The 72,089-nt window shown below is 44.1% G+C and overlaps 1 protein-coding gene across 1 annotated transcript; it reads right to left on the bottom strand.

Moving 5' to 3' along the window:
- Window positions 1–24,279: 24,279 nt before the first annotated feature.
- On the bottom strand, window positions 24,280–43,403 carry METTL1 (methyltransferase like 1). Its single transcript, XM_040340863.1, has 6 exons — window positions 43,190–43,403; window positions 42,557–42,720; window positions 33,053–33,237; window positions 31,104–31,217; window positions 24,935–25,036; window positions 24,280–24,839 (listed from the first exon to the last, which is right to left on the bottom strand). Exons 1-6 carry the CDS (start codon window positions 43,315–43,317, stop codon window positions 24,705–24,707), a joined length of 828 nt encoding a protein of 275 aa, XP_040196797.1. The 5' UTR covers window positions 43,318–43,403; the 3' UTR covers window positions 24,280–24,704.
- Window positions 43,404–72,089: the final 28,686 nt, after the last annotated feature.

The raw sequence follows: 72,089 nt of genomic DNA, 5'->3' as shown, positions 1-72,089 counted from the left end.
TGTTCTTAAGTCTGACAAAAAAGATTACATTTTCTTCTCTTTATCTATGTCAACAATTTTTTTAAATAACCCAAAACCTAACCAAGACTCCACATCTCTCTGTACCCCAAATACTGTAACTATGTGCTGTCTTCTCTAACATTCATTTCACGGGTTGGCAGGCTCCAGTCCTTTGATTTACACGCAGGAGCCGCTGTTCACAGCACAGCCCCCCGAAGGAACGTCGGGGCTATGCCGTGCCTTCAAAACAAATGTGCCAGTGACATCACTTCGCAAGAAAACATCTCTTAAATGGTGCACGCTTAGGAGATATTTACTGTACCTATAGGAAAAAATCAACCAGGGTAGAAACTTTAAGGTAGAAATAAAGGCAAAACATGTTTTTTTCTCAATTTGGATAGAGTAAGGGAGCGTTATAAATTTTTTTTTGCAATCTGTGTCCCATTGGAGAAATGTACCTTCACTTCCTCTTTCATATCCAAAACAGGAAGTGTGAGGAAATCTCTGAGAACGAATGCCCCGTACACACAATCAGAATTTCCATCAGGATAAACTCAGACAAATTTTTCTGACGGAATTCTGTTTAAGCTGTCTTGCATACACACTGTCACATGCATATTTTTTTTCTCCGTCGGAGTTCCATACAGACTATCGAAAAAAATGTCATCAGAAAAAAAGAGAACATGTTCTCTTTCTAAGTCTGTTGGAATTTTTGATGGAAAACTCTGATGGGGCACACACACGGTCGGAATAACCAATGAAAAAATTCTGTCTGGCTTCTTCCATCGGAAATTCTGAACAAGGCATAAGAGAATTACTTAGAGCCCCCCAGGTAACCAGAACCAGTGTCTTCATTGGAACATTCCCCTTTATTACTTTTCTGGTGCCTACCCAAAATTTGTGATTTTCCTATACTTTCACTTTCAATGATAATAATAAACAGAAGAAATAGGGAAGGATAATCTCCCTAAAGCCTAGTACCCACTATCAGTCTTTTTGTTTGTTCAACCCAGTGGGATGAACGAAAAAACCTGACAGCTTGTTCTGAGCCATTGTACTAACAATCCAATGCTAGTACAGGGATCTCCCACGCTGAGCTATTGTGTTGTGACAGGGGGATGGCCCCCCTTCCAGAACACTCCAGTCAGCGCTGATCGGGAGCTGGTATGCTGCTGGTCCAAACTAAAACTCAAAATCAGTAGCAACTGGTGGGTTATTCTTTTGGGGGGCAAACAACCACCCCCCGAGCGGCCGGTGGTACGGCACTACCACTCCCCCTCCTGGGCGGTTGGTGGCGCGGCACTACCACACCCCCACCCCGGGTAGCCGGCGGTATGGCACTTACCAGATCTAGGTGACGGACTGTGGTGTCCTCTAGCATGATCCGCCTGCCCTGCGAGCGGTGGGGTGCGTCCAGTGGCTCCAGTGTCCGCTCATCCAGCGGCTTCATCCGCAGTGTCTCCTCTCTCTTCTGCCTTAGCGCTAGGTATCCAATAAGATCGCCTGACGCTTTGGCCAATCGGGAAACAGGTCTAACGACCTGCCTCCGATTGGCGGGGAAGAACTTTAGTTTGAAAATAGCGCAAATGTATTTGCTATCATCACACAACTGGGTGGGCTCGGAGCACAGTGCTCTGTGTCCCGAGCCCACCCTTTTTTTAAGCATATTAGAGTTTCTGGCTCTAATCACATGCTTCAAAAAAAAAAAACATTGGAATCCATAGTCTGGCGCCCTGATGTGTAGATCAGGGGTGCGAAGCCCGTGCGCCCTCTATGGAAAGGCCACCACTGATCAAAACTATATATTTCTATCATGATAAATATTAAACCGCACCTCCCTATCTATGCTAAGCCTTGCCTTATTTAATTTACTTATCAAATGCCAGGGTGCAGTTCCCTGCCCTGACCCTCCCTCTTCCAGTCTGGGTAGTACTAAACAAGCTATTGCAAGAGGCTGATACCAAGTCAAATTTAGGTTTATATAGATGACCTTTTTCAAATTCAGATGAATAAAAACGATGTTTAATGTTTTATATATGAATACAGAACTGCATTAATGTGTGTTTATACTGTATCTGCATGCAGTTCAACTTGAACTCAGTTGACTGAAGTAAATTGTTGCATTTACTGTCATTATTAAACATACTTTGGTTTCAATAAAATAACATTTTTATAAGTTAGTGGTCACAAGTAGGGATGAGCTTCGTATTCGTTTTGAACTCATGTTCGACTCGAACATCGTATGTTTGATTGTTCATCGAATTACGAACGTTTTGGGTCGTTCGCGCCAAAGTCGAGTTACATTTCACAGCCCATAATTCACTGCGGCATCGCAATGCATTGCTGGCTGATGATTGGCCAAGCATGCACTATGACCCGCATGCTTGGCCAATCACAGCTTGCAAAAAAACGGAGAGCCATAATTGGCCAAAGCCAGGGTGGCTTTGGCCAATTATGGCTCAGGGGGTTTAGTACACGCCCCACACTATAAAAGGCCGCCTGCAGGTCGGCCTTGTGTAGTGTGTTGCGGTGGTTAAGAGAGGACAGAGGGAGTGTCATTTTTTGCAGCCAGGCAAGTTAGTTAAAGTTACAGTGTGTAGAGGATATATATATACATCCCAGGTGTTGTACATATATTTATACACTGTATAGTTTAGCTAGATCAGTTCTTCCTAATTTACTGGCAGGCAGGTGATTGTGCTAGTTTCAGTATTCTTACGTGGTTTATTGCCTGTGTCCTCTGTAGTTTGCACCTAAAGCTACTTTGTGTGTAATGGCCGTGTGCTCTGAAGTTTGCACCTAAAGCTACTTGATGTGTACTGCACGTGTGCTCTGTAGTTTGCACCTAAAGCTACTTGGTATGTACTGGCCATGTCCTCTGTAGTTTGCACCTAAAGCTACTTGACGTGTACTGGCCGTGTGCTCTGTAGTTTGCACCTAAAGCTACTTGGTGTGTACTGCACGTGTGCTCTGTAGTTTGCACCTAAAGCTAAGTGGTGTGTGTACTGTCTGTGTCTGTGCTATTTTTCTCAATGATTTTCATCCATATTGCAGGGACCAGACATTACATTAAAGCCGCAAGCAGTTTTAAATTACTTTTTTCTTATAGTAATCTAATTTTGTGCAGGGACAGTTCTAAACATGTGCCACTTCACAGGCATACTATAGACACCCAGCAGGTACAATATTTAAAGGAATTTTTCATATTTTTTTTATTTTAAGCATCATTAAAATCACTGCTCCAGAAAAAACAACCGTTTTTAAAACTTTTTTTCCATTGATACATGTTTCCTGGGGCAAGACCCGGGTTCTCAAATACGTTTTTTTACAGGCATACTATAGACACCCAGCAGGTACAATATTTAAAGGAATTTTTAATTTTTTTTTTTTTTAATTTAGCATCATCATTAAAATCACTGCTCCTGAAAAAACGACCATTTCTAAAACTTTTTTTCCATTGATACATGTTACTTTTGAATTTGAACGTTCGAGTCCCATAGACGTCAATGGGGTTCTAAATGTTCGCGCGAACGGTCGGTCCGTTCGAAGGTTCTGGTGCGAACCGAACGGGGGGGTGTTCGGCTCATCCCTAGTGACAAGTCTAAAGTCTTTATTTTCATAAGCAGGTGGATATTCCCATCTTGCACCCAGTACATTTTATAGCTCCCATAACAGAGATGAATGGCAGTGAATGTGGACGCAGAGGAAGAGTGAAGTCCAGGCAGAGGAAAGCACTTAGGGGCTTTTTTATAAACATGACCCACCGATTTTAGTAATATGCCATCATGGCTAGTTATTATTATTATTATTACTATTAGCATTATTATTATTATCATCATCATTATTATTATTATTATCATTGTTATTAATTATTACATCAATCGACACATCCCATAGGATAGTTTTGGTAGAAGAAGCATTCTTTCTTATGCAAGGTGGACATTTAATACACCTAAAGCTTGAATGTTTAACTCTCTCTGGTCACGAGATGAGAGGAATGCTGCTCCTCTGCACGCCATGTATTCAAACAAGCTCTGATGCAACAATGTAGGAACGTTACAGCATATGTTTTGTCAGACCACTAACCCTATGCATATAACACTTCATAAGTTCAACTTTAAGAAGAAAGAAAGTTTGCGTTTTACAAAAGGGAACTAAAGCAACCTATATAACTGAGCTATAAGTAATCTTCCAGGTATGATTTTTTTAATTCCACAATATTCAGAACTTTCCGACTCACAACCATGGTAGCAGTGCTGAGACTGTAGATTGCTCAGAATCTTTGCTACCTATCATGGGCTAATTGCCTCTCCAAGTCTGCACACAGCATAAGATCAAATTGCAATGGGACATATTATATGGCTAGCAAAGTCTATAGAGGTTTTCTTCCAGTTGCATGAATAAAGAAACAGAGATGTAGCATTTCTTTTCAAAACCCTGAAACTGATCAAAGGACTACAGGAAAGGCAGACCCTACTACTTCAAAGGATAAGTTCGCCTTTTGACAAAAAATAATAAATGCACAATTTTTTGAGGTAAAAAAATTGCATTTTTTATTTTTTGTTTTGGGAACCTGTAAAGCACTGCATCAGCAATCAGCAGATCGCTGATGCCAAGCAGGTCTCCTTCATACCTCGTACACACAATCGGATTTTCCGACGGGAATTGTGCGATAAAAGTGTTTTGTCGGAAAATCCGACCATCAGACAGGCATGCTGCATCTGACATGCACTGATAGGCTGCATCTGACATGCACTGATAGGCTGCATCTGACAGGCACAGGCAGACTGCATCTTACAGATACTGGCAAGGCTGCACTTGACAGGCACTGGTAGGTTGCATCTGACAGGCACAGGTAGGCTGCATCGGTTAACACTAGGAGACGATCAAGGGGTTAAATGTGTTACCTAGGGAGTGATTCTAACTGTGGGGGAGGGGACTGACTGGGGGAGGTGACATTTCAGCCAGTTCTCCCTCATTAAAAAACAGCTTGCTATAAACCTTTTGTACCCCTCTAATGATGTATATAAATAGTGTAAAAAAAGTTTAAGCTAGTGGTGCACCGAAATTTCAGAAGAAAAGGTGCTGATAATGGAGCCAAAAAAGGTGGCTGCTCATTGCGGGGCTGTATCTGACAGGCACTGGCAAGGCTGCATCATACAGGCAGGCTGCATCTGACAGTCACTGACAAGGCTGCATCTGACAGGCACTGGCAAGGCTGCATCATACAGGCAGGCTGCATCTGACAGGCACTGACAAGGCTGCATCTGACAGGCACAGGCAAGGCTGCATCATACAGGCAGGCTGCATCTGATAGGCACTGACAAGACTGCATCTGACAGGCACTGACAAAGGCTGCATCTGACAGGCAGGCTGCATCTGACAGGCACTGACAAGGCTGCATCTGACCGGCACAGGCAAGGCTGCATCATACAGGCAGGCTGCATCTGATAGGCACTGACAAGACTGCATCTGACAGGCACTGACAAAGACTGCATCTGACAGGCAGGCTGCATCTGACAGGCACTGACAAGGCTGCATCTGACCGGCACAGGCAAGGCTGCATATGACCGGCACAGGCAAGGCTGCATCATACAGGCAGGCTGCATCTGACAGGCACTGACAAGGCTGCATCTGACAGGCACAGGCAGACTGCATCTTACAGATACTGGCAAGGCTGCACTTGACAGGCACTGGCAAGGCTGCATCTGACAGGCATTTGTAGGTTGCATCAGACAGGCACAGGTAGGATGCATCGATTTAACACTAGGGGACGATCAAGGGGTTAAATGTGTTACCTAGGGAGTGATTCTAACTATGGGGGGAGGGGACTGACTGGGGGAGGTGACCGATCGGTGTTCCTATATATTATCTGTCTCCTCTCCCCTGACAGAACGTGGATCTGTGTGTTTACACACACAGATCCACGTTCCTGTTCTGTGACCAGCAATCGTGGGTGCCCAGCGGACATCGCGGTTCTGGGCAGCGCTCCCAAGACCGCCAGGAAGCCGAAAACGTCATATGACAGCTGCCCGGTATGGCAGAGCCACCTTAAGGGCCGCCATATTACGATACGCTGGATGTGAAGTAGTTAATAAACCTTATTTTTAAAGTCGATAAGTATGTGTTTGTGCTTTATTGGTGTGTGTGTACGTTTATTAACTTTTAAAACAATTTGTAAAAGAAAAGAGTACAATGACACTGAGACTGTTAGTCATACTGCTGCCTAACTCCACGTTTAAGGCATCCCCCAAGCAGATTATTTAAAGGATCTTTGTATTTTCAAGGTAGCCCTGGAAGCCCCATGAAACAACCCTATCCCCCTTGTATGATTATTTTTAAAGCTTCTTTTACATTGGTACATGTCCCTTATGGTAGTGCCCAGCTTCCTATGCCTTTTTTTTAAAGTAATTAGCCCATTAACGCTAAAAATGTACTTAACAAGATTTGGCTCCTATAGACCTCAATAGGATTCACCGCTAAGTACACGGGTCAAAACGTTCAAACATGTTTCAAGAGTCCTCAGAGAGATGAATCTGGGCAGATTTACTCATCTCTAGTAGTCAGGTTTAAAGATTTGAGCAAGGACTCTAGGGGCGCAAGTAAGGATCCAACAACACATTTTCTGAAATCCTTGCAATAGTACCGTATTTATCGGCGTATATCGCGCACTATTTTCCCCTTAAAATAAGGACTCGACTTGAGGCGCGCACTGGAGAAGCCGGGAGGACATCATCGAGGCCGCAGACGGACGCCGGACCGGACGATGGACGCTGGGAAGACACCAAAACTGTAAGTAATGAAATCATATAAAAAAAATTTTTACAGGAATTTCGGGGGCAACTTAGGGGTGCGCGGTATACGCGGGAGCGCGTTATACCGCGATAAATACAGTATTTAATTGACCTGGAATGGACTTTCACTGGACTTTCCCATTAACTGAAATAATAAAAGACAGAATAGGGTTTCAGTAACATCCGTGGAAAGACCTTTAATAAACCGTGCCAACAAATACAGTATATACTAGAATATGTATAGTGTGAAAAAGTATGTACACCCTGGGCATCAAAAGCTGGTATTGCAGAAATTATTTCTCGGAAGCAATCTGTATAAGTGTCCACCAGTGAATACATTTTAATCCTAAATACTGCAAGGGTTACCTGAACACCCTGCAATAAATTTGTAGGATTCTTCGAGACTTCTTTTAGCATGACATGGTCAGTTCTTGGGTTGAATTTGCTGGGCCTGTCAGTCCTGGACAAATTAACAATGTTTGAAAGCGACTGGACTTGTAGATTTTATTCTTTACAGTGGAATGATTGCTTTAAAAACATTTGGTGATGTGTTTCAATCCCTTCCCAGACTCATAGACATCATAAACTTTTTTTTTTTTCCAAGGGCCTTTTTCCCATACTCACAATTAGATTTTCTGCAGGTTTTTGTCTTCAGATTTACCAAAACCGAGTAGTGCAAAGGCCTGCCTGATTGCATACAAATTGAAACTCTAATGCCCCATACACACGACCGGGTTTCCAGATGGGAAAACTGTGAGGAGAGCTTTTGGCCAGGAATCCCGGCCGTGTGTATGCTCCTCGCAGTTTTTCTGACGGGAAAACTGCCCAAAAACAGCCAGACCAAAAAAGAGAACCTGCTCTCTTTTTTTCCCGGCGGCCTTTTTCCAGCAGAAAAACTGTGGGGAAAAACTCAGATGGAGCATACACACGGGCGGCATGCCAGAGAAAATGCTCTCATTAGAGTTTTCCCGACAGGAAAACTGAACGTCTGTACGAGGGAAAAGTCGAGAGCAGGTTCTCGGTTTTCCGACTGACCTTTTCCCGTCGGGAATCCTGGTCGTGTGTACTAGGCATAAGACTGGCCATACACCTATAGATTATCTGCAGATTTTCTATGGTCAGATGGAAAAAGTGGGAGATTCCTCTATCCACACAGTTGAACCTGGGTCTACTACTGGCAAAGCAAAGAGAGAAATGTGACAGCTGGTGCAAACTCCCCCTATCAGTGGTAGGGAGAGCTAACCTAATCAAAATTGTATGGGCTCCACAACTCCTGTACATCTTCCATAATTCACCAATGTGGATATCAAATAAATGGTTTAAAAGAATTGATACCCAGATGCGGGAGTTGATATGGAAGAAAAAGGTAGCCACGATTAGTTTAACCACTTTGCAATATGGAAAGGACAGGGGGGGATTGGCGGTACCTCACCCCAAAACATACTTTTTACCGTCTCAGATACAACAGTTGGCGGGATGGGGACATGAAGGAAGAGAGGACCCGAATAGAACTATGGTAATTGGGACTGCTCCCTCATTAAAGGCAGCCTCCCATCTTGAGATGGGCTTACCCAGTATGCCACAGACAGCACCCACAGGAATCCTCCTTAGAAAGGTATGGGGGGGAACTACGGAAGACTTTGGGGACAGATGGGGTGTTACCATTCACTCCAATATGGAACAATTCTAGATATGTAGAACTACAGGATTTAGTAGGCTTTACGTCCTGGAAAAAGAGGGGAGTTTGGTTCTTTTCACAGCTGTACGAAGGGGAGGTACTGAAAACGTACGAACAGCTGTGTAGAGAATACCAATTAGCCCCACGGGGCTTCTATCAGTATCTCCAGCTCCGGCACGCTCTACAGAAACAACAACAAACACGACCATTGGTGGTAATTTCACCGTCACCTTTGATGACGGCGGTCTTGCAAGCAGAAGCTCGGAGAGGACTGATAACCAAAATATACAAGGGATTGTTAGCAACAATTCAGAGCCATGCCTCTCTTAGAAGCAGCGGGAAGTGGGTGGAAGACATTGGGGAGATAGACGGAGACCAGTGGGAGAGGGCACTTGAATCTGTCCCGGTGGTATCTGTCTCCGCGTCGCACAAATTGTCGCAACTCTTTATCCTACACAGGGCCTACAGAACAGCGCCACAACTACATAGATGGGGAAAAAGGGAAACTCCTATGTGCCCAAAGTGTAAAGTTCAGCAGGGGGATTTCATACACCTGATTTGGAGATGCCCAAAGCTCCATAGGTACTGGGAGGAAGTATCACAGTGTATTACTAGAGTAGCAAAGGTACCAGTTCCATTGGACCCCATAGTAAACTTGTTAGGGGCCATTGACCCTGGAGATTATACAAAAGGAAAGTACTATATGGTAACAAGACTGCTGTACTTGGCAAGAAAACTCATAGCACGGTACTGGATGGCCCCCGGGGGTCCCCACAGGGAAGCAACTCCCTCTTGGGTAGAGAACACCTGGCTTACAAACGAAGGCAAGCAGAGGGTAAATTTGAGGAGATTTGGTATTCCTGGTTGAGAGATGCGAGTGTCGCACCACCAAAACTGGTAATGGATAAATTCTCTATGTAGAGAGCAGAGGATAGGGGGTGGGGGGGGGGGGGGATATAAAAATATAGAGACGTACATTGTAATGCTATAGGAATGAAAAAAAATGCTGTATAATGTATGTCAATTGAAATGTAATGGATGCCGAACAGGCAGATTTATGTATGAAATAAGAAAATAAATAAAAATAAAGTGGTTTAAAAAAAAAAAAAAGTTGAGTTAATTTCAGATACTGTAACAATAAAATAATCTGGCAAGCATTGTTTACTATAGATTTTAGGATTAACAAACATCCAGGAAAGTTTTTAGTTCCAGGAAAACTAATCATAAAAGGGATCCTCAATAAAGCGATGTTCCAAGCTGTCGTAATTTGGGAAATATTTCTGTTTCTCGTGAAAAATCCTGCTCATGGGGTTTTTTTTTTTCAGTTGTGGTTGTGCATCATCTCAAAGCACAAAATAGTAGTGGCATAACAGAAATGACGGCTCAGTTTACTAGCTCAGGGCTTCCAATTTATCCCTGCATAGCTGTAATGCACCAGACCAACTCCCTATCTTTTGTCAGAAATATGGCTATCTGGGTACCCCTTGTCATATTCCCAAATGCACCCATTGCAGGCTCTTTACTGTCTCTTTTTTACAGAAGTGTTAAGGGGGTTAGGGTATGAAGGCATCTTCCACTAGCTTAAAAGGGTTGCAAAGACAGAAGCCTTTTTATCTTAATGCATTCTACGCATTAAGATAAAAAGCCTTCTGTGTGCAGCAGCCCCCCTCAGCACCCCCAACACTTACTTGAGGTCCCTCTCTCCAAAGATGTCTACGAGTGTCTCAGCTGTCCAAGATTCTCCTCCTAGTTGGCTGAGACACAGCAGCGGCACAATTGCCCCCTGCTGTTGTCAATCAAAGTCAGCTAGCCAATAAGGGGAGAGATTGGGTGATGCTGGTGTTCTGTCAAGTTCTCCAACCCGTCAGAAACTCCAACCATTTAAAGGGGGTTGTAAAGGTTTGTTTTTTATTTTCGAAATAGGTTCCATTAAGCTAGTGCATTGTTGTTTCACTTACCTTTTCCTTCGATTTCCCTTCTAAATGTTTTTTTTCTTTGTCTGAATTTCTCACTTCCTGTTTCTCCTCAGTAAGCTTTCCACCATCACCCGAGCGGTGGTTAGTCAGTCAGAACAGCTTACTGAACAGCTTACTGAGGAAGAAAAGGAAGTGAGAAATTCAGACAAAGAAAAAAAACATTTAGAAGGGAAATTGAAGGAAAAGGTAAGTGAACCAACAATGCACTAGCTTAAAGGAACCTATTTAGAAAATAAAAAACAAACCTTTACAACCCCTTTAACTTCCGGGTTATTTAAAACCAGCAGTAATTGGAGTTTTTGACAAATTGGTGGTTGGACACAATGCTGGCAACCAAATAGAGTCAGGTGCAGGATATTATGAGTGGAGATTCTTACTCCGCTCTGATATTAGCCAACAAAATGCCCGCTTCCAAGGCAGCGACAACTGTACTGCACTCTATTCTGTTGTCGGTGTTATGTCCAACCACCAATTCATCATAAATCTCAGATTACTAAGGTTTTAAATAAACAGGAAGTGACGTGGTTAGAGATATTGACAGAACACCAGGTCGGGGCTCCATGTCTGAATGGACACAGGGAGCTGTGACTCAGCTTGGGTGCCCCCATAGCAAGCTACTTGTTGTGGGGGCACTGAACAGGATCACAGAAGAGGGACCCAAGAAGAGGAGGATCTGGGCTGCTCTGTGCAAATCCACTGCAATAGAGGAGGTAAGTATGACATGTTTGTTATTTTTGTAGGAAAAAAATGAGACTTTAAAATCACTTTAAAATATTACAACTAAAAGCATAATTATTAGTTAAAATTATGATTCCTTGCAATTCTATGCAAATGACTAGTTACGGCGATCCCCGAACGTCCGCGCTGCCCGTCGATCTAACTTTACGTCGTTTCCGTTGAGTTACGCCGCGTAAAATTAGGGCTGAGCCCTAGTTGTTCTAAGCCATGTTAAGTATGGCCGTCGTTCCCGCGTCGAAATTTAAAAAACCACGTCGTTTGCGTAAGTAGTCCGAGAATGGCGCTGGACGCCATTTACGTTAATGTCTAAACAAATGACGTCCGTACCCGACGGAGCATGCGCAGTACGTTCGGCGCGGGAACGCGCCTAATTTAAATGGTGCCCGCCCCATTTGAATTGGGCGGGCTTGCTCCGAGCGCATTTACGTTACACCGCCGCAAGTTTACAGGTAAGAGTTTTGAGAATCAGGCACTTACGCTGTAAACCTGCGGCGGTGTAGCGTAAATTAGATACGTTCCGCTGCCGTGGAGCAATGTAATTGTATCTGAATCTGGCCCATTGTACTTAATGAAAAGAGTTTATTTTCGGTTTTGTATTTACTCACAGGGAAAATATATAATTACACAAAGTTTTGTGCCTGTAGAAGTAAACTGAAGTTTCCACACACAAGGGCCCAGATTCACGAACGACTTACGCCGACGTATCTTCTTATACGCACCGTAAGTTCTAGGATGCGCCATCGTTTCTATGCGCCGTATTCTTAAAACCATATACGCCTGAATTCTGGCTCCATCCGACCGACGTAAGTCTCCTACGCCGTCGTATCTTGGGCGCATAGGGGCCGCAAGGGGCGCTTCCATTGATTTACGCGTCGAATATGTAAATGACCTAGATACGCCGATTCATGAACGTACTTGCGCCCGTCGCTGTAATCTACGCCGTTTACGTAAGGCGTACGTCCGGCGTAAGTTTACCCCTCATAAAGCAGGGGTAAGTCATGTTAAGGTATGGACCTCGGAAACGTCGGAACAGCCGTCGTATTTTACGTAGTTTACGCAAGTCGTACGTGAATGGGGCTGGGCGTAGGTTACGTTCACGTCGTACACATTGAGCCGTCGTATCTTAGGGAGTATATGCGATTCTGGGCATGCGCCGTTCATACGGCCATTCATTTACATGGGGTCACGATTCATTATAATACAACACGCCCACTACCTGCCTACTTTGAATTAGGCGGGCTTACGCCGGCCTATTTACGTTACGCTGGCATAAATATGGGAGAGAGTGCTTTGTGAATACTCAGCTTGCCTCTTAATGTTACGTTGGCGTAGCGCATATGAGATGCGCTCACGCCGGCACAAAGATGCGCCGAGCTATGTGAATCTGGGCCTAGGTCTTTAGACTTAGTGGGAATTTCTTAACCTTTGGTACAAATTCAAATTTTTAAAAATGTATAGAAAGCATAAAATCTGGCATCACATAAGCACAAGTCATGCTTATGCCTGATGGGGTTACAAGGCAGTGGCAAGATTCCAACATGAAAAATCTACCATTCTGAAGCACAACAGTTGATGTTTGTTACACTCAAATAATCCACATATTCTATTTGTGGATTATTTGAGTAACAAATATCATCTGCGTAGGTCACAAAATATTATAATTCATAATTCTCGTACTTTTCCCTTCCTATTACATCTCAGCGTGGGAAAGGGACTTGAATCCTCAGTTCACTGATAATGACCTCTTAAAAATGTTAACTTCAACACAGTATTGTGACTAGTGTACAGGGGAAAAATGATAAAGCTATTACATGCTGGTATACAGGTCTCGTGATTTTACACAAACTATTCCCCTCAATGTCGGATTGGTATTGGCATTTCATGGTAGAGAAACCTTCTATGCTACATATCTGGTGGCCCTGCCCCTTGATTTCTCCCTCCTGGATGCAGATATTCATAATATTTGAACAATTAACAAGCTTTAACATCTCGGGAACATCAGAAATTGTATATGCTCCAGGGATTAATATCAAATACCAACAAAAGCCTCATTCACTTCCTTCTTATAGCAGCTATACTGGTAACACTTGCACTGGAGAACTAAGAACACACCTACCAGAAAGGAATGAATTACTAAACTCACTCAATTGCAAGGCATTGAGGAGCCGATAGCCAGACTCCATGGCAAAGTTGATCAATATACAATTTATTAGGTACACCTGTTCAATTGCTTTGTAACACAAATTGCTAATCAGCCAATCCCCGGAAAAGCATGATTTTGATACAGATTTTTTTAGGGGGAGGTGGCAGCGGTGGTGTTGAGGGGGGTGGCAGCGGTGGTACTTGAGATGGGGGTGGCAGCGGTGGTACTTGAGATGGGGGTGGCAGCGGTGGTACTTGAGATGGGGGTGGCAGCGGTGGTACTTGAGATGGGGGTGGCAGCGGTGGTACTTGAGATGGGGGTGGCAGCGGTGATGTTGAGGAAGTGGCAGCGGTGGTGTTGAGGGGGGTGGCAGCGGTGGTGCTGAGGGGGGTGGCAGCAGTGATGTTGAGGGGGGTGGTAGTACTTTAGGGGGTGGCAGCGGTGATTTTGAGGGGGGTGGCAGTGATGGTACTTTAGGGGGGTAGCAGCGGTGGTGTTGATGGGGGTGGCAGCGGTGGTGTTAAGGAGGATGGTAGCGGTTGTACTTGAGGTGGTACCATCCTCTCCCCCCACCACCTCTGCCTCTTACTGATTCCATCCCCCCACCACTGATCTCATCCCTACCCCCCCATCACCTCTGTTATAGAAGTGATGGGGGGTAGGGATGGGATCAGTAAGAAGCAGAGGTAGTGGAGGTTGGCATAGACCGATTGCACTTCCATTTTTTTACTTACTTCCATCACCATGCCTCCAGGGATGCCTTTCCTAATGGGGAGAGCTACTCCCCTTCACTCAATTGGTGTCTGCTGACTTAATTTTTCAGTGTCCCCCCACCTCCCTACATTCTATCTGTCTATGGATAGGCGGGGCGGTCCAGAGTCTCTCTCAGCGATGTCTTCTCTCTCCTCAGTGGAGCGATCAGACAGACGGCACGGCTGTGGTGGGCCTCTCAGTTCCACAGCACAACCCTAATGGACAGGACAGGTGGGCCACTCACACAGGAGGGCAGCGGGCCCCTAACACTGGCAAACGGGCGGGCTCCCCTGAAGTGGCGGAACTGCTGGGCCCAGTCGCAAATGCTGTGACCCTGAATCGGCGTATAACACACACACACAGTTTCCCTCTGATTTTCAGGGGAAAAAATAGTGCGCCGATAAATACGGAAATTGTTAGGCTTTACATACATTTTTAAAGATCGCATCAATTGACCAATAAATTATGTTAAGATTTACATTTTATATGTAACTGCATATTGAACTCTGGTTTCGCTAGAATTATCAATAAAACATATACTCTATTTAAATGCCAGATGTGTAATATATTTCACCAATAAGGGAAACTAGACAGGGGGTCCACAGAAAAAAAAAAGGTCTGAAGGGGGCCACAGGTGAAAAATTTGCCACTGATTTACACAACCAAACTCTTATGAAAACGACAATAAGGGCACACAATAGATACATTTATTAAATGTTCACAAAAATCTTTTCAATGCCTCTTGATCTAGTGTTACCTATATTCATTTATTCTTACCAAGCAAGTTAAAACCCAAAGAGATATGTTTGTAATAATGCCAGATGAGCTTTTTGAAAGAGACAATAAATCTCATCAGTTCTTCACAGCCTAGATGCTGGGAACGACTTTGATAGATCACGTGATTTACCACTGTTCCGGTAATGGGATTTGATAGGAACTTTCATGCTACCCTTAAGATCACTTTATTCTTCCTCAAGGACCATTCTAAAGATCCCATATGGAGAAGAAATGCCCTTCATTAACTTTAATGACACCAAAGCGGGCCTGCCTGCTGTGCCCACTTCTATTTGCTTTACCAGCATAACCATTAAATGTATCCATCTGCCAGAATTCAGAAAAAGTGGGATTTCACTGGGCCAGCAATGAAATCTGTTATCTACTTTTCATAATTTATCTATTATATCTGGCCTTTAAAATAAGAGCTTGGTATGCTTTCACAATGAAGCCTATGCTACAAATAGCTAAGGATAACTGTTATTTTCACTTTTATGACAAAGATAAAAAAAATAGTCTATTTTAGCATATAATAACAGTCATACCTATTCTGCAGTTTGTTCTAAAAGTTTAATTTATAAAATGTACTCATTTCCAAAAAGCTTTGTTATCAATAAGCAGCACAAGTGAAAATTTCTTGGTATCTAGGATAGCTTCCTACTGTGAACTGTACAAGTGATTCTAAAGCCATTGTCTTATTTTATTTTTTTAATACGTATATTATATATTTATGTATAATCTTTATTTATACATAACAAAATAACATGTCTCAGTAAGCATTCTTCTACATGTATAAAAAGACAGAAAATTTCTAAGACATATATAGTGTATGTGAGCTCACAAAAAAACATCTATGTACTTTAACCACTTCAGCCCCGGAAGATTTTACCCCCTTCTTGACCAGAGCACTTTTTACAATTTGGCACTGCGTCAATTTAACTGGTACTTGCATGGTCGTGTGACGCTGTACCCAGACAAAATTTGCATCGTTTTTTCCCCACAAACAGAGCTTTCTTTTGGTGGTATTTGATCACCTCTGCGGTTTTTATTTTTTGCGCTATAAACAAACAAAAAAAAAAAGCGACAATTTTGAAAAAATATGTTTTACTTTTTGCTATAATAATTATCCCCAAAAATGTTTTTAAAAAACGAATTTCTTCATTAGTTTAGGCCAATATATATTCTACAAATTTCTAGTAAAAAAAACGCAATAAGCATATATTAATTGGTTTGCGCAAAAGTTATAGGGTCTACAAACTATGGAAAAGATTTATGGCATTTTATTTTATTTTTTTGACTAGTAATGGCGGTGATCTGCAATTTTTAGCGGTATTGCAGCGGACAGATCAGACACTTTTTGGGACCACTGACATTCATACAGCCATCTGTGCTATAAAAATGCACCGATTACTGTGTGAATGTCACTGGTAGGGAAGGGGTTAACCGTTAACACTAGGGGCGATCAAGGGGGTTAAAAAGCTGAACATGCGGAGATGTGAGTCAGCTCTATACGGCGCCTGCGCCCTGCATGTTCGGAAGCCCCGTAACTCGTGCGCGCCTAGGCAATACGGGGGGCGGGGCCTTATCTGCCGGGGCGAACAGACGTCAATCATCTGGGCGACCTCCCAGATGACAATCCCCCTAGGCATAGAAACGCCTACTCCCGCGGGGAGAAGTAGATTGAAAAAATGGATTACAAGGTACGTAAAGCATTAAAAAAAAAAAAAAATTGTGCACAGTACTTGTTACGACTATAAGGGAGTTGGTCAGATATACATGCTATTAGGGTGAACCTACGCTTTAAGTGTTATGGCACCTACCCTGTCGCAATCTCTCAATTCATGGGACACTCTAAAGCCCAGTACACACGATCGATTTGTCTGATGAAAACGGACCAATGGACCGTTTTCATTGGACAAACCAATCATGTGTGGGACCTATTGGTTTGTTTTCCATCGGTGAAAAAAAAAATAGAACTTGTTTTAAAATTTTCCTATTGATAAAAAAACGATAGAAAAAAACGATCGCCTGTGTGGAAGTCCATCGGTCAAAAATCCACACATGCTCAGAATCACGTCGACGCATGCTCGGAAGCAGTGAACTTCATTTTTCTCAGCACGTCGTAGTGTTTTACGTCACCGCGTTGGACACGGTCGGATTTTTGATCGATGGTGTGTAGGCAAGACTGATGAAAGTCAGCTTCATCGGGTATCCGACAAAAAAATCCATTGGATAAGATTCCATCAGATATCCAATCGTGTGTACTGAAGACTAGGGGCCCAGAACTGGACAGCATACGCCAGGTGCGGCCGGACCAGAGTCATGTAGAGCAGGAGAATTATCGCTTTATCTCTGGAGTTGATCCCCTTTTTAATGCATGCCAATATTCGGTTTGCTTAGCAGCAGCTTGGAATTGCATGCCTATCATCTACTAGGACCCCCAGGGTCCTTTTCCATCCTAGATTCCCCCAGAGGCCCCCCCCCCCCCATTTACCATATCCATAAAAGATTTCAGTTTGTTGTTCAACTGAGCTGTACAGTTTTATATGTCTCATTAAAGATGGAAACAATTCTCAAATGATTTATCTTTGTCTCATGTTTTTACTTCACAGAAACCTGACATTTTAAACAGGGGTGTGTAGACTTTTTATATCCATTGTAATTGTAAAGTGGAAGGAAAATCATAAATGGTTTTAATTATGTTTTTTTTTACAAATAAATTTACCTTTACCCCCAACTAAAATCTAGTGGCACCAATTGCCTTCAGAAGTCACCTAATAAGTAGAGTCCACCTGTATGTAATGTAATCTTAGTATAAATACCTTGAATGGTCAGGGGTGGAAAGTGGGGTCCCCCAGGATTCTGTACTGGGTCCAATCCTAAGTAATTTGTTCACGACCAAGAGGATGTGGTAAACAGTTCAATCTCTGTATTTGTGGATAAGACTAAGCTAAGCAGGGCAATAACTTCTCTGCAGGATGTGAAAATCTTGCAAGAAGATCTGAACAAATTAATGGGGTGGGTAACTACATAGCAAATGAGGTTTAATGTGGAAAAATGTTAAATACAGTAAAACCTTGGATTGCGAGCATAATTCGTTCCAGAAACATGCTTGCAATCCAAAGCACATTTCCCCATAAGAAATAATGATAACGCAAAGAATTTGTTCCACGACCATTTATTTATAAGTCCTTCAGTAGTCCATATAAAAAATTATTATAGCAATGTGATAGGATGAGTAACCATAAAATGTCCATCCACAAATGGAAGCCTTGACAAGGGGATTAGAAGCAAATTCTAGCAGGAACTACAGAGTATAAAAGAGAATAGAGGCGCCTCTAAGTGTAGCAAAATGTTGCTAAATGTTGTACCTTCATTAACCACTTAAAGGGTCACTAAAGGAAAAAAATTTTTTAGCTAAATAGCTTCCTTTACCTTACTGCAGTACTGGTTTCATGTCCTCATTGTTCGTTTTTGCTTTGAAGTAGCTGTAATTCGGCTGTGATCTCCACACTTCCTGGTTGCCTGTTTCCTTATAACCATCATACTGGGAGATTTTCACGGTGGTCTATTCTAAGCTGTCATTACTGTGTGTCTAAAACTCCTCAGAACCAATCAGATTCATTTTAAAAACAAAACACTGCCCTGGATTTGTTTGTTTTTGTTCTGTGAGTCTTCCCGACTCACCTCTCACCCGGAACTTCATGTATGTCCTTTAAAACCGAAAGTGAAACTAGATGCACATTATATGATAGATTAAATTAAATTTTTAATCATTTTTAAAAGCAATCAGTTAACTTTTATGTCTCTATAACCAATAAACAGTCATTTCAGCAAAAAAAATGTTTTCCTTTAGTGACCCTTTAAGCCCAGAGCCTGTTTTTCAGATTCAGTGTTTACAAGACTAAAACATTTTTTTTTGCTATAAAATTGCTTAAAACCCCCAAACATTATATATTTTTTTTTCTAACACCCTAGAGAATAAAATGACGGTCATCGCAATACTTTTTGTCACACCGTATTTGCGCAGCGGTCTTCCAAGCACACTTTTTTTGGAAAAAAATCACTTTTTTGAATTAAAAAATAAGACAACAATAAATTTGGCCCAATTTTTTTATATATTGTGAAAGATAATGTTACGCCGAGTAAAATGATACCCAACATGTCACGCTTAAAAAATGCGCCTGCTCGTGGCATGGCGTCAAACTTTTACCCTTAAAAATCTCGATAGGCGACGTTTAAAAAATTCTATAGGTTGCATTTTTTGAGCTACAGAGTAGCTCTAGGGCTAGAATTATTGCTCTCGCTCGAACGATCGTGGCGATACCTCACTTGTGTGGTTTGAACACCGTTTTCATATGCGGGCGCTACTCGCTTCTGCGCGCGAGCTCGTCGGGACGGGGCGCTTTAAAAAAAAAAATTGTTTTTGTTTTCTTATTTTTTTTTATTGATTTTATACTTTTTTACACTGAAATAAAAAAAAATGTATCACTTTTATTCCTATTACAAGGAATGTAAACATCCCTTGTAATAGAAAAAAGCATGACAGGTCCTCTTGAATATGAGATCTGGGGTCAAAAAGACCTCAGATCTCATATTTAGGCTTAAATGCAAAAAAAAAAAAAAAAAAAAAATGGAAATTGTGTCATTTAAAAAAATAACAAAAAAATTGTCTCTTTAAGACGCTGGGCGGGACTGACGTTTTGACATCACTTCCGCCCAGCAAAGCTATGAGGACGGGTGGGGGCCATCTTGCCCTCACTCGAGTCCTCACTGAAGAGCCAGCAGCATCCGATCTCCTCCGCCGCTACCGACGCTCCGGTTAGCGGCGGAGGGCGCGGAAGAGCCCGTCACCGATAACGGCGCTCTCGCGGCGAATCCGCCGGAGACCGCCGTTATCGTTTACACGCCCGCCCACAGAAGAGATGGATACCTCGGTTGTGGCAGCAGCTGCTGCCGTTACCGAGATATCCATCTTTAAAAAGAGGATGTACATATACAGTGGGCGGGCGTTAACCGGTTAAATGTAACTATATTGCTACACTTAGAGACGCCGCTCTTCTCTTTTATACCAAGTTGTGACATGACGCTACTTGTATATCAAGTCAAAATGTATTAAAAAATGTAGCTTGTCTTGCAAAACGCTGTCTCCGTGTGCCCCCACCTCCCCCGCCACGCGAGCGCGGCGGTCCGTGCCGGCCGGAAAATTGAGGCCGCGGCTTTGCGGCCTTCTGCAGGCCTAGGCTTCCTTCTGTGATCTGGCGCCATCTTGTGGTGGTCGTTGGCATGACAAGTAAACCAGCAATTCTAATGGAGTTTCCACTGCCATCTCCTTCCCTCTAATTGAAGCCCCCAAACATTATATATATTTTTTATTCTAACACCCTAGAGCAGTGATGGCGAACCTTGGCACCCCAGATGTTTTGGAACTACATTTCCCATGATGCTCAGCTACTCTGCAGAGTGCATGAGCATCATGGGAAATGTAGTTCCAAAACATCTGGGGTGCCAAGGTTTGCCATCACTGCCCTAGAGAATAAAATGGCTGTCATTGCAATACTTTCTGCCACACCGTATTTGCGCAACGGTCTTACAAGTGCACTTTTTTGGGGAAAAAATACAATTTTGTTAATAAAAAAAAAAAAAAAACAACACAACAGTAAAGTTAGCCCATTTTTCTTTTATATTGTGAAAGATAATGTTACCCAACATATCACTTCAAAATTACGTCCGCTCGTGGAATGGCGACAAACTTTTACCCTTTAAAATCTCCATAGTCGACGTTTAAAAAATTCTACAGGTTGCATGTTTTGAGTTACAGAGGAGGTCGAAGGCTAGAATTATTTCTCTCGCTCTACCAATCGCGGCGATACCTCACATGTGTGGTTTGAATACCATTTACATATGCGGGCACTACTCACATATGCATTCGCTTCTGCGTGCAAGCTCGGCGGGACGGGGCACGTTTTCTGTTTCCTAACTTTTTTTTAGCCTGCTCCTAGATTCCAAGCAAATTTGTCAAACCCTAGGCTCAGTAATGGTAATGCGTAGAGGGTTCTTTACTGTAAAAGCGGCAAGGATGTGGAATTCACTTCCACAGGCGGTTTCAGTGGGAAGCATCGATAGTTTAAAAATACTATTAGATAAGCACTTGAACAACCACAACATACAAGGATATACAATGTAATACTGACATACAGTATAATCACACACATAGGTTGGACTTGATGAACTTGTGTCTTTTTTCAACCTCACCTACTATGTAACAGCTGTTTGAAGCCCTCAGAGGCTTGTTAGAAACTAGTGAATAAACGGCAGCATGAAGGCTAAGGAACACCAGACAGGTCAGGGATAAAGTTGGAGAAATTTAACCACTTTAATACTTTCACCCCTTCCTGCCCAGGTCAGTTTTCTGTCAGAGGCTTTATACCACGATCAGAGATGTGGTGTGTCAAGACTGACACGCCGCACTGCGCGTCCCCACGGGCACACGTCGGCATGTTATCCTGCTGGATAACTCTGGATGCGCTGCAGAGATCCACAGCTCAGGTGGGAGAATCTGTCCACAGGACAACTATTAATCAACCACTCCACAAATCTGGCCTTTATGGAAGAGTGGCAAGAAGAAAGCCATTGTTGAAAGAAAACCATAAGAAGTCTGTTTGCAGTTTGTGAAAAGCCACGTGGGAGACACCACAAACATGTGGAAGTTGTTTTTTAATGTGTGTAATTGATTATATAAAAACATGTGAAAGAAGGTGCTCTGGTCAGATGAGACCAAAATTGAACTTTTTGGCCTAAAAAGCAAAACGCTATGTGTGGCAGTAAACTAAACACTGCACATCCCTCTGAACACACCATCCCCACCATTGTGAAACATGGTGGGGACAGCATCATGTTATAAGGATGCTTTTCTTCAGCAGAGACAGGGAAGCTGATCAGAGTTGATGGGAAGATGGATGGAGCCAAATACAGGGCAATCTTAGAAGAAAACCTGTAAGTCTTTTGCAGACTCAGACTGGGGCGGAGGTTCACCTTCCAGCAGGACAACGACCCTAAACATACAGCCAGAGCTACACTGGAATGGTTTAGATCAAAGCATATGGGCAAAGATTTCACTCTCTAGATGTGCAAAGCTGGCAGAGACATACCCAAAAAGACTTGCAGCTGTAATTGAAGTGAAAGGTGGTTCTACAAGTATTGACGCAGAGGGGGCTAAAAACAAATACACACAACACTTTACACATATTTGTAAACAGTTTTGAAAAACCATTTATAATTTTCCTTCCATTTCACAATTGCTACTTTGTGTTGGCCTATCACATAAAATCCCAATAAAATAAAATTTCCGTTTTTGGTTGCACCATGATAAAATGTGGAAGATTTCTAAAAAGGTATGAATAATTTTTCAAGGCACTGCATATTTGTGAAACAAGTTATTGGGGTAAAACGCCAAAACCATATAAAAATGGCAAGATGCAGATGTTTTTTCATTAAGACCTGGATTCTTAGCAGCTTCTAGTTAAAAAAATTTTTTTTTTTTTGTGTCCAATTGGAAAGGATGCCTATCCATATTATCCCGTCATTTTGAGCATTTCAAGTGTTCTAAGGCAGGGATCTCCAAACAACGGCCCTCCAGCTGTTGTGGAACTACACGTCCCATGAGGCATTGTAAAACCGACATTCACAGGCATGACGGGAATTGTAGTTCCTGAGGGCCATAGTTTGGAAACCTCTGTTCTAAGGCATATAACATAATTACTGTCACATTTAATCTGTGAAAACAAGCATACATATCTGCTGACTTACATGGTCATTTTACCGGTATTTGTTGCATGTTCCCCCCCAAAAAAAGCATTACATACTGCAAGTATAAAATGCTACCCCCCTCTGCAACAATTAAATGTAACATAACCTCTTAATACCAAATGATCTTATTACTCTTTCAATTGAGCTATAAGGTCTTCCAATCTTGAACAATTTCTTTCAACCTTGGGTACTGTCCATTTGGAATGCTGTTAAGAGGTTTAGGATGGGCGGTTACTGCATGTAGGATTGTGTTAGCAGATGATGGTTTTCTATACAGATTAGGTGACCTGATGCCTGACAAAGTGGTCCTGTATTGCTATGAAACATTTCACTTTGTTCTTGATGTGATCATTCTTCAATTTAAAAAAAAAAAAACACAACATGTGAACTTAATCTGAATACCTGTTGTGTGCTGGCAAATCTGCATTTGACTGTCTGTAGAACAGCCGCCTCTCCCATACCTCCCCCTGTCAGAGCAAGCCTCATCATTGGATGAGAGCAGGCTGAGATTTCAAAACTACAAAAATTACCACGCTGTGCTCTCATACTGAGTGTGGCCAGTTTTTAGGGAAAGCAGAGGGACTAGCAGGAACACAAAGGAAGCAATACAGAGAACAGGATACATTTTCATCCTTTTCATACAAGTATGTGGTACAGCAGGCACATATCAGGAATATGAAATGTTGTATTTGCGTTGCAATGGAAAGTTTGAGATTTTTTTTTCTATACTGGGGATCTGCTGTAAGTGATGGGCCAAATTGGTGAGATCTCTTTAAAGAGACAATCTCTTCACTATTACTTTCTTCATATCATGAAACACTCATAAATTATTAATCTTTTCCACATCTGTCAGGCACGAGAAATTGGGAAGATGTGCGTTCTTTATCATGAATACCATGTATGTAGAGTAAGCTTTCTCACAAATATCCTTAGCTACTTCAAACTGGTCTGTTACTTTAAATCACAGGTCTTCAAACTAAGGCCCTCCAGTTGTTCAGGAACTACATTTCCCATCATGCCTAGTCATGTCTGTGAATGTCAGAGTTTTACAATGCCTCATGGGAAGTGTAGTTCCGCAACAGCTGGAGGGCCATAGTTTGAGGATCCCTGCTTTAAATGGACAAAAACTTAAAGGCTAATGAACAAACTACAAGTACTGTCAGCCACTGCAGGAAATGGCTTGCAGTTCTCCATATGACTATGAGGGTGCTGGCAAGAGCTCTTGTAGTTCATGGATTCTTCCTGTAGTTCAGTTACTGCCTGTCCGTTAATGAGGTATGGGCAGACAGCTGACTGGGAGTCTGCAGGATCCTGGCATTGCACCCTGAATGCCAGCCTGCAGTGCAAAATGTCTAATGCTGCCCCTCCCTTTCATAGTCTGCTAAACAGAGGATTACAAGAGGCTGATACCAAGTTAAACTCAGGTACTTGCATTAAAAAAAAAAAAAACGTTCTAAGAAACTGCATAAATTGGGTGTTTTCAAAATAAAATAAAAAATGTGGGGAATGCATTCCAGAAGTGATGTTTGGCTCACAATATTCTTGGTGTCACTGGGGCTGGACCTCAGAGGAAATCCTCCCTGCCAATACACAATTTAATAAACCCACCAAGAGTTAAAAACAAAAACAAAACTTTAATCTTGCTTTCTACATTAGGCTTTCAAATATATTTAGAAAACTGTATAATAAAAACATAAAATGAGACACAACCAGGTAAAGCATAGTCGCCTACAAGAAGTCCATTCTGTCCAGTAGAAAAATCATAGTTTTTTCGTTGGAGCTTCTCCTATTGCCATATTCCCACAATTTAATCATTAAAGAGACCTTAGCCGCTCAAGAACAAAGACCAACTAATGCTTCTGAGCTGCAGAATGAATCTTGATGTAAAACTCCTCCAGATTCCAGAACATCAAAAAAAAGCTCAATATTGATGCCAAATTCAGGACTTTAGAATGTTTTCAGAGATCCGCCTTATTTTATGCTTCCAGATTATTGCAGATTGAGGATTTGACACATATCCAGTCTTATTCATGTGACAACTACATTTCTTTATTCCTTAAAGTCCTGTTTTCTACTCTTTGAAATACAGCCAGGAAGTTTTGTCCTTTATTACGCTGAACTTTTTTCCCTTCTTCTGTAGATGTGCCCAGTTTGTCTATGATGATATCATCAGCCTATAGACATCAAAATTGAGGGTCAGAGTTAAAAATAAATACATAAAAACACATCCAATGAAATAGTCACTTTTTATGTCAGTTAAATATCTTACCAATTGTTCTTTTGAGACGCGCTCAAAAAGCGGATGCTCTGTGAAGTGTTTCACCATCCATTCGTGAACTTCTTCTACATCTGTGATTGTATATACCAACCCCTGCAATGCATATTTATCACATAGATTACACAATATTACAGAAGGTACAGTGGATATAAAAAGTCTACACAGCCCTGCTACAAAGTCAAGTTTCTGTGATGTAAAAATATATACAAGAACTTTTTTCCACCATTAAATGAGACCTATAAACTGTACAACTCAGTTGAACAACAAACTGAAATTTTAGGCGGAGGAAAATAAAAAATAATAACAATAACAATAACAACGTTGCACAAGTGTGCACACCCTTAAAACAAATACTTTGTTGAAGCATCTTTTGATTTTATTACAGCACTCAGTCTTTTTGGGTATGAGTATCAGCATGGCACATCTTTACTTCTTTGCAAAAACACTCCAAATCTGTCAGATTGCAAGGACATTTCCCATGGACAGCCCTCTTCAGATCACCCCACAGATTTTCAATCAGATTCAGGTCTAGGCTTTGGCTGTGCCATTCCAAAACTTTAATCTTCTTCTGATGAAGCCATTCCTTTGTTGGTTTGGATGTATGCTTTGGGCCATTGTCATGCTGAAAGATAAAGTTCACGTTCATCTTTCTAGCAGAAGCCTGAAGGTTTTGTGCCAATATTGACAGGTATTGGGAACTGTTCATAATTCCCTCTACCTTGGCCAAGGCCCCAGTTCCAAATGAAGAAAAACTGCCCCAAAGCATGATGCTGCCACCACCATGCTTCACTGTGGGTATGGTGTTTTTGGTGATGTGCAGTGTTTTTGCACCAAACATTTTTTGGAATTAAAGTGGAGGTTCACCCAAAAAATAAAGTTTTTAACATTACATTCAGCCGAGTTGTCCTAATGACAATCGGCTGTTTTTTCCCCCCCGTACATACCTTATTTTTATTGCTGCTTCCGGGTATGTCTTCTGCGGGACTAGTCGTTCCTAATTGATTGACAGGCTTCCGAGCGTCGCATACTACGCGTCACGAGTTGCCAAAAGAAGTCGAACGTTGGTGCGCAGGCGCCGTATAGAGCCGCACAGACGTTCGGCTTCTTTCGGCAACTCGTGACGCGCTGTATGCGACGGTCGGAAGCCTGTCAATCAGATAGGAACACCCAGTCCCGCAGAAGACATAACCGGCAGTGAAAATAAGGTATGTACGGGAAAAAAAAAAAAACAGTCGATTGTCATTAGGACAATTCGGCTGAATGTAATGTTAAAAATGTATTTTTGGGTGAACCCCCGCTTTAAGTTCAACCATGGTTTCATCAGACCATAAACACAATTTTTCCACATGCTTTTGGGAGACTTCAGCGTTTTTGCAAAATTTAGTCGGCTTGGACGTTTTTCTTCGTAAGAAAAAGGTTTCCATCTTGCCACTCTACCCCATAGCACATACATATGAATACCAGAGATTGTTGTCACATGTACCACACAGCCAGTACATGCCAGATAATCCTGCAGCACCTTTAATGTTGCTGTAGGCCTCTTGGCAGCCTCCCTGACTATTTTTTTTCTCGTCTTTTCAATTTTGGAGGGACGTCCAGTTAATGTCACTATTGTGCCATATTTTCTCCACTTGATTACTGTCTTCTTACTGTTCCATGGTATATCATCTAATGCCTTGGAAATTCTCTTGTACCATTCTCCTGACTGATACCTTTTAACAATGAGATCCCTCTGATGCTTTGGAAGCTCTCTGCGGACCATGGCTTTTACAGTAGGATGCGACTAAGAAAACGTCAGGAAAGACCTACTAGAACAGCTAAACTTTATTTGGGGTTAATCAGAGGCGCTTTAATTTACAGGTGTGTACCAATTCCTATTTAATTGGAGTTTGAATGTGATTGCTTAATTCTAAACATGGCTATATCATCCCCAGTTATAAGAGGGTGTGCACACTCATGGAACCACATTATTTAAGATTTTTATTTTAAACCCCCCCCCCCCTCCGCCCAAGAGATTTCAGTTTGCTTTTCAATTGAATTACATTAAAAGGTGCAAAAGGTTCTGAAACGATTTATCTTTGTCTCATTTCTTTACATCACAGAAATCTGACATTTTAAAACAGGGCTGTGTAGACTTTATATCCATTGCACTTTATAAAACAGCAATTAGTCAATATTTAAAATTTCCCTAACAAGTAACACACTTACACTATCAAAATAAAATTACCAACATGCTCCTATTGGCAGGGGATTAAGGTCAGATGGGGCTTAGCCCAGCAGTTAGACCCCAGTAGTAACATGAATCTAAAGCAGTTTTTCTGGCTAACATATGTCATAGCAGGCACATTGCAGTGTCTCTTCTTAGACAATACATTTACTTAAGGGCGTGTTCACACCAGTGAGTCTTGCTAAATGCACAGCCGCTGATGTGTGCCGAGAGAGACAGTGGCAATGCACCAAACTCGTTGCATCTCACCGTTCTCTTTTTCCCCTTACAGAACATTTTTTATTGGAATGTCTCATTTATTGGAATGTGACATTTCAATATGGTTGTACTCACTGTGGCATTGGTTTGTGGTAGTTTCTGTTGCAACCTCTTACACTGAAAATAGTACTGCAAGCAGTTCTTATCGTCAACGCACACCACAGCAACACTGTGGTGCGAACGGACAGCATAGTAAACATGATTTTTGCCTTGTCTGTTTATTGTAGATGTGCTGGGAATAGGTGCCATCATAGCCCAAAAACTTTTGTTGTAAATTAGCTCTATGATCAATGGTCTGACGATTTACCTTGACAGCAAGATGCCAAAATCTATATATTAACATTCTTTGACACAGTTTCCTGTGACGTGAGAACACTGAACTATGAGCATGCACTTTTGCACACTCCTAGTTTTGAGGCTACCTCGTCACTGACAGCCAACAATCATGGGTCCCATTCATACGATCACCATAACAGCCAATCATGGTAATCACATTCAAGCTGGAGAAGTTGGTTTACAAACATACTCCTCCAGCCTGAAAATTAACACTGTGCCAATGGGTGCACAGAGGAAAAAGCAAAGTGGATGATTTACTAAAACATGCAAAATTTGGTGCAAACCTGCAAAGAAACCAATCAGCTTCCAGATTTGTCAATGCTTAGTTGGAAAAGCTGAAAATAGAAGCCAATTGGCTACCATGTACAGCTAGCTACACCAGATTTTTCACTCTGCAGTTTTAGTAAAACAACATCAGGAATCTTCCATGACAACACATGATGAGAGAGAGACGACTCCCACCTAAAACAAGAAACATATCATGCACAACCAATAATAAAAAAAAAATCCTCAGTATTAAGAAAGAACAGAAGGCAACTGATGAAATAGCATAATGACAGTACAAAATATATAGGGCAGGAATCCCTGCTTTCCTGGAAGATTCCTTGAAATCGAGTTAGTAACCGTTTCCCCCCCGCAAGTTATTTTCCAGGGCAATACATATAAGGACAAGCTAGAAATACCCATTAGGGTGGGGCTGCTGCTTGCAGGACCTATTCCACAAGTCTAAAGCCCCATACACACTATCAGTTTTCCTGCTGGTTTTCTCTTCATGTTTACCAAAACCATGTAGTACAAGGACCTGCCTGATTGCATTCAAATTGAAACGCTTAAGGTTTGACCTCCTATTAGATGGTTTTGGTAAACCTGAAGAGAAAACCATCAGGAAAACTGATAGTGTGTATGGGGCTTTAGCCTTGACACGAGAACAGAGCAATCTGGATGTGTTGAACCACAGTATGAAAATTGGACCAGATAGCAGCTCTGAAGAAGCAAAGCCATTCATTCTCTGTCCATGCCGATACCAAAGACCTGTGAAATGACCTTTAAATCCACTGGCAGGTCCTGTTATGTAGAGCAGTGTTTCTCAACTCCAGTCCTCAAGGCGCACCAACAGGTCTTGTTTTCAGGCTTTCCATTATTTTGCACAGGTGATTTTATCAGTTTCACTGCCTTAGTAATTACCACAGCAGTTTCATCTGAGGGAAATCCTGAAAACATGACCTGTTGGTGCGCCCCGAGGACTGGAGTTGAGAAACACTGATGTAGAGCATACACTAAAAAAGTGACTCCGATTCATCTGCCTATAGTGTTCATAGACACCCTAGAAACTCACTTGGGTCCTGCAAATAGTACCAAAAGGCTACCTATTTTTTTCCATCGTTAGGATTTCTAAAGATAAAATTGTATAGCTAAGTTAGGGAAGGAATCGTCAGATCCCAAGCCTGTAGCTTGGGGTGAGTAATTAGACCCAAGCAGACACACACACACACACACACAGGTGGCTGCTCTCCAACCACCACTAAATGCTTAAACCTTTTAATCTTTTTAAATACATTTTTCAGATTACACTATGGAGCTCTCTCTTTGTATTACATCTTATGCAATTAACATGTACCGCCGAGGACCTGGTAGTTGGAGTAGTAAGGAGTCATACCTTTCCAAATCACATTGGGATATCTACATGTTCATTTAGGGCCAGATCCACGTACACTACGCCGCCGTAACTTACAGCGTATCGTATTTCCCGTACCCACGAAGAATTTGCGCCGTAAGTTACGGCGGCGTAGTGTAAATGTGTCGGCATAAGGGCGCACAATTCAAATGGCTAAGTTGTGGGCGTGTTTTATGTTAATACGTCTTGACCCGACGTAAATGACGTTTTTTCTGAACGGCACATGCGCCGTCCGTGGGGGTATCTCAGTGCGCATGCTCCAAATTAACCCGCAACAAGCCAATGCTTTCGACGTGAACGTCATTCTACGCAAAGCCCTATTTGCGAACGTTTTACGCAAACGACGTACGACGGAAAATTAGACGCTGGCCCGACGTCCATACTTAACATTGGCTACGCCTCATATAGCAGGGGTAACCTTACACCCAAAAAAGCCTTACGGAAACAACGAAAAAAAATTCGCCAGCCGGACGTACATTTGTGGATTGGCGTATCTACCTAATTTGCATACTCGACGCGGAAATCGTCAGAAGGGCCACCTAGCGGCCAGCGTAAACATGCACCTTAGATCCGACGGCATACTAAGACGTACGCCAGTCGGATCTAGCCCAGCTTCAGGCGTATCTTGATTTGTGGATACAAAACAAAGATACGCCGGAGCAACCTAGAAGTTACGCGGCGTATCAATAGATACGCCAGCGTAACTGCTTTGTGGATCTGGCCCTTAATCTTTATTGTGGGCGGGCAGGGTGTGAAAGCAGGGAGCACAGCACCGCAAACACACATTTGAAGGTCCCATCAGCACTTGGATATATGGATTATATTTATTAAGGTCTGGAGGATTTTCATATAAGGCACTCCTCATCACTTGCACTTTACAGAAGATAAGTTGGGAGATGCGTTTCCCATTTTAGGTAAAGGGCATGTGCTGTCCTGGAAGACGATTTGGGAAAACCGTATCTATTAAAGCAGTGTACAAAATAAAAAGTGCTAAATGTAAAAAAATAAAATAAAAAGTGAAATATTCTTATTAGTTATCAAGTTAACCCAACAACATGTACTGAAACGGTTAAATATGGTTTTGGCGAGGGTGAAAGCCCAAGTCCAGGTCTTCTGTCACAAATGGTTTGTTTGGGTCGAGGTGGCCCAAACAAACTATTTCCGCTACTAAGTGATGTGGCTGCTGTGATAGCTAATGCTACACGCAGTATAATACAGTATGCATTATTGTGTACCAGCAGCGTCTTGAGAGACTTTATCAGCTGCTGGAACAAAATAGAGTTATGCTGAGTGCTTGTCAGCCATTCAGAGGAAGCCTTGTCATTTAGCATTTTTTAGCAATGAATACAGGGTATTCTCGGATTGGCTGAGATGGAGAGGCAGACGCACGATATCGCAATCTCCACCCCAGCCAATCAGAGGAAGCCTTATATTTAAAAGTCGCTCTCCAAATAGCCGATAAGCTTTCAGCCAATTCAACTCAATTTTGTTCCAAAAGATGAGAAGTCGCCAAAGACACTGCGAGAACAGTGCTGCATACCTATGCTCACGGCAGCCTCATCCAATGGTAAGGTAAACAGTTCCTTTGGGCGAGATTGGCCAAACCAAACAATTTAGGGTCACAGAAAGAAAACTTAAGACTGTAAACATGCTGACCTACTCACCCCAACTCGCAGCACATACGCGTATTCTGCTAGCAGTGTGGAGCTAATAATTCTCCATTTATGCTTTGTCTTCTTAAAGTGAGGATCAGGAAACAGGAAGAACATCTTACTCAGCTAAAACAAAAGAAAATATTTACATAAATTATAGTCCTATTAAAAAAGTAAAAATTAGATGCACCAAAAATTGAATTTCTTGGGTCTGGTGAATAGGGAAAAGCTTTGACAGCATATAAATATTGCTTCTAGACAGTAAAGCCACAAATGACATTTAAATAACATTTAAATAACATAAATGTTATCAGAATAAAGATTTGTTAAAATGACTTCATAGCAGACCCTCTACAGGTACCAATAAGAGACAATCTAAGCTCTAGTGCACACCCAACCATACAGGATTCTTTATTATGTTCATACAGTATGTGACTCACGCATTCGCAATAGGAAACCAGCAGTGAAGGGGAAGCTCCACTTGTTTGCTTCCTGCCCCATGCTGCTGCAACATTTGGCACCTTGGGGGGTGGATACCTGTCAAAACCAGGTACCCACTTCTGAGTAAGAAATTATATATATATATATTTTTTTTTTTTACACACATCCCAGAAGACATTGGAGCCATTCCGAAAGCACAGCGCGACATGTGTATGTGCAGTAGGGAGCAGGCTATGAGGCAGCAAGGCTTCACTTCCTGTTTCCCTTAGTGAACCCTGCACCCGGACCCAATGGGTCCTTATATTAAAAGTTAGCAGCTACAGTATTTGTAGCTGCTGACTTTAAAAAAAAAAAAAAAATAATAATAATTTCCCCCTAGGCTGGAACTTTTCTTTAACCCGCTTGCCGACCAGCCGCCGCCGTATAATATGGCGGCAGGTCGGCATGATCCAGCATACCGTCGTAGCTGTACATCGGCCCCCTTTAAGTGGGATAGCAGGCGCGCACACCCGATGCTCGTGATCGGCAGTCGCGATGCCCCCAGACACGGGAGGCAAAACATGGACGTGTGTGAAGACAAACATCACAGTTCTATGAGGAGAGAGATTGTGTGTTCCTACTAGCTGGGAACCACGCTCTCTCATCTACTATAGTCAGTCCCATCCCCCACAGTTAAAACGCGCACAAAGGGAACACAGTTATCCCCTTGATCGCCCCTAGTGTTAACCCCCTTTCCTGCCAGTGACATTTTTACAGTAATCAGTGCATTTTATAGCACTGTTCGCTGTATAAATGCCAATGGTCCCGAAAATTTGTCAAACGTGTCCGATATGTCCAACATAATGTCTCGGTCCCGATAAAAAAAAAAAAGTCAAATCTATCCCCTATTTTGTAGCCGCTATAAAACTTTTTTGCTAATCAATATACGCTTGTTGCGATTTTTTTTACCAAGAATATGTAGCAGAATACATATTGGCCTAAACTGATGAATGCATTTGTTTTTTTGGATATGTATTATAGCAGAAAGTAAAAAATTGTTGTTTTTTTAAAAAAAAAAGTATATTTTTGATTATAGCGCAAAAAATTTAAAAAACATAGGAGGTGATCAATTACCACCAAAATAAAGCTCTATTTGTTAGAAAAAAAAGAAAAAAACACGTCAATTTTGTTTGGGTACAGCATTGCACGACAGCGCAATTGTCAGTTAAAGCAGTGTAGGGCCGTATCACAAAAAATGGCCTGGCCATTGAGCAGCCAATTCTTCTGGGGCTGAAGTGGTTAAGATGCCGATGCCAACATGTTCCCTAGAAAGGCAATTGTCCATATACAGTATATTAAAAGTCAGCAGCTACAGTATTTGGGGGGGGGGGGGGCTGGAGCTCCTTTAAGGTTACCATGTTTTATGGATCATAAAGCCCTCCCTCACAAAGAAATGAATAGAAGAGCCCTAAAAACAGCTCCGCCAATACATGCGAGCAAGAAACAGTTAAAAAAACAATGACATGTTGTATATTTGATACCTGTCCTTTTCTGAAGAAGTTAGGTAGGTATTTCATAGCATTGCTTCGGATACAGGCAATATTCTGGTACTGGCCCGGATGACTGGCTCTCAGTGACTTGATTCGGTCTTGCACATAGTCGGATACCTTAACACGTATCTCCAGTCCAAGCATGAGTTTATTTGGAAATAACCGAGACAGTTCCACTAGAAGTGCAAATACACATACCTATTAATACATGCACTACATAGATGCAGTTGTTAAAATAACATTTCCTTCTTACAGATGGCAAGCAGTGTTGGTAATGGTCCAAATATCCTGACCCACATCCCATCTACCAATTAAACATTACTACATACTGGGGACTTGGAATGATATCAAAAAGGTACTATGCAGTACAAATACTGTCAAAACAGATCCTTAAAGTGGAGTTTTACCCAAAAAATGAAACTTCCGCTTTAACTGCAGGTGACCCACTGACATGCCACATTTGGCATGCAATATTTTTTGGGGGGGGGGGGGGGAGCGGGTACCCAGTTTTTACAGGCACCCAGCTCCCACTTCCTCCCTTGGCTCCGCAAGGAAGATTACCTCTCCCCCTGCAATCTTCTGGGACACGTCACAGTTCCCAGAAGATTGCCCGGCGATTTACAAGGCGCACCGTGGCTCACGCATGCGCAGTGTGCACACCCGGCTTCGAAGCCACAGCCAGGCGCCTACAGTTAAAATTCCAGTGCCTGGGAGAGGAGTGGGGCTTCCTGCACCCGTATAGCTGGACCGTAGGACAGGCAAGTGTCTGATTATTAAATGTCAGCAGCTACATTTTCTTTGGCTGCTGACTTTTAAATGGGTGGAACTCCGCTTTAAAGGGGTTGTAAAGGTTCCTTTAAGCTAGTGCATTGTTGGTTCACTTACCTTTTCCTTTGATTTCCCTTCCAAATGTTTTTTTTTTGTCTGAATTTCTCACTTCCTGTTTCTCCTCAGTAAACTTGCCACAATCATCCGAGTGGTGGTTAGTCAGCCAGAACAGCTTACTGAACAGCTTACTGAGGAGGAACAGGAAGTGAGAAATTCAGACAAAGAAAAAAAAAACATTTAGAAGGGAAATCGAAGGAAAAGGTAAGTGAACCGACAATGCACTAGCTTAAAGGAACCCATTTAGAAAAAAAAAAAAAACGAACCCCTTTAATAAAAAACTCATTTACAAAACATGTAAAAAAGGGGAGGTAAAGTATAAAAATACAGCCCTCTCAGATGGGTACAACCACAAATTCATATCGCAGATACCCTGGAAATGTTAGCTACCTTTTCCCAGTATAAACATAAGTAAAAGTTAATACAATGCTTAGCAAGCAGGTGGTGGTAGATTGACGTTTTGCAGATGTTCAGACATCTGCTGCATCAAGAGACATGCATGACAGAGGTCCCGAGTATGTACTATTGGCTTATGGACCTTTCTTCCTATAGACCAAGATATTCTAAAGCAATGCCTAATAAAAACACAAATCTTAGAAAGAAAACAGAAATCTTGAAATGCCAAGTTCACCTTTACAACATGTTATACCCGTATGGAGTATGAAATATATTACAGCCCCCCCATCAGAGCAGGGGTTCTTTTACCCTGCAGCTGCTGTCCACCCACACTGCCACGTATTTCATTCACAGGGATCTGTAAATGAATAAACTACAAGTCCTGTCTTTCACTGGGGCAGATGGCTTGTAGTTCTCAATGGACCAAGAGTGCCCTAATCTGCACACTTCCTCCAGCTTCCTAACGAAAAGCCATACAAAAGGTACGGGCAAAACGTTGGGATGGAAGGTCTGCAGGAGTCTGACATTACACTGATGGTCCACTGATCGCAGGTGCAATGCTTTGTAGGAAAAAATAAACACATTTTTTTTGCATATTTGTCACACTTAAATGACTCAGATCAAACACATTTTATTACACAAAGATAATCTGAGTAAATAAATAAAAAAAAAAAAAATGATGGTTTCATTTATTAAAGCAGAAGTAAACCCATCGATTTAACAATTTCAAAAAGCAGTTGCATTTCCGGCATTGCTAACTGTCACATTGGTTGTGCTCTCAACCAAACTGTCAAACCATCCAATGGCTGGTGTCATAACTGATCACATGTGCAGCATCATGGCAGTTGAAGATTAAACATAGGCCAAGATGGCAGCTTCCTTGCCTGAAAATTATAGGTGGGTTTACTTCCACTTTAAGGAAAAAAGCTGTCCGAACATGCCTGGCTTTATGTGAAAAAGTAATTGCCCCGAAAACTAATAACTGGTTGTGCCAGCCTTGGCGGCATCAACTGCAACCAAGCGTTTGCGATAACTGGCAATGAGTCTTTCACATTGCTGTGGAGCAGTTTTGGCCCACACTTCTTCGCAAAATTGTTTTAAGTCAGCCACATTGGAGGGTTGTCCAGCATGAACGGCCTGTGTAAGGTCATAATACAGCATCTCAATTGGATTTAAGTCTGGGTTTTAACTAGGCCATTACAAAACCTAAATTTTGCTTTGTTTGAACCATTTGGAGGTGGACTTGCTGTTACGTTTGGGATCATTGTTCCACTGCATAACCCAAGTGCACTTGAACTCACAAACTGATGGCCAGACATTCTCCTTTAGGATTATCTGGTAGCGCTCAGAATTCATGGTAAATCTTCCAGGTTCTGAAGCTGCAAAGCAGCCCCAGACCATCATGCTACCACCATGTCTGACTGTTGGCATTATGTTAGTTATGAAATGCTGTACTGTTCAAAAAGTTAAATTTTTGTCTCATCAGTCCAATATTTGCCTAAAAGTCTGGGGTATAATCAAGATGTTTTTTGGTAAAATGTGAGAGGAGCCTTTGTGTTATGTTTGGTCAGCAGTGGCTTTGACCTTGGAACTCTCCCATGGATGCCATTTTTGCCCAGTCTCTTTCTTATTGTTGAATCATGAACACTGATCCTACCTGAGACAAGTAAGGCCTGCAGTTCTTTAGCTGTTGCTCTGGGTTCTTTTATAACCTCCTGGATGAGTCGTCATGGTAATTTTTGTAGGCCGACCACTCATGGAAAGGTTCACCACCATTTCAAATTATCTCCATTTGTGGATAATGGCTCTCCCCGTGGTTCACTGGAGTTCCAAAGCCTTTTTTTTAGATTGTGGCATGATGTGTGGCTTTTTGTGATCTTTTAGCATGCTTCATTTTGTCAGACAGTTTCCATTTATGTAATTTCTTGATTCAACAGGTCTGGCAGTAATCAGGCCTGGGTGTGGCAAGTGAAATTAAACAAAAAATTCTGGTTAATTACAGTTCATATATATGATTCAGCATGGGAAGGGGGCAATTACTTTTTCACATAGGGCCGGGCAGGTTTGGACAGCTTTTTTTTCCCTTAATAGATTAAATAGTTTAACCACTTCCATACCAGGCACTTACGCACCTTCCCGCCCAAGCCAATTTTCAGCTTTCAGCACTGTCGCACTTTGAATGGCAATTGCGCGGTCATGCTACACTGTACCCAAACAAAATTGGCGTCCTTTTTTCCCCACAAATAGAGCTTTCTTTTGGTGGCATTTGATCACCTCTGCGATTTTTTTTTTTTTTGCGCAACAACTAAAAAAAAGACTGAAAATTTTGAAAAAAAATTAAGTTTTTATTTTTATCTGTAAATTTTTTTGTAAATAAGTAAGTTTTCTCTTTCAATTACGGGCACTGATATGGCAGCACTGATGGGCACCGATGAGATGGCACTGATGGACATCGATGAGGTAGTACTGATGGGCACAGATGAGGTGGCACTGATACCGGCGCTGGTATGCGGCACTGATGGGCACACATAGGCGGCACTGATGGGCACACATAGGCGGCACTGATGGGCACTGGGCATGGATGGGCACTGTGGGGTGGCACTGATTCTCATGTTGCTTTTACAGGCTTTTTTTTGTTTGGCCCACCCTGGTGGTCCAGGGTGGGCTTCCCTGGTGGTTCAGTGTGGCGATACGAGGGGGGGCTGCGCTGATAAACAATCAGCGCGAACCCCCCCGTCAGGAGAGCCGCCGATCGGCTCTCTACTCGCGTCTGTCAGACGCGAGTGAGGAAGAGCCATCAACGGCTCTTCCCGTTTACATCGTGAGCAGCCGTGATTGGACACGGCTGATCACATGGTAAAGAGTCTCCGCCGGAGGCTCTTTACCGAGATCAGAGATGCAGGGTGTCAGACTGACACCCCACATCACCGATTGCCGCGCTGCGCGCCCCCACGGCCGCGCGCGGCATGAAATCCTGCAGGACGTTCTGGAACGTCCAGTCAGGATTTCAAAACCACTTCCCGGACGTAAATCGGCTATAGGCTGGGCGGGAAGTGGTTAAAAACTGCATCTTGGATTTACTCTGGTTATCTTTGTGTAATATTAAAATGTGGTTGATGATCTGAACCATTTAAGTGTGAGAAATATGCAAAAAAAATTAAAAAAAATTAGCAAGGGGGCAAATACTTTTTCACAGCACTATTATTTTTCCTTAAAAAGGTAAACTTTTTATGTCACATTTTTATGTCACAGATTATCTATGCTTTATAAAAATGAAGACTGTTAAAGAATTGGCCCTGGATGAAAAAGTACATGTATCTTGTATTTTCTAAGCAGAGCGCATTTTCGGGGGCCTTCTTTTTTTCAGGCATGCACAAGAGCCAAGGCATTATGTAACAAACATCCCTGACCAAGCTACCTAGCATTCATCAGGCTTGGGAATTAATTCCTCCTCTACCACAACAGGCAATTCCCATCTATCAAGTGTATAAAAAATAAAATAAAACAAAACACATTCCTCTCTCAATCAGTACCTTTAGCAAGAGTCTCAAGGAGTGAACTGTTTTGTATTGACAGAATAGGTAATTTATTTGAAGTATCTACATTACCATATGGGCTTTTATACTCAGACATGAAAAACGACTACAAATACGCAAACAATTAGGCTACATTTGCATTAGCGTCAGAAGAGTTTCCTTGGCACCTGCCACATTCCCCCAAACACCAGGTTAAAAGGGTCGTAGTGCACCCAAAAACACATTGCAATGTGATGAACACGGCATGCCATCATTCTGCACATTGCCTGCAAAACACAGATAGCTGCCAACTCTACCTTTTGGACCATGTTACATCCAAAGCCAGGTGTAACAAATACAGCGAGGGGAAAAAAGTATTTGATTCCCGGCTGATTTTCTATGTTTGCCCACTGACAAAGAAATGATCAGTCTATACATTTTAACCACTTGCCAACCAGGCCAATTCTGACATTTCTCTCCTACATGTAAAAATCATATTTTTTTTGCTAGAAAATTACAGAGAACACCCAAACATTAAATATGTTTTTTTTTAGCAGAGACCCTAGAGAATACAATGGCGACCATTGCAACTTTTTATCTTGCACGGTATTTGCGCAGCAATTTTTTTAAACGCGTTTTTTGAGGGGAAAAACTGTTACATGCTTTAAAAAAAAAAAAAGAAAAGAAAAGTGAAGTTAGCCCAATTTTTTTGCATAACAAGAAAGACAAAGTTACGCCGAGAAAATAGATACCCAACAGGTCACGCTTCAAAATTGCACACGCTCGTGGAATGGCGCCAAACTTCCTATACTTAAAAATCCCCATAGGCGACGCTTTAATTTGTTTTACTGGTTACATGTTTTGAGTTACAGAGGAGGTCTAGGGCTAGAATTATTGCTCTCAGGCCTCGTACACACGACAGAGTTTCTCGGCAGAATTCACCGAGAAACTCGGTCAAACCCGGATTCTGCCGAGAAACTCTGTCGTCTGTACACCTTTGGCCCGATGGAGCCGCCGAGGAACTCGTCGAGAAAACAGAGAACATGTTCTCTATTTTCTCGTTGTTCTATGGGAGAAGGCGGCCCGCCGAGCTCCTCGGCGGCTTCATCCCTGAACTCACCGAGGAACTCGACGTGTTTGGCACGTCGAGTTCCTCGGCCGTGTGTACGGGGCCTCACTCCAACATTTGTGGCGACACCTCACATGTGTGGTTTTAACACAGTTTTCATATGCGGACTTGTGTATGCGTTCGCTTCTGCGTGCGAGCTCACGGGGACAGGGGCACTGTTGTTAATTTTACTTACATTTTTTTTATTTTGACACTTTAAAAAAAATTTGATCACTTATTCCTATTACAAGGAATGTAAACATCCCTTGTAATAGGAATATGACATGATCGGACCTCTTTACAGTGAGATATGGGGTCAATAAGACCCTACATCTCACCTCTAGGCTGGGAAGCCTTAAAGGAGTTCTCTAAGCTAAAACTTTTAACCCCCGCTTTGCCCGGGCTGTAAAACTATACAAAATAAACTTTCACTTACCTGCCTACGATCCCCCGTTGTTCCGTTATCGCCGCCCGTGCTCCGGTTCCTGTCAGCTTCCTCTTCCTGCGGGTCGGTGACTCACCGTGCGCTCAGCCTATCAGCGGCCGCGGCGGGACATTGCTGCGGCCGCTGATAGGCTGAGCGCACGGTGAGTCACCGACCCGCAGGAAGAGGAAGCCGACAGGAACCAGAGCACGGGCGGCGATAACGGAACAACGGGGGATCGTAGGCAGGTAAGTGAAAGTTTATTTTGTATAGTTTTACAGCCCGGGCACAGTGGGGGTTAAAAGTTTTAGCTTAGAGAACTCCTTTAAAAAAAAAAAAAAATTATATATATATATATATAACCAATTCCTAGCCAAAGCAGCACCGTTTTTTTTTAATGCAGAGGCCGGGTGTGACGTCATAACATCGCGCCCAGCCTCCGACGATCATAGAGACTCCAGCGACCATCTGGTCCGCCGGAAATCTCTATGGTCAAGAACCGGGGCCGGCGGATCCTCTCACCGATCCCTCAGGTGAGTCGGTAGAAGGGGGGGACGTCCCCTCTCGCCACCCGTAAGAACTATCAAGCGGCGGAACAGCCGCTATGATCGTTGTTATGGTGTAGTGAATCGCCAGCATCATTCAGATATACCCCCACAAAGCCGAGGACGTCTATATGTCAATCAGGTGTCTTTTCTTTACAGGTAACAAGCTGAGATTAGGAGCACTCTTTTAAAAGGTAGTGCTCCTGATCTCAGCTTGTTGCCTGTATAAAAGACAGCTGTCCACAGAACCAGATTCCAATCTCTCCACATTGGTCAAGCCCAAAGAGCTGTCCAAGGACGATGGGGACAAGGTTGTAGACTTACACAAGGCTAGAACGGGCTACAAGACCATCGCCAAACAGCTTGGTGAGAGGATGACAGTCAGTGCGATTATTAGCAAATGGAAGAAACAGAAAATAACTGTCAATTTCCCTCGGTCTGGGGTCCCATGCAAGATTTCACCTCGTGGAGTTTCAATGATCATAAGAACGGCGAGGAATCAGTCCAGAACTACACGCTGCCTATGACCCGAAGAACACCATCCCCACCGTGAAACATGGAGGTGGAAACTTTATGCTTTGGGGGTATTTTTCTGCTAAAGAGACAGACAACGGATGGGGCAAAATCTTGCCTCAGCCAGGGCATTGAAAATTGGTTGTGGATGGGTATTCCAGCATGACAATGTCCCAAAACACACGGCCCAAGGCAACACAAGAGTGGTTCAAGAAGCACATTAAGGTCCTGGAGCCTTCAGACCTTAATGCCATAAAAAAATATGTGGAGGGAGCTGAGGGTTTAAGTTACCAAACGTCAAGCTCAAAACCTTAATGATTTGGAGAGGATCTGCAAAGAGGAGTGGGACAAAATCCTTCCTGAGACGTCTGACCTCTGATTGCCAACAAAGCCCCTTTCACACAAAAAATATAGTGCATAAATAAATACTCCTGCCCCAGCAGTCTCAATGTGAAAGCCCGAGGGCTTTCACACTGAGGCGATGCGCTGGCGGGAGAAAAAAAAAAAAATCTCCTGCAAGCAGCATCTTAGGAGTGGTGTGTATACCGCTCCTTCCCATTGAAAACAATCAGACATTTTTCGGACTCTAGTAGGGGGTTAATACCACACCGCTAGCGACCTAATATCGCTGCAATTCCGACGGTATAGTGCCGCTAAAAATAGTGGCGCTATACCGCCACCGCACATACAGCCCCAGTGTGAAAGGGTCCAACGTAATTTTTTAAGAAGTCAAATACGTATTTCACCCATTAAAATGCAAATCAGTTTATAACTTTTTTAAATGCGCTTTCCTGGATTTTTGTGTTATACTGTCTCTCACTGTTAAAACATTTGTTTTTCATCATTCCTTATTTACTGTGCCTTTAAAGTCCGACCCTGGGTCACCTCCTGAGACCCGTCTATACAAGCAGTGTCACATCACCTCCCGAGACCCGTCTATACAAGCAGTGTCACATCACCTCCCGAGACCCGTCTATACAAGTGGTGTCACATCACCTCCCGAGACCCGTCTATACAAGTGGTGTCACATCACCTCCCGAGACCCGTCTATACAAGTAGTGTCACATCACCCCCTGAGACCCGTCTATACAAGTAGTGTCACATCACCTCCTGAGACCCGTCTATACAAGTAGTGTCACATCACCTCCTGAGACCCGTCTATACAAGTAGTGTCACATCACCTCCTGAGACCCCGTCCATACAAGTAGTGTCACATCACCTCCTGAGACCCCGTCCATACAAGTAGTGTCACATCACAACCGAGTATAAAAGAGGCGCCTCTGAGTGTAGAAATATGGTTACATTTAATGAAGGTACAACATTTCACAACTCACACGGATGATGAATAAAACAGGCACATCTAAGTATGCAGGCATCCTGGGTAAAGCGGTCTACATAAACCGTCCTCCGCACCGCCATGATCCCTTCCACTCTGCGCACCATGGAGTGTTTCAAACCTCGCTTTAAGATCGCTTAACTGCACGGTAGTCTTCCCGGTCACGATTGCAGACTGACAGTGGTGAGAGACAGCGGTGCGGGGGATGGTCTATGTCAGGGATATGCAATTAGCGGACCTCCAGCTGTTGCCAAACTACAAGTCCCATGAGGCATAGCGACACTGACAGCATCAAGCATAACACCCAGAGGCATGATGGGACTTGTAGTTTGGCAACAGCTGGAGGTCCGCTAATTGCATATCCCTGGTCTATGTGGACAGCTTTACCCCCGGATGCCTGCATACTTAGATGTGCCTCTTTTAATCAATCATGTGCGTTGCTAAATGTTGTACCTTCATTAAATGTAACCATATTGCTACACTTAGAGGCACCTATTCTTTTTTTATACTCTGTAGCTCCTAATGGATTTTGTTTCCAATCCCCATGTGAAGGCTTCCATTTCTGGATGGACATTTTATGGTTACACAACCTGGTTGCTATAATCTTTTTATATGGACTATAAACTGAAGGATTTATGAATAAATAGTTGTGGAACGAATCATTTGAGTTTTCATTATTTCTTATGGGGAAATTTGCTTTGATATACAAGTGCTTTGAATCACAAGCATGTATCCAGAATAAATTATGCTCCCAATCCAAGGTTTTACTGTACCTAATAATCCGCCATATCCGCAGCCAATGTCCGCAAACTCCACCTGAAGCTCTTCCTTCGTCTCTGTCAAGTCCTTCACATCATCATGATGGTTATCGGGTGATAAAGGCTTAAAATAATCAGGGTAATATTCTGACCAGTCCATCCGCTGGGGTTTCACAGGGCTGTAAAATAAGACACACAAAGAACATTTTTTAGGTTCATGTTTACATTCCACTGCAGGTAAATGACAGTGACTGATCCACAACCAGTGAATGTTTGATGAAAGTCACATTCACTGGTTAGTTTGATCAATGCAGGATACAATGTCATCCTATCCACTCTCTCTTACTTGGAAGCACTTGATCTGAGCTAATTAGACTGCATAAAGTTAGTTTACATTGAAACAGAAATCAGGACCCTGTTGTTGCCTCCCCTCCCCCATAGTGTAAGGCACAGAGTGAGAGCTATACACCTTCCTTAGCCTATCTAATGTGCCTATTACACTGAATGCTGCTGGCACTGGGGCACTGCAGATGCCAGCATGTCCTCTCCACTGTTAGCCTTCCCAGGCATGCCAAGCAAGCTTTTGTAGCAGACACGATCTGGGAGAACTCCTTGCCCTGCTATTATGGTAGACCAAATAGCACTCACTAGTGGAAGGTGTGATCGGCCATAGGGTTAGAATGAGCTCTCTGCCTGTAATAGCGCTTCTGAGGAAGGGACACTGCCATCCCCGGCTGTGCCATGGCAGCACAGGGCTGCACTTCAGTCTCAGACATGTCACAGCACCCAACACACAGGAACCATGCGGCTCACTCCCTGCCCGGCGCACACCACACGTCATGGTCACCACGTGGCTTTCATTACGCCTGTGATTCGCTGCCTTGTTCCAGGAAATCTTTGACCGAGGTCGGCCATCTTTAATATTGGCAAACAAATACTAACATGTATTTCTTTTACTATAAACAAGTAATAGACACCGAACAAGAAACGTGTCTGCGTTATCTGATATCCTGCTTCCGATACTTTTTGATTTTCTTCCTAGAAAGGAGAACAGTTTTTATGAATTAGTCACAATATAGTGATTATTCAGATAGCAGGGACCATTATTGTGTGGCTTTCCTGAAACTAATGTTAGAAATGAAATGCATTATTACATACTACCTCATAGCTTCCAACTGTTCCTGATTTCGAGGGACTGTCCCTGAATTTGGGCAGTGTCCCTCTGTCCCTCTTCCCCCCTGATTTGTCCCTCATTTTGGTCTGATCTCCATAGATGTATATGAAATGCACTTTTTATCTATCAAAAAGTGTTTTCCAGCGCTAAACCTTTCATCTGATTCTAAATTGCTACATTTGTGAATGCCAAAAGCCAATATAAAGAAATAGTAGGGGTAAAAAAAAGCACTTGTGGGCTTAAAGCGGGAGTTCTCCCATAAATGTTTTTTTTAACTTCGATTCCCTTAGATTGATGCTCGTTGTGTCTAGGGGAATGGGCTAGTTGTTTTAAAACCCGAGCAGTACTTACCGTTGTAGAGGGCGATCTTCTCCACCGCTTCCGGGTATGGGTCTTCGGGGCTGGGCGTTCCTTCTTGATTGACAGTCTTCCGACGGTCGCATCCATCGCGTCACGAGTAGCCGAAAGAAGCCGAACGTTGGTGCGGCTCTATACTGCGCCTGCGCACTGGCGTTCGGCTACTTCCGGAAAATCGTGACGCGATGGATGCGACCGTCGGAAGCCTGTCGGAAGACTGTCAATCAAGAAGGAACGCCCAGTCCCGCAGCCCATACCCGGAAGTGGCGGAGAAGATCGCTCTCTAAAAAGGTAAGTACAGGTTCGATTTTAAAACAACTAGCCGATTCCCCTAGACACAACGAGCATCACTCTAAGGGTAAAAACAGCATTTTAGCGGTGAACCTCCGCTTTAACAAATCTTGTTTTTTTGTACAAGTCTCCTTTAAGGGGGCGTGGCAAGGGGTGTGTCCTATGCCTGCATACTTTTGCTGATAGGTGTCCCTCATTCCCATCTCAGAAAGTTGGGAGGTCTGCTACCTGAAGTGCAAAAGTTCATTGACTGTGTCATGCATTATTCTTCCAGAGTAATAGTAGCCGTTGTATGGCAATAGGCTCAATTCACAGCAGTTGCGTGTGGTGCGAGATCGCATGTAATTCGTACTGCTGTGCAAATCCATAGCTCCCAACTGTCCCTGATTTTGAGGGACTCTCCCTGATTTGGAGCAATGTCCCTCTGTCCCTCATTTCTCCTCAATTGTCCCCAATTTTGGTCTGATCTAAATTATTGTATATAAAATTCACTTGTTATCTATCAAAAAGCGTTTCCCAGTGCTAAACCTTTCATCTGATCTCTAAATTGCTGCATTTGTCAATTCCAAAAGCCAATATAAAGGAATAGTAGTGGTAAAAAAAAAAGCACTTCTGGGTTTAATCTTGTTTTTTGTACAATTTTGTTTAAGGGGGTGTGTCCTATGCTTGCATACTTTTGCTGATAGGTGTCTCTCATTCCCATCTTACCCATGAGTTCACCCATAATTTTTTTTTTTACCCTTAGATTGATGCTCATTTTGTCTAGTAGAATCGGCTAGTTGTTTTAAAATCGAAGCTGTACTTACCGTTTTAGAGAGCGATCTTCTCCGCCGCTTCCGGGTATGGTCTTCGGGACTGGGCGTTCCTAATTTTATTGACAGTCTTCCGACAGGCTTCCGACGGTCGCACCCATCGCGTCACGAGTAGCCGAAAGAAGCCAAACGTCGGTGCGGCTCTATACTGCGCCTGCGCACCGACGTTCGACTACTTTCCGAAAACCGTGACGCGATATATGCGACCGTGTCGGAAGACTGTCAATCAAAATATTAACGCCCAGTCCCGCAGCCCATACCCGGAAGCGGCGGAGAAGATGCATCTCTAAAATGGTAAGTACAGCTTTGATTTAAAAAAAACTAGCTGATTCCCCTAGACAAATTGAGCAGGAATCTATTCTTAAAAAATGTTATTTCCGGGTGAACCTAAAGTTGGGAGGTATGCAAATCACATGCAATGTGAATTTGCATCGCATTCGGACCAAACTCGCACAGGACTCTTTTTTTGGTCCACACAGCATTGGATCGCATTGGTGTTCACAACTATGTGATCTGATTCATGTCCAAACTCATAGTTCCCTGCTGTCCCTGATTTGGAGCAATGTCCCTCTGTCCCTCATTCCTCCTCATTTGTCCCTCATTTTGGTCTGATATATATAGCTGTATATAAAATGCACTTTTTATCTATCAAAAAGTGTTTCCCAGTGCTAAACCTTTCATCTGATTTCTAAATTGCTGCATTTGTAATTTCCAAAAGCCAGTGTAAAGGAATATTAGTGGTAAAAAAAAACACTTGTGGTTTTAACCAATCTTGTTTTTCTTGTACTATTCTCCTTTAAGGGGGCGTGACAAGGGGTGTGTCCTATGCCTGCATACTTTTGCTGATAGGTGTTCCTCATTGCCATCACAAAAAGTTGGGGGGTATGCCAAACTGTCAGTTTTGAACTTCAGAATGAGGGACAAATGATGGTGTAAGTGAGCTGTGGCGCACATAACTGCAAATTGTGGGTGTTGCCAAATCTTAAGAACCCTTTCACACTGGAGGAGTTTTTCAAGCGCTAAAGGGCTACAAATAGTGCCAGAAAAATGCCTCCCCTGCAGCCCCTGTGGCTAAAGCCTGAGTGCTTTCACACTGGAGGGTGCACTGGCAGGACGTTAGCTCTCTTACAAATGCCCAAGTGCCCTGGCTCTCTTACAAATGCCCCCCTCCTTTCTTACAGCTCTCTCACCAATTCCCCCCCCTCTCTTACTAATTCCCCCACAGCTCTCTCACCAATTCCCCCCTCCTCTCTTACTAATGCCCCCACAGCTCTCTCACCAATTCCCCCCTCCTCTCTTACTAATGCCCCCACAGCTCTCTCACCAATTCCCCCCTCCTCTCTTACTAATGCCCCCACAGCTCTCTCACCAATTCCCCCCTCCTCTCTTACTAATGCCCCCACAGCTCTCTCACCAATTCCACCATATTCTCTTACGAATGCCCCCCCCAGCTCTTCCACCAATTCATCCCTCCTCTCTTACTAATGCCCCCCCAAGCTCTCCCACCAATTCCACCAGCCTCTGACTTCAGCCCAGATCCACGGGATCCTGGGACTTACTTCAAATCGCAGGACGGTCCCACGGAATCCGGGACAGTTGGGAGGTATGCGATATGCAATCTGTAATGGGGGTGTCATTAAGATTCTATTGACACTCCCAGAAGTTCTCATATGGCAGTGTGAACTGCCTTGCGAGTCAGGTGCGATGCGGGAACCTGCAGTGTCTTTCTTGTGCTTTTATTTCTGCCCAACACGGCAAACAATAACACTTGAGGTAGATAGATCAAATATGGGTGAGGAGAAGGATTAGCAGATTCAGGCCCAATAACACAGAAGCAATCCTGCTTCTAACGACACTTCACTTTCGTCGCCACTCCACTTGGAGTGGGTATAGTGTACCTAGACAGGCCTCTCACACCGACCTGGCAGCCAGAGTATCACCCGGAAACTTTGAGGGAAAAGATCTCTGCCACAGACCCTCCCTAGAACTTAGATCATGGAGACAATCCTCCTTGGTAGAATTTGAGCTTGAGTTTTCCTCAGGTAGTTTTCTCCTCAGGTTACCGACTGACAGGTTGCTGACATCCAACCTCTCAGTGTCCGGTTACCTCGATCCCTGATGGATAGCCTAGGCCCTGTTGGATTGCCTGCCTCTCTTGGCTCTCCTCAGGCTGACTCCCCACCGAACAGCTATCTCGCTTTGGATCCTCTTCTCAGAACTTGGGGACCCAGTAGATCACTGGGGCCCCCGCCACAGCTCTAAATGGAACCAGGAACACCGCGTGGCACGCGCACCCTGGCCTGGTAGGCCATATCGCTGGGGAGCCGTGATGTGTGGTCACCTTGAAGGTGGGTGCCACACCCGGAACAAGACTCCGCCCAATGACGTCTGCTCCAGAAGTACCCTCTCCCAGCATGCCCCGCGAGGGAAAACCCCTCCTGATTGGCTGCTGGCAAGAGGCACCCCAGCCTGGACTCCACTGCTGCCACCTGCCGCCCCGGGGTGGAAAAGCACCTCAGGAACACAGAATGAACCGACAGTACAGCTCAGCTGAAACAGAGGCCTAATTTGTACAAATCACTTGGATGAGAGCTAACCAACTCTCTCATCCCCCTTAAATTTAGAATAGCACCTGTACTGAAAGTACACAGGCGCTACACAAGGGATAGTTATAACCCTTGTCAGGTTGTTTTAGTCATCTGTGTTCCATTGGAAAGATTTCCCTTCACTTCCTCTCATAGCCAAAACCAGAAGTGAGAGGTAATCCTTCACAAGTGAGGGAATCCCTGGTTGTCACCAGAAATATCATCTCTGTTGGCAGCTTTCTCCTCTATTACTATTCTGCTGACAACCCAAAATTTGGGATTTTTATTTCACATTTATCTGTGATAATGCTAAACAGGACAAATAAAGAGGGTGAATCTCACGGTCGGACTTTCGGCCAACAAACTTCAAAATCAACAAGTTTTCAAATTTGTCCGATCGTGTGTACGCTCCATCGGACCAACTTTTTCGGGTTTCATCGGACAAAAAGTTCGGTCTGCAAACGGACAAACTTTTCGACAACAAAAGTCCGATGGTGCCTAGTCCCACCGTGTGTACAGCAAGCCATCTACAAGACTTTTGTACACCAATGTTAAAATCAACCAACAATAGTAGAAGTTAACCAAAGGGTGGCAGTAAAGAGCAGAAAAACCACGTGATGTTGGGAAAGTTTTAGAAAAGTTTGCAGAAAAGTCCGAGCGTGTGTATGCTGTGGGTCTGACTGGACAACTCACTTCGGACAAAAATCCAAGGGAAAGTTTGTTGGATGTCCGACCGTGTGTACGAGGCTTTAGGCTCTATTCACACCAATGTGTTTTTTCATGCTTTTTGCAGAAGTGAAGGACATTTTTTTAACATGGGTTCCTATGGGACACGTTCACATCAATGCATTTTTGTGCCTCTGCATTTTTGGAAAGGATCCAAGCAGTGGCGGTTCGTCCATTGAGGGCGCTGGAGCACCGCCCCCTCTGGCTCTCACCGCCACTGAGTCTAATAACATAGATTCATGCATTGCACAAATCTATGTTATTATCGTCGCTGCCGCTGTTCTATTCAGATGGTCGGCGCTCATGTCCGGCCATCTGAATAACGGCAGCTGGTTGGCTGTACGGAAGTGCCTATCAGAGCCAACGGCTCTAATAGGCTTTTCCGAGTACAGCCCTCGGGTCCCGGAAGCTTATACAGGAAACGCACTAAGGATGCGCTCCTTGCATAAGATTGACAGGCGTCTCTGCCAATCAGGTTCACCGGTTCTGGTTACCGGTAACCTGATTGGCTGAAGCGACATCGAGGGCGGGACTAGGGAGGAGACATCGAGGGAGTGTGGAGAGAGGATGGCTGACCCGAGAAAGGTAAGTGCTGGGAGACAGGGGGGGGGGGGGGAGGCAACCTGGCGCTTTTTGAGGGGGCACAATGTCATGGCACAGTGGCAACAATGGCATAGCACAGTGGCGACAATTAATGGGCACAGTGGCTGCGTTTGGCATGGCACAGTGGCGACAATTGATGGGCACAGTGGCGACAATGACATGGCACAGTGGTGACAATTGATGGCACAGTGGCTGCGTTTGGCATGGCACAGTGGCGACAATTAATGGCACAGTGGCTGCGTTTGATGGCATGGCACAGTGGCGACAATTGATGGGCACAGTGGCTGCGTTTGATAGCATGGCACAGTGGCGACAATTGATGGGCACAGTGGCGACAATGACATGGCACAGTGGCGACAATTGATGGATACAGTGACGACAATGGCATGGCACAGTGGCAACAATGGCATGGCACAGTGGCGACAATGGCATGGCACAGTGGCGACAATGGCATGGCACAGTGGCGACAATGGCATGGCACAGTGGCGACAATGGCATGGCACAGTGGCTGCATTTGGCATGGCACAGTGGCAACAATTGATGGGACAGTGGCTGCGTTTGGCATGGCACAGTGGCGACAATTGATGGGCACAGTGGCGACAATGGCATGGCACAGTGGTGACAATTGATGGCACAGTAGCTGCGTTTGGCATGGCACAGTGGCGACAATTGATGGCACAGTGGCTGCGTTTGATGGCATGGCACAGTGGCGACAATTGATGGGCACAGTGGCTGCGTTTGATAGCATGGCACAGTGGCGACAATTTAATGGCACAGTGGCCACGTTTGATAGGCACAGTGGGGGCAATTGATGGGTACAGTGGGGCTGCAATTAATGTTTTTTTTTTTTTTTTTTCATTTGTTTGCGCCCCCTCAAAAATTTTGAGCACCAGCCGCCACTGGATCCGAGACTTTTTTAAACGCAAAATGGTGCATTTTGCTTTTTTTGGTTAAAGGAGAAGCCCAGCCTGAGCTTTTTAGACTGGGCTTCTCCTAAGGGTCACAGGAGTGCAATTCGTTTTGCACTCCCGTGACCATTTTTCAGCGAAGAGCGGTCTGAGGTCCGCTCTTCGCTGACGTCACTGCCATCAGTCGGGGCAGCGCGTCATCACGACTTCCAAGTTGGGATCGGCCAGCTGCCCTGATTGATGGCAGTCTCAGCGTCTCAGCAAGCCGCTGTGATGCCGAGACAGCCTCTCCCCGCCCCTCCACTGCTTATCGCTTCAATGAGCGTGGATAAGCAGAGAGGAAAGTACAGATCTTTTCCCCCCACTGGTACAAACCCCCCTAGTAAAGTTACACCGCCTCACCAGTGCAGCTCCACCTAGTACTGCTCCCTTCTTCACCAGTACAGTTAACCTCATTTAACGTTGGGAACATTGTACAGAATTTTGTATTGTATTGTATTGAATTTTACTGGAAATTGCAGCAGCTGCAGGTTGAAAAGGAAAGGTAATTTTTAATAGCGTTAAATTACAACATGGTTTATACAGCAGGTGTACAGTATATGCTTGAATATTTATTTTTATTTTTTTACATATTTTTTTCACGACGGTGGAGTTACCCTTTAAGACTCAACTATAATTTATCCCTGTTGTTATCAACTGCTACTGATTACTATATTTGCTGCTACAGGTTTAGAGTCATGCTGCAAAATAGAACAGGTCATATTATCATTCTTTGTAGATTGTTTTTGGAATTATTTTGATACTAAAAAACTCTTTCTTTGTAATCCAGATGATAGAAGTCTCTTTCACAAAGTGATTAGATGAAGTTTAGTTAATAGGTTAGTGACTGGGCGACTCAAGCATTACTCATTAACACTTACCGAGTTTGGAAGCACACATTAACTTGACATAATGTGCAGTTTTACATACACATTTAGGTGGATTCAGAAAGACCGCCTTAACTTTGCGGCGTGCGCATGCGCCGTCCGTGTACATATCCCAGTGTGCATTGCGGCAAAGTACGCCACACGTTCGTATTGGTTTCGACGTGGACGTAAATGAAAAATTTTCAAATTTCGACGCGGGAACGACGGCCATACTTAACATTGCTATTCCAGCTATTTGATGGAATAACTTTAGGCCTGAAAGTGCGTTACATAAACGGCGTATCTTTACTGCGTCGGGCAAGCGTACGTTCGTGAATCGGCGTATCTACTCATTTACATATTCTAGGCCGACCGCAATGGAAGCGCCACCTAGCGGTCAGCCTAAAAAGTACACTTTAGGATACGACGGTGTAAGACACTTACGCCGCTCGTATCTGAGCCTAATTTAAGCGTATCTGATTTCCAGAATACGCTTAAATTTGCGTTGGCGTAGATTCCGAGTTAGGTCGGCGTATCTACTCATACGCCAGCCTAACTCTCTGTGAATCCCCCTAATTGTATTTAGGAATCATGTTTTTATCTGTCACAATATCAGAAAAAAACATATGTAAATACAAAAAATTGTTTCCTTGTGCTTGGGCTCCTTTCTAATATGTTTAAAGTTTATGTAAACCTAATAATTAAAATCACTCTCATACTTCCTCCTCATTTTCCCCTTTCTTTACACTCCCTATTTTCTTGAAAATTTCTCCAGGCACCATCCCTGATTCCCATAAATATTATTACTCAAGTTAAAAAAACGCCCTCTTGGCTTCAGCCTGCATGAGTCCGATCCTGCTTACATACACTAGTATTATGTGGTAAGGGGCCTTGGTTTTGCATTGATGTTTTACTTTTTCCAAATTTTCTTTATTAATCTTTTCCATTACATTACATTTCATACATTTCAATCTAAAAATACTTTAAACGCTCAGGCCGCGTACACACGATCGGTTAAACCGATGAGAACGGTCTGATGGACTGTTTTCATCGGTCCAAACCGATCGTGTGTGGGCGCCATTGGTTATTTATCCATCGGTTAAAAAAAAGCCAACTTGTTTTAAAAAAAAAAAAATTTTAACAGGGAAAAACTTGTTTTAAATTTAACCGATGGATTCCTAACCGATAGAAAAAAAACGATCGTTAGTAGGCACAACCATTGGTTAAAAATCCATGCATGCTCACACTAAATATGGGGACGGGAGCGCTCGTTCTGGTAAAACTAGCGTTCGTTAGGGAGATGGCACATTCTACATTTTTAAAATTAGTGCCTCGTTTATTGCAGCGCATTTTTTTCTTCGTTCTATTGCTAGAATAAATACGCTGTTTTTCACATGGTATTTAGACAGAGTTCTCACATACTGACTTCTTTTATTTTTGGCTTGTGATCTCATGAATAATCCTTTTTTTTTTAAATGCCAGATCTACAAAATAATATTTTGTACTCCACATTTTTTTTTTTTTTTTTATTAAAAAGAAATATGCTCTGGCATAGCAATGGCCCCCCTACCCGTGAAGTAAGCAACATATCTGTCACGCGCATCTCGAGCAGTTCGGGGGCCAAGCCAGTACGGCCAGTGTCTAGGCCAATAAGGTTAGCAGAAGATTGTCTGGCCTCAGGCCCAATGTTGGAAACGTATGTCTCTGAGTGCCTGCGCAAAAAATTATGCAAATTGCAACAGGCAAAAACAACAGTGTTCATTTTATATTCCGCCATGTGCATGGCTATCTGGAACAGGCGGAACCGGCTGGCCATTATCCCAAAGGCATTCTCGATAACCCTCTGGGCTCTGGCCAGCCAGAAATTAAAAACTCACCTCTCCGGGGTGAGGGTCCTTTGGGGAAACGGCCTCCTCAGGTGTGGTCCCAGTCCGAACGCTTCATCCGCGACAAACACGAAAGGGAGTCCCTCCACATTGTCTTCATCCTGTGGCAGTGCCAGGCCACCAGTCTGGAGACGTTAGGCAAACTCCGTCTGCGCGAACACTGCACTGTCGGACATCTGGCCGTTCTTCCCCACGTCTACATATGGAAATTCATACTGTGCCGACACCACCGCCATCAACACAATACTATTAAAACCTTTGTAGTTATAATAGTATGACCCCAAACGGGGTGGCGGCACTATGCGGACGTGTTTCCCGTCTATTGCCCCTCTGCAGTTCGGGAAGTCCCACCGCTGGGCAAATTGGGAAGCCACAGTCTGCCATTCCTGTGGCGTGAAAGGAAACTGTGGAGTCAAACAAAAAAAAATAATATTAGTACTTTGGCACATAAACATTGCAATCACAATACAAAAGACATCATTGTCCAACATCAGGATAACATTTATATTATTTGAGTGAGGAGTTCGTGCCAAAAATAAAATAGGCCAACTTATCAGACTCCTCACCCCTCTAATGGGCCATTAAACATTTTAAGGGGGGGTGGGGTTCTAGCTGAGTTTGGGCCCAGAACAAAAAACCCTCTAGCACTCTGCCAAAATGGAATGAGACAAAATACATTGGGACACATTTTAAGGGGGGGGGGGCAGAACTACAATGGAGCAGACAAAAAACAAGTTGGAAACAGACTAGGCTAGGTGTGTTTGGGCCTAGGATAGCATGCTGGACAGGTTATCAAAGGGAAATATGCATGTAGCGCCTGTGTACTTTTAGTACAGGTGCTATGTCAAATTTAGAGGGGAATGAGAGGGTTATTTTGCTCTCATTCATGATGATTCGTTAAATTAGACTTCTGTCCGGTTGGACTGTCCTGTGGTTTCATTTTGTGTTCCAGAGATACCGTTCCATCTTTGGATAGCAGGTGGCGCCAGAGGGGTCCAGGGAAAGGCGCCTTCTGTCAGCAGCCAATCAGAGGAGTTTCTCCTTCGCGGGGCATGCTGGGGGAGGGTACTTCTAGGGCGAATGCCATATTTTAGGGAGTTGTGTTCTGTTCCGGGTGCGGCACCCACCTTTAGGGTGTGCGCACATCACAGGCCCTGGAGAGATGGCCTACCAGGCCGGGGCACACATGCTACGCGGAGTTCCCAGTTTTGGGCCCTCATGGCCCGGAGCCCCCGAAGCTGCAAGGGGGCCCCAGTGACTTACTGGGTTCTTACACTTCATGAGGAAGATCCCAAGCGAGTTGTGCTGTTCGATGGGGAGTCAGTCTGAGGTGAGCCCGGAGGCAGGCAATCCAACAGGGCCTAGACAATCCATCGGGGATCACGGTGACCGTACACTGACAGTTTGCTCGATGGCAACCTGTTAGTCGGTGACCATATGGAAAGCTACCTGAGGGAGATTCAGGCAAATTGTATTTACTGAGAGGATTCGCTCTATTATCTTCGTTCCTGAGAAAAGGGCCTGTGGCAGAGGTTCCATTCCTAATTGCAAAATTTCACTAGAGCCAAGTCAGTGACAGAGACTTGTTCCTTCTCAGAAGTTCTAAGTGATACTCTGGCTGCCAGGTCAGTGAGAGAGGCCTGTCCAGGTACACTTTACCCACTCCGGATGGAGTGGCGACGTGAGTTAAATTCCCATTGGAGGCAGGACTCTTTCCGTTTATCTATAGGCCTGAATCTGCAAAATTCTCCTTTCACCAACCTATCTCTATCTACCTCAAGTTGACTGTTTGCCATGTTGGGCAAGTAAATAAAGCACAGAAAACGACACCCTGCTGTTTGGACATTCCGTTACTCCATCATCATCCCTAGACACATCACAGAGGTAACATAATCATGCCATCCCAATCTAACCAGCGGCTCCTGAGGGGGTAGCGCTACATGCATGTAGGCCAAAAAAGGATCATTCAAAGCTTACAACATGCAAGGGGACAAAGGGGACATTCACAGCATATTACAATCATGGTAATTAGGGACTGATGCAAGAAATACAAGACATTAGCATACATTAAAGACATGTAGCCAGATTCAGAAAGACTGGCTTAACTTTGCGCATATACGCTACGCCGCTGTAAGTCAGAGAGGCAGGTGCTGTATTCACAAAGCACTTGCCTCCTAAGTTACGGCGGCATAGTGTAAATGGGCCGGCGTAAGCGCGCCAAATTCAAATTGTGAAGAGGTGGGCGTGTTTTATGTAAATAAACCATGACCCCACGTAAATTAAGTGTTGAACGAACGGCGCATGCGCCGTCCGTGGACGTATCCCAGTGCGCATGCTCCAAATTACGCCGCAAGGACTTATTGGTTTCGACGTGAACGTAAATTACGTCCAGCCCCATTCACGGACGACTTACGCAAACAACGTAAAAATTTAAAAATTTGACGCGGGACCGACGTCCATACTTAACATTGGCTAGGACAGCTTTTTGTTGGACTAACTTTACGCCTGAAAACGCCTTACGTAAATGGCGTATCTTTACTGCGACGGGCAAGCGTATGTTCGTGAATAGGCGTATCTCACTGATTTACGCATTCTAGGCGTAAATCAGCGTTCAAAAACTTACCTTAAAGTGGAAGTAAACCCATTGATGTAACAGTTTAAAAAACAGTTACAATTCCGGCATCTTCCGGGAATATAACTGTCACATTGGTTGTCCTTTCATCCAAACTGTCAAACCATCCAATGGCTGGTGTCATAACGGATCACATGTGCAACATTATGACAGTTGAAGATTAAACAGAGGCCAAGATGGCAGCTTCCTTGGCTGAAAACAATAGGAGGGTTTACTTCCACTTAAAAATAGTCCTTCTGCATCACTTGTATCATGGCAGAACACGTCTCCGGTATGATGATCCCAAGCGCCTGGGGGGAGATGCCTGTCGAGAACTTGAGGTCCTGCAGGCTCCTCCCAGTCGCCGGTTACCTCAATGTGGCAATGAGCCTCTGCTCGGCCGTGATGGCTTGGCACATCACAGTATCCTGCCTCGTTATATAGGGGGACAGAATATCCAAAAGACGGTGGAAAATGGGGTCCGTCATATGGAGAAAGTTCCTGAAATCATCAGGGTTATTCTCCTGGATTTCCCTAAGCAGAGGCATATGAGAGAATTGGTCACGCTGGCGCGACCAATTCTTAGCCCATGAACTCCTCCTCACCTTGTTCACGGCCAGAGATCTGGAAACTTTATGAACTGCGGAAGACAGCCCATACGCAGCACGAACTCGAGCATGAGAACCCGCCTCAAACATGGCTTCAAACCGGTCGGCTGGTCAGAACGCACTTAAAACAGAAAGCACCCAAGTACAGCAAGGCCTGTAAAGAACGCACTGAAAAACAGAAAACGAGCGGACAGGAACGCACTGCAAAACAGATACGACCTGACTGCAAGCACTGAAAGACAGATACGAACCAACAAGAACAAACTGAACCCGAGAAAACGATCTGCAAAGCAGGGAGACTGAAAAGCGCGAATCGGCTATAACCAAACTTTTACTAACACGCGGTAACACGGAATCAGCAAAAGCAGCCCCAAGGGTGGCGCCATTGGATTTGAACTTCCCCTTTATAGTGCCCGTCGTACGTGGTTTACGTGTCCGCGTTCTGACACGATCGGTTAATTAACCAATGGTGTGCAGGCGCGACTGACCATCAGTCAGCTTCATCGGTTAACCGATGGAAAAATCCATCAGACCGTTCTCATCGGATGGACCGATCGTGTGTACAGGGCTTCATACATACAAATACATAGACAAACGGTCTCAATATACTCCCTGTGTAAAAAGGTCTAATACTATTGGTAGACGTTATACTGGATAGTCTACTCATCCTATATTCAACTTATCTAGAAATTATGCTCCCTGTGTTCTATATCTCTAGCTAGAGGAGTCAATGAACTAGGAGGAAAATGGGATAGGAGAGAGAGAGAAAAAGAAGAAGAAAAGAAGAAAAGGAGAAAAGAAAAAAAAAGGGGGGGGAAGGGGGGGAAGAGATTATATATTATGGCCCGGGTTAACAAAGCACTTACGCCGACGTATCTCGAGATACACCGCGTAAGTGTAAGTATGCGCCGTCGTATCTATGCGCCGTGCCCGTAAACTGAGATACGCCTGAAAAGATGCTTCATCCGACCGACGTAACTTTCCTACACCGGCGTATCGTAGGCGCATATTTACGCTGGGCGCATTTGCGGCTCCCATTGATTTTCTATGCACATATGCAAATGAGGGAGATACACCGATTCACGAACGTACTTGCGCCTGGCTCATAATATACGCGGTTTGCGTAAGTCGTATGTCCGGCGTAAAGTTATTCCCCATATAGGAGGCGCAACTCATGCTAAGGTATGGACCAGGGAACACAGCCGTCGTATTTTACGTCGTTTACGTAGTACGTGAATATGGCTAGGCGTAGGTTATGTTCACGTCGTAGGCAGTGATTCGACGTATCTTAGGGAGTAGTTCCGACGTGATTCTGAGCATGCGCACTGGGATGCGGCCACGGGACGGCGCATACGCCGTTCATTTTAAGTACTTCTATGGCACTTGCCCCATCATTTGCATGGGGTCACGCCTCATTAGCATGGCTCACTCCCACTTCCACCTACGCTGGCTTACGCCGAGGAAACCCAGCGCAGTTTGGGCAGCGGAGACTTTGTGAACTCTGTGCGTACCTCTCTGCGCTGCGTCGGCATAGCGTATATTAGATACGCAACGCCGGCATAAATATGCGCCGATGTATGTGAATCCGGGCCTCGATGTGTAAATTAGTACCATTATTTTCTAGGGGAATATTTCCCCCCCCCCCCTTTCTACTTTTTTTTTTTCTCTCCAACTAAACATCCCTGGAGGAGAGTGCCCCCACCTCACCTCTAGAGGAAGTAGAGGAGGAGCAGGTTACTATGGAGAAAGGTTTCTACCTTGTGGAGGAGACCCCCATACCAGGACCCTCCCAAACCTCTTCCCCCATCAGGGATAGCCCCTCAAGGGCCTCCCCATCCAGCCAGGCCCCAAGCCTCTCCTGCCCCCAGGAAGGCTACCCGCAAAACCAGGGGTGATCCGGAGGCATTGGAGGAGAATCTGGCGAGGGACCAGGCCCGGCAGACCCGCCATATGGGTGACTTAGTGGTTGACCTGCACCGTGTGGCAGAGAGCCTGGCCTCCTCGGCCCAGACCCAGGCTGCCTGCACCTTGGCTGCCCAGCAGGCCCTCACCCAGCAGGCTGCTCAGACAACCTCCATCACTGACAGCCTGCAGGATGTGTGTGGAAACTGCACAGCTATTGTGACCTGTCTGGGGGAGCTGCAGGCCACCACATCAGGCCTTGTCACAGAGGTCAGGAGCCTGCCAGGCCAATACAGCTGCCATGCAGGTGGAGGGGAAGAGCCTGGCAGCTGCCGTACAAGCAGAGGGGAGGCAGACAAGGCGCCACCAGCGCAACACCACCACCCGCCAGCTGCGGATGCAGGCGGAGACCAATAATTTCCTCCACCGCATTGCCCTGGCATTGAAGGGCAGGCAGCCAGCCAGGGAGAGACCGGGGGATGTTCCTCCACCAGATGCCCCCCCCCACCTGAGGCTCCCCCCAGACAACTGAGGACCAGGAGCCTAGGCACCAGGCATAGCCCACGACAGGGCAGATGAGTGTTTTTTTTTTCTTTTATGCTCACGTGATGAGTTTTTTTGTTTCTTTGTATACTCAGGTTCTGAGTTTATTTATGTTTTTTGTATACTCAGGCGATGAGTGTTTTTTTTCCTTTTTTTAATCAGGTTATGAGTTTCATTTTTTGTTGTAGTCTATGCACACGGTGAGGAGTGCAGGCTACAGTGTGACTGGTGTGTAAATGTGGGGGTGACATACCTGCCAGTAAGGTGTGTCACCCTGGGTCGTCTGGGAGAAGTTATCCCCACGACCATGTGAATGTGGTATGAATGGACAGCGACACCATTGGGGCCTTGGCACGGCGTTGCTGCTCCCAAGTCCTGTATGGTGGACTTAGGCTAATCCAATGTGAAGTGAATGTGGTGTGTGTGTGAGCTAGGGACCACAGTGGTGTGCATGCGTGCATTCTCCTTGTGCCATGATGAATGTGTGTGTTTAACGTGCAAAGATGCGTTCCACAAGGCATCTCCTGACTGCTGTTCCCTCAGCAGATGGGGTAGCCTCGGTTAGGGGGGGACTGTGTGGTTGGGGGGTCAGGTCATCATGTTGTCAATCTCCAGGCCCTTTCTCATGGCGTAGTTGTGCAGCACGCAACATGCACCGATGATCTGGCACACAAAGTTTGGGGAATACAACAGGGTCCCCCCGGACTTATCCAGGCATCGGAAACGGCACTTCAGGATGCCAAATGTGCGTTCGACCACTGCACGGGTACGTATGTGTGCAGCATTGTAGTTTCTCTCTCCTCTGGTTTGGGGATTCCGGTATGGAGTCATGAGATGGGGCCCAAGTGCATATGCCGAGTCACCTGGAAGGGAAAAAAACAGGAGGATGTTAGCCGTGCATGTGCCCCTCGTGATGTCTGCATCATGGAGTTGGACAGTCATGCCTGACTTTCATGTCACTCACCAACCAGCCAGCTGTCCCCATACACGTTCTGTTCGAATTCTGCTGGGATGTTGCTTTGACGGTATATGTAGCTGTCGTGGCTGGCCCCGGGGTGTTTGGCACGGACGTGCCATATGAGGCATTGGGCATCGGCTATCACCTGTACGTTGATGGAATGCCAATGCTTCCGATTGCGGTATATGTGCTCTGTGGCTTGGGGGGCGGGCGTAGTGCCACATGTGTGCAATCAATGGCCCCCACGGCGCGTGGAAATCCTGCAATTCTGAAGAAATCATGCATTGCCTTCTGCCGCAGATGCTCATGGGTGGGTTTGATGATGTGGTGGGACATGCGTGTGAGGATTGCGGGGACAACCTGGTGCATGCATCTGCTCATGGTGGATTGTGACATCCCAGACACTACTCCACGTGTACGTTGAAAAGATCCACTTGCAAGGAAATGCAGTGTTGCCAGTACCTTGACCAGTGGCTGCACTGCATGTACGCGTTGTGTCTGGCTGGTGATGTCATCATGCAGGTCTGTGGCTAATTCCAGGATGGCATCAGAGCTGAATCTGAAGATGCGATACACCTCCGAATCACCCATGCCAAAGACATTCATGCGCGTGCGGTATATCCTCTCCCGTACCCGTAGACGCAGTAGTGCTATGACCACGGCTGCCCTTGGCATGTTGGCATACAGATGTGTTGTCCTGCAAGTGTAGTTGCTCAGCTCGTCCGTAACGGTGCTGCTGCAGCTGCTCTCCAGCTGACCTGTGCAAGTCTGGTAACAAGTTACGCCTGCTTTATGAGGGGTAACTTTAGTCCGGACGTACAACTTACGCGCGTAGCCTGCGCCGGCCAAACGTACGTTTCTGAATCGCCGTATCTCCCTCATTTGCATATTTGAATAGGAAATCAATGGGAGCGCCAGATGCGTCCAGCGTAAATGTGCGCCCACGACGATACGCCGGCGTAGGACATTTACGCCGGTCGGAAGAAGAAGCCTATTTTCAGGCGTATCTAGTTTTCTGGGTACGGCGCACAGATACGACGGCGCAAATTTACACTTACGCGGCGTATATCGAGATACGTCGGCGTAAGTGTTTTCTGAATCCGGGCCATTTTTTTTTTCTCCCAGAAGCTATTTATCCAGACAGTCCACAATAGGGAGAAAGATTTAACCTATATTTAAACTAGGAGAAAGCAGTTACCGTATATCAGAGTCCGCATAGTCTTAGATAATTTTCCACATTTTTCTGGTTTTATTTTGTAGAATACAGGCTGGACTACACAGGAGACTCAGGTCAATATTTATTAGGCGAGTATTACCCTTCAGATAGTATATTTGCATTGATGTTTTAGATGTGATTGGATCTCTAATGATCCAAGAAACATAAAAGATTACACTGTTTCTGATTAGCATTGAATTTTTCATTATTCTTATTCTTGTGTATCATATATTATTGTTCCGCCTGTTTCGCAGACTACTTTTTGTTGTAATGTACTATGTGCTTTGCTTAAGAGTGAAATAAAAACTATTAATAAAAAAAAAAAAACACTTTTATATAATCTTGCTGTGATTTTTACACTTTGTTTTCATGCTTTTTAAATATGTAGCATTCATTAAAATAATACCCAGTAATCTTGCCATGAAGGTCCCTGTTCAGGCATGGTGACAATGCTCTTTCTTATGCCACATACACACGATCGGTTCATCTGATCATCTGTTCTCTCATCTGTTCTCTTCCATTTTGTATGCAATTCTAAAAGCTAGTTTAGACTATGTGGCCATGTTTCTTGCCATATACATATGATACTGGTTCTTTATCTGTGGCCATGTGGCTAGTCAATATGGTACTGGTTCTGTCTATGTGAGTGCACCTCTGTGGACATGTTTCTCATTATGCCCACAGCATGTACTTTGTGGAAGTAATTATTTTCTCACGCTTATGTGGATAACTCACGTGGTGTGTGTGTGTGGGTGGGGGGGGGGGTAGTTAAAGTCCAAATATGTAGTTGAGAAGGACTAAGTAACCTGCCTAGGGGTAAAAAAGGGCCTTCATGGGCCCTACCTGGAAGTACTGGGTATTGATGAGGTAAGGCGAGCATGTCCATTCTGGGAAAGAAAGGCAGTACAATAAGTCTGCTACTTTGCCTTGGATTGTGCATTGTATCCAAATTGACTAAGCTGGGGGTTTAACTAGGCACCACAGACAAGCCAAAGTATTTGCTAGTGTAAGAGCCACACCTCCCAAGAGTTCTGGGTTTCAATAGGAGCACTATGGCCCTGGCAGAGGAGGCAAGGGCGCAGGACACAGAGTGTGAATAAGTAGATAATCCATTGAGCACCAATGTTCGACTTCCTCTCCACTCCCAAAAACTGGAGCATCTTTGCTCCTGCTTACCACCAATACAGGGCATTTTTTTCAACCTTTGTCCACCAGCAACAACTTTGTCTCCTACTGACCTCCAATGCTGGCCATGTATTCCTCCCACTGGCCACCACTACCTGCCACTTTTTCTCAAGGCACAGAGTACTGCGATCCGAGCCCACCCAGTTGTTTTACAATAGCGAATAAATATATTCACTATTGTAACACTGAATCGCCTCCCGGCCCATCACTAGATTGGCCGAAAGGAGATCCATTTAGATTGGCCGGCAGGAGCCGCACAGTGCACGGAGGAGAGGAGAGAGAAGATACATGCAGAGAAGCTGAGCAGCAAGCAAGCAGCCCTGAGAGAAGCCCCTGCAGCCCGCCACACTGCCTGCAAGATGGGGTAAGTGTGGGGCCCCAACTGACTCACCAACCAGGGGGGTGACCCCCGGCCATCTGCGGGGGGGGCCGGGTGGATTGCTTGCCGATCCCCCCGCCACTGGTACTGATTGTATCATACCGTGTCCCTTTGGGCCATGCCCAATATTTAGCACAATGTAACTATAGTGACCTGTTATATACTGTAGCTTTTGGCGCTGCTCCAATTAGAGGTGAAAATATATCCCAGAGCATAGGGGTACAGGCTTATACTGATACCAATCCAGAGGGCTAGTAAATATAAAGAGGAAAGAATTGCTGCTACTCCCGACCAGCCCAGGTGAATAAACGATAATGAATGAATGAATGAATGAAAAACTTATATAGCGCGGCACATGCGAACTGAATCGCCTCTGGGCGCTGGTTGTTCGTGTCTCATGACAGCAGAAGAGCAGAGTTTTGATCTGTCTTCTGAAAGTCAGGTGGTTTTCCTCCAACCGAATGCTGGTTGGTAAAGCGTTCCACAGTCTAGGACCTTGAAAAGCAAACCTTCTTTCTCCTTTGGACTTGTATTTGGTTTTTGGAACCTTGACCAGATTTTGGTCGGTGGATCGCAGAATGCGGTTGGAATTGTGAGGTTCTATCTTGTCGCAAAGATATTGCGGAGCCTTCCCATGGATGCACTTATGTGTCAGACAGAGTGCTTTGAATGCAATTCTGTCCTTTACTGGCAGCCAGTGAAGGGTTCTCAGTGAAGGTGAGATTGATTCCCATGTTTTTTTCCCAGTCACAAGTCTGGCGGCCGTATTCTGTACGACTTGTAGACGAGCGATTTGGTACTTAGGGAGCCCGAGGTAAAGGGCATTTGCATAGTCCAGTCTGGAATTCACAATTGTTCCCACCACGACTGCTACGTCTTCTTTGGGGATAAATGGAATAAGTCTGCGTAGTAGGCGCAACAAATGGTGCGATCCGCTGACTACTAACCCTATTTGTGCGTCCATTGTCATGAAGGCGTCGAAAATGACTCCTAGACTCTTGACTTTGGAGCTAGGGGAGATGATTTGGCCCAGAATGGGCGGTGGTGTCCAGGTTGTTGCCAGTTGACTCTTTCGGCTGGCGTGAAATATAAGAAGTTCTGTTTTGGAACTGTTGAGTTTAAGATAACTCTTAGGCCGGGTACACACGGACAAACATGTATGGTGAAAGCGGTCCGTCGGACCGTTTTCACCATACATGTCTGCCAGAGGGCTTCTGTACGATGGTTGTACACACCATCGTACAGAAGTCCGCGCGTAAACAATACGCGGGGCGTGTCCGCGGTGTCGCCGCGTCGATGACGCGGTGTCGCCGCGACAATGACGCGGCGACGTGGGCGGCCCGCCTTTAAAATGCTTCCACGCATGCGTCGAAGTCATTCGACGCATGCGAGGCACGGCGGGCGGCTGGACATGTACGGTAGGTCTGTACTGACGACCGTACATGTCCGAGCGGGCTGAATTCCAGCGGGCTGTTTTAAAACAAGTCCAGGAATATTTGTCTGCTGGGAAAAGGCCCGGCGGGCAAATGTTTGCTGGAATTCGGCCCGCTCGCGCCCACACACGACCAAACATGTCTGCTGAAACTGGCCTGCGGGCCAGTTTCAGCAGACATGTTTGCTCGTGAGTATGGGGCCTTAGTCATCCAGTTTTCTATTGAAGAGAGACATGCCTGCATGTCTCCACCATTCCAGAAACCCTGATGTATTTTTCCTCATGCATCGGGTTTAGTTACAGTGCCTTGAAAAAGTATACATACCCCTAAAATGTTCTACATTTTGTCGTGTTACAACCAAAAACGTAAATGTATTTTATTTGGATTTTATGTGACAGACCAACACAAAGTGGCACATATTTGTGAAGTGGAAGGAAAATGATTAATGTTTTTTTTTAACATTTGTTACTAATAAATATGTGAAAAGTGTGGCGTGCATTTGTATTCAGCCCCCTTGAGTCAATATTTTGTAGGACCACCTTTCACTGCAATTACAGCTGCAAGTCTTTTTGGGGATGTCTCTACTAGCTTTGCACATCTAGAAAGTGACATTTTTGCCCATTCTTCTTTGCAAAATAGCTCAAGCTCTGTCAGATTGGATGGAGACTGTCCGTGAATCGCAATTTTCAAGCCTTGCCACAGATTTTCAATTGGATTTAGGTCTGTTCTTTGACTGGGCGATTATAATACATGAATATGCTTTGATCTAAACTATTACATTGTAGCTCTGGCTGTATGTGTAGGGTCGTTGTCCTGCTGGAAGCCCCAGTCTCAAGTCTTTTGCAGACTCTAATAGGTTTTCTTCTAAGACTGCCCTGTATTTGGCTCCATTCATCTTCCCATCAACTCTGACCACCTTCCCTGTCCCTGCTCAAGGTGATGTGCAGTGTTAGTTTTCTGGCACACATAGCGTTTTGCTTTTAGGCCAAAAAGTTCAATTTTGGTCTCATCTGACCAGAGCACCATCTTCCACCTGTGTGCTGTCCCTCACATGGCTTCTCGCAAACAGGACTTCTTATGGCTTTATTTCAACAATGGCTTTCTTCTTGCCACTCTTCCATAAAGGCCAGATTTGTGGAGTGCACGACTAATATTTGTCCTGTGTACAGATTCTCCCACCTGAGCTGTGGATCCCTGCAGCTCCTCCAGAGTTACCATAGGTCTCCTCGCTGCTTCTTTGATTAATGCTCTCCTTGCAACCTGTCAGTTTAGGTGAACGGCCATGTCTTGGTATGTTTGCAGTTGTGCCATACATTTTTGAATGATGGATTGAACAGTGCTCTTTGAGATGTTCAAAGCTTGGGAGATTTTTCTATAGCCTAACCCTGCTTTAAACTTCTCCATAACTTTATCCCTGACCTGTCTGGTGTGTTCCTTGGCCTTCATGATGCTGTATGTTCACTAAGGTTCTCTAACAAACCTCTCAAGCCTTCACAGAACAGCTGTATTTATACTGAGATTAAATTACACATAGGTGGACTCTATTTACTAATTAGGTGACTTCTGAAGGCAATTGGTTCCACTAGATTTTAGTTAGGGGTATCAGATTAAAGGGGACTGAATACAAATGCACGCCACACTTTTAAGATATTTATTTGTAAAAAAAATTGAAAACCATTTAGCATTTTCCTTCCACTTTATAATCGTGTGCTACCTTGTGTTGGTCTATCACATAAAATCCCAATAAAATACATTTAAGTTTTTGGTTGTAACATGACAAAATGTGGAAAATTTCAAGGGTTATGAATAATTTTTACAGGCACTGTATAGGGGGACTTATGACTAAGCTCCAGTGGATGTAGCGAAATGCCTCAGGGGTGTGGTATGGTGGAGACATGTAGGCGAAGGCCACTTCTTATCATTTTTTCACCTGGGCTGGTCAGTAGAAGCTATCCGTTTCTCTTTATATAGTATTTACTAGACCACAATGTAACCATACTTAATTTTTAGTCATGGTTCTTCTTTTCTGGGTTGTACTTCTTCATCAACTTGTGATGTTGGGAGGTATGTTTAAACAACAGAATTATTAATACACATGACACAATGGAAAATGCTTTTTTCAGCTGTAAAAAAATAATAGGCCCGAAAATCTGAAATAAAAGCAGAGATTTAACAGCCACAAGGGCTATCTCTCCAGAGATAAAAGGTAATTTTTGTTCTGTATCATTGTCAGCCTATGAGCACTGGGTGGGTCACATGCCAATTTGTTGTTTCATGATGGTTTATCAGTAAATTATGTGTTCACAGCATCACTTAGGAATGAAGCCAAGAGTGTTTAAAATGTAATTTCTCTGGTGACCTTGTCCTGACAGGATTCCCTGGTTGACTTTTGTACAAACACGTACAACACCAGCTCACAGCTTCTTAGACTACACCAACAACAAATTAAAAGAGGCTCGTAAATGTCGCAAAGAGGTTTTAGAACAATCATTTTTGACTATGTTATTTTGCATACTGTGTGGGCCAATTTTGTCTGTTGATACAATAATATAAATTTCCAACACTCACAATTTCAGCATGATACACCTGTGGAAAACTTAGTGAAGATGTATACTCTTGACTGATGGAATCAGGGCTGTTTGAAGGAATTTGGGGGCCCCCCAAGCACCCCCCCCCCCCGCACGCAAAGCCTACGTTAGCGCTACACTAATTTTTTACACCCATGTTTTTACTCCTCCCCCCCTCCCTAGTCCCTATGTTTTTCTATTCTCACCTCCCCTTCTTCGCTGTAGGCTGCCGCTGTAGTGTGGTCGAGCTCCTCTTCCTCCCGTCAGTCCGGTGTTCTATCATTATGGGTCCCCAGTCCCCTATCAGATAGTACCCGGGAGATTCAGTTTCCTGTGTTCCCGGCCGGACTGAAAGGAAGTGAGCACTCAGTGTGCACTTCCTGTCAGTCCGGCCGGGAACAGGAAATTGAATCTCCTGTACCACGCGTGGTACCCAGCCGGACTGACAGGACTCCAGGAGGAAGGAAGAGGACCTCGGCCACACTACAGCCTGGGAAGGGGAAGTTGGGGGCCCCAGGCCAGCTCGGGCCCCAAGCAATTGTTTGTTTTGCCTGTCCTGTAGCGACAGGCCTGGATGGAATGGCTATGTAGTGAAACTCAATCAATGATGGGCTGAATGTGATTAATTTATCTTCATACTTTCTCTCTGAAGATGATTCTTGGTTTTGGGTTTTCTCCCCCAAAAAATTAAGATGTCTTTTGAATTGTACAGGATCTCTATTTATTTGCACGCAATTTTAGGAAAATTCCAAAAATTGGGAGGATGAATTTTCTAATTTCTCTGTGACTGATTTTAGAGCTTTGCGAGATCCTGTCACTCTTGCTGGAGGAAGGGGGTTTCCACTGACTTGATTGACCAGATTGATTTAGAAGATGTTAGAGATCAATCAGGCAGCAACCTCAATCCCCCCATTCCTTGCGTGATAGGTCACACAAATGTTCCCCACTTAATACTAACCAAAGTATTGGCACTTCTGTTGTAACTAAAGAAATTGTTGAATCTTTTTTTTTTTTTTTTGGATGTTATTTTTTTTTTCTCAATTTTTTTTTTTTCAGTGTAAAATATAACATACAATTAGAAATTGGACATCAGTATTCTGATAACAGAGTTTTGTGTTACAGTGTAGGAGTAACTCCGAAGGAGCGATCAGTAACTCAGCAAGTTGAATACAAAAACATATTGGGGAAACAATAGGCAAATTGTATAGTCATTCAGCGTGTGTCTGAACCAATGGCATGACCCAAAAAAAATTAAGATAACATTTCAGGAAACTTTGTAGGGTCTCTGGGGGCCGTAGAGACAAAATCAGAGGTAGGGAGCTTAGGGCGGACCAGGGTAGAGCCCTTAACACCAGGAACCCCCAAGGGGATCAAGCTGTGCCGGGCAGGGTTCATAACCCCCAAATCCAACCCCTATCCCACCACGTGTCTGCAATTGCAACCAGTATTAAGAAATTGAATCTTTAAACATTGAATCAAATAGTTCCAAGAATCTGACAGATGCCCAAATCACAGCCTAGGGGAAGTTGACTAATTATCAGATTACTCTAAAACCTGCTAAAAAGGGAGGCAACACTGTAATTATGGATAATTCACAGTATGAGCGGATGTGTATGAAGATCTTAAGCAATAAGGACTGGTATCATCCTATATTCCCCCATATGTTTTACAGTAAGTTTTATATAGTGGATGGAGCTTTTGAGCAGGGAACAATTTCCAAAACTGTATTAGATTTTAACCACACCAAGTTCTCTAAAACTCCAGTTATGTATGCTTTCTCTAAAGTATAGAAAATGTGTTAAGTCCTCCCGGCAGGCCCATTAGTTCGAGGTGAGGTCTGATTTCCAAAAACCTTAGTCAGTTGGTGGACTCCCTCCTTAGGTCCTACGGGCCAGATTCACAGAAGAGATATGACGGCGTATCTCCTGATATGACGTCGTATCTCTGTGTTCCGGCCGTCCTAACTATGCGACTGATTCATAGAATCAGTTACGCATAGATAGCCATAAGATCCGACAGGTGTAATTGACTTACACTGTCGGATCTTAAGGATGCAATTTTATGCCGGCCGCTAGGTGGCGAGGCCATTGCGGTCGGCGTAGAATATGCAAATGACTAGTTACGGCGATCCACGAAGATCCGCTTGTTCGTCGCAATCCCGTACGTCGTTGCTAGCCATTTTTACCCGTCGCAAAAATACACCTGCTTTAACATGGCTTATCTTTGGATCAGCCATGTTAAAGTATAGCCGTCGTTCCCGCGTCGAATTTCGATTTTTTTTTTCTTTGCGTAAGACGTCCGGGAATACGAAACGCCGTAACGCACGTCGCATTTCAAAAAAACGTAATTTCGCACAATGCACGTCGGGAAATTTGAACACGGAGCATGCGGAGAACGTTCGGAGCGGGAACGCGCCTAATTTAAATGGTGCCCGCCCCATTTAAATTAGGCGGGCTTGCGCCGAGTGGAATTACGTTACACCGCCGCAAGTTTACAGGTAAGAGCTTTGAGAATCAGGCACTTACGCTGTAAACCTGCGGCGGTGTAACGTAAGTGGGATACGTTACGCTGCCGCAGCGTAACGTATTTCTCTCTGAATCTGGCCCTTGGTAATTAAATTTCCTTTCACTTCCTATCTTGTTAAACGGCATCAGACAGCACCAGAAGACAAGGGACATTGCAACAGGGAAATAGTATTTCGATCCTGACAGAAGTTGTACCTCTACCTTGCTCTATTCAAGACCAAAAAAATATGTGAAATTAGATTTTTGTACATGTGCAAACCAATGTGATTCTGATGGGCCGTACAGACGACCGAACATGTCTGCTGAATGTTCGGTCGTGTGTAGGCCCGAGCGTGCAGGATTCCAGCAAACATTTGCCCGCCGGGCCTTTTCCCAGCGGACAAATATTCCTGGACTTGTTTTAAAACAGTCCGCTGGAATCCTGCCCGCTCGGACATGTTCGGTCGGACTGTACAGTCCGAGCGCCCGCCATCCCTCGCATGCGCCGAATGACTTTGACGCATGCGTGGAAGCATTTAAGTGGCAGGGCCGCCCACGTCGTCGTGGCGACGGCGTGGACACGCCCCGCGTAATGTTTACGCGCGGATTTCTGTACGTACAGAAATCCCCGGGCAGACATGTACGGTGAAAACGGTCCGGCGGACCGGTTTCATCGTACATGTTTGCCCGTGTGTACGCGGCCTTAGTATTACTGTAACAGAATTCAATGTGTGATTTTCCAATACCCAAAGCACAGTGGGTGGTTTTGCATCATAAATCAAGGTACTGCTATTTAGTGGTGATCAACCTTCCATGTAAAAACTGTTGTAAAATATTAGCAAAAGGACAGAGTATTTTGGGACTTTGAATATACCCCAGTGTGCACACTTACCACGCAAAAAGAAAAATAATTTTCCTATATCATATAGTTTGTAAAAAAATCATTTTTTATTTAATACAATATAAAAATACATTGTTGTCTGTGAAATACATTACAAAGATAAGAAGGTCAACGCGTTTCGTGGATCTACCCCCTTCATCATGAACAACAGAATTGAATGTATTGAAAACAAGTAAATCACAGACAGTTAAAAACAAATCCAGGGTAGATGCATTATAGTGTGCTCAATGCTTTATGGAAGGAGAAATTGAAGGTCTGAGACACAGCCTGCCAGCTCAAGTACATAAACATAGACCAGAGCAAGCCAAAATCTAGTCTTATGTAGGTAAAATGTTGTCTCTGGTTATAGGAGTCCAAGTGAAATGAAGTGAGTATTTCAAAACTGAAGAGCTCATCAGGCATCAAATATCAGAGGAAAAGATGACAAATGAATCAGTATCCTAGTGGGACCTCTCTGATCAAAGTAAGTAGGTATGAATCTCGGGCAGATGGAGCCAGTGACATCAAATTATAGGTGAGCCAGACAATACCTTGGAGGCTCCCAAAACTGTAGACCTGTGGCTTCCACATGAATTTTCAATTGTGTGCAACAAAACCCTCTGTCTTTGACATGAACTGTTAGACAGGGCCAATTTTTTTATTTTTTTTTGCAGGCTTGCTGGTAAGTGTGCTGGGAATTTTTTTTATTGTTTGTAATGTGCTAAGACCCTTCCATGTGCACATTAATGTAAATGCTAGTTATAGATTGGGGTGGTTGCCTGCAGAGTAACATGCATAAATGCTGGTGTTTTAATGCAGAGCCAATTAGTTCCAGGTATTTTACTATGTACTGCTGATTTATGAGTTAATAATGACCCAAATGTATAGTACAGCTGATGGTCAAGTACAAGGTGAATATTTAACATGTACACAGTGATGTGGGTGGATGCACACAGAAAGCTTATGCAATCCTTGCACCTGGAATGTTTCCAAAAGTCGTTAGCCCACAAAAGGCAAAGTCCCAAGTCTTTACATGGGCTGATTATTATCTGAAAGGATTCCCAGCCATGCCACATTCTCAAAGCAAGCTGACCAGCCGTTAAGCTTGATAGACTGCACATTTGTCTGCATCAGTTCAGTAAACACATAACTAGACATCCACAGGGCCTCATACTTAACTGAACTATAAAACATGATGTGTAATGTGCTATAGGTTGTCCCCTACTAGAGAAGCCATGAGCAAGTCTGCTGTAATTTATATCAGTAAGTATGGTCACACAAGGGCCTATTATTGGTCACCAACACCATTTTAGACCTACGTTTACAATAACTGGCTTTTGCATTAAGCTGCTCTAGCAATCTGTTTGTTGGTAGGAAAGATCATCCAAACATCAGCCCAAATATCGCGGATGCATAATTTATAATATCTACAGATCTTCCTGCTGTACTACCACCAGTGCCGAGTTGTTATTGCTTACATAACATACATTACAACAGCCATTGTGTTGCCAATATCTCTGCTAGATAGACAGAAGATCATACAGTATTATATATTTTCACGTGACAACACTGAAGAAATTACACTTTCCTACAATGTAAAGTAGTGAGTGTACAGCTTGTATTAGAGCCCATTCACACAGGGGCGACTCGTCAGGGGCGAGAGACGCCTAACAAGTCGCGTCCCGCTCTGTTCAATATAACCGTTCTAATAGGAGCGACGCAAGTCGCTTCGACTTAGAAAAAGGTTCTTGTACAACTTGGTTGGCGAATCTGGGCAACTTGCATTGACTTCTATACAGAAGTCATTTTGCAAGTCGCCTCTGAAGTCGTCTTCAGGTTGCCTTGCCGAGTTGCCCCCAAAGTCGTGCCGTCCCTGTGTGAATGGGTTCTAACTGTCCCCTCAAAATAACTTTTCTCAAAATAACTCAACACACAGCCATTAATGTCTAAACCAGTGGCAACAAAAGTCAGTACACCCCTAAGTAAAAATATTTTGTGTGGCCACCATTATTTTCCAGCACTGCCTTAACCCTCTTGGTCACAGGTGTCAAACACAAGGCCCGCGGGCCAAATCAGGCTCTCCAGGTCATTTCATGTGGCCCTCACACCCCCTTTGTCTCCGACCCCCACCTGGTCTCAGCAGTCAGCAGCAGAGAGGACAGGACTCCACCAGATCCTGCACTTCTCTGTCCTGGCTTCCTGGCAGCAGCACAGGGCAGGGGGGTGCACTGATGTAAGGGATAGTGGGGGGGATGCTTGACTTCTGATGGTGGGGGCTCCTGACATCTGATGTAAGTTGAGTTGCTGATACAACCGGCCCTTTGTGGGCAACCATAATGCTGATGTGGCCCACAAGTAAATGGAGTTTGATACCCGTGCTCTTGGGCATAAAGTTCACCAGAGCTTCACAGGTTGCCACTGGAGTCCTCTTCCACTCCTCCATGATGACATCACAGAGCTGGTGGATGTTAGGGACCTTATGTTCCTCCAACTTCTGTTTGAGGATGCCCCACAG

Source organism: Rana temporaria, chromosome 2, assembly GCF_905171775.1.
Source record: "Rana temporaria chromosome 2, aRanTem1.1, whole genome shotgun sequence".
Taxonomy (NCBI): Eukaryota; Metazoa; Chordata; class Amphibia; order Anura; family Ranidae; genus Rana; species Rana temporaria.
This window is presented reverse-complemented; position numbering and strand designations above follow the sequence as displayed.

What these genes read in the sequence shown, in the direction of transcription:
- METTL1 (XM_040340863.1), bottom strand. Translation starts at nt 43,317, where the DNA reads ATGTCTGAGACTGAAGTGCAGCCCTGTGCTGCCATGGCACAGCCGGGG. An exon ending in ACTTCTTCAGAAAAGGACAG is followed by an intron (nt 31,218 to 33,052) that starts GTATCAAATATA and finishes CTTTTGTTTTAG; the next exon opens with CTGAGTAAGATGTTCTTCCT. An exon ending in GCGTCTCAAAAGAACAATTG is followed by an intron (nt 24,840 to 24,934) that starts GTAAGATATTTA and finishes TGATGTCTATAG; the next exon opens with GCTGATGATATCATCATAGA.